General features: G+C 52.1%; 5 protein-coding genes across 6 annotated transcripts in view; 4 read left to right on the top strand and 1 right to left on the bottom strand.

Annotated features, from left to right (window-relative positions):
- KRT79 (keratin 79) overlaps window positions 1-8357 on the top strand; it is an 8472-nt gene extending 115 nt beyond the window's left edge. The window contains exons 1-9 of the mRNA XM_037514802.2: window positions 1-398; window positions 2587-2807; window positions 3817-3877; window positions 3996-4091; window positions 5884-6048; window positions 6274-6399; window positions 7052-7272; window positions 7866-7900; window positions 8148-8357. The exon at window positions 1-398 is cut by the window's left edge and continues 115 nt beyond it. Coding sequence (XP_037370699.1) covers window positions 1-398; window positions 2587-2807; window positions 3817-3877; window positions 3996-4091; window positions 5884-6048; window positions 6274-6399; window positions 7052-7272; window positions 7866-7900; window positions 8148-8353 — 1529 coding nt within the window. The 3' untranslated portion in view covers window positions 8354-8357. The remainder of the gene's footprint in view (window positions 399-2586; window positions 2808-3816; window positions 3878-3995; window positions 4092-5883; window positions 6049-6273; window positions 6400-7051; window positions 7273-7865; window positions 7901-8147) is intronic.
- Window positions 8358-15224: 6867 nt separating this feature from the next.
- KRT4 (keratin 4) lies at window positions 15225-20808 on the top strand. The gene is made up of 9 exons (XM_037514803.1): window positions 15225-15701; window positions 17256-17470; window positions 18086-18146; window positions 18486-18581; window positions 19079-19243; window positions 19483-19608; window positions 20039-20259; window positions 20477-20511; window positions 20621-20808. The coding sequence occupies exons 1-9, from the start codon at window positions 15225-15227 to the stop codon at window positions 20806-20808; spliced, it is 1584 nt and encodes a 527-aa protein (XP_037370700.1).
- An 11542-nt stretch (window positions 20809-32350) lies between these two features.
- On the top strand, window positions 32351-37330 carry KRT3 (keratin 3). Its single transcript, XM_037514801.1, is given in 10 exon segments — window positions 32351-32968; window positions 33848-34068; window positions 34565-34625; window positions 34982-35077; window positions 35346-35510; window positions 35616-35741; window positions 36058-36278; window positions 36555-36589; window positions 36994-37227; window positions 37230-37330. Coding segments are annotated over 10 exon segments (1878 nt in total).
- Window positions 37331-45618: 8288 nt separating this feature from the next.
- Window positions 45619-57899, bottom strand: LOC119247971 (ADP-ribosylation factor-like protein 2-binding protein). Of its 2 annotated transcripts, XM_037514804.2 has the most exons (5): window positions 56904-57899; window positions 53933-54361; window positions 49109-49193; window positions 48842-48984; window positions 45619-48527 (listed from the first exon to the last, which is right to left on the bottom strand). In XM_037514804.2, the coding sequence occupies exon 1, from the start codon at window positions 57847-57849 to the stop codon at window positions 57337-57339; it is 513 nt and encodes a 170-aa protein (XP_037370701.1). In that variant the 5' UTR covers window positions 57850-57899; the 3' UTR covers window positions 45619-48527; window positions 48842-48984; window positions 49109-49193; window positions 53933-54361; window positions 56904-57336. The 2 variants fall into 2 exon arrangements, with proteins under 2 accessions (XP_037370701.1, XP_054552610.1); XM_054696635.1 differs by lacking the exon at window positions 53933-54361.
- On the top strand, window positions 47614-53500 carry LOC119247967 (keratin, type II cytoskeletal 2 oral-like). Its single transcript, XM_037514800.1, has 10 exons — window positions 47614-48231; window positions 49453-49673; window positions 49824-49884; window positions 50593-50688; window positions 51227-51391; window positions 51497-51622; window positions 51886-52106; window positions 52532-52566; window positions 52992-53264; window positions 53355-53500. Exons 1-10 carry the CDS (start codon window positions 47614-47616, stop codon window positions 53498-53500), a joined length of 1962 nt encoding a protein of 653 aa, XP_037370697.1.
- Window positions 57900-68157: the final 10258 nt, after the last annotated feature.

Here is a 68157-nt window from a genome sequence, read left to right as displayed (position 1 = left end):
GCGGGGGTGGGTCCCGGGCCCGCACCAGCTTCAGCTCAGTGACAGTGTCCCGGAGCGGCGGCGGTTGTGGGATGCCCCGAACTGGTGGCTTTGGCAGCCGCAGTCTCTATAACTTGGGGGGCAACAAAAGCATCTCAGTCAGTGTGGCTGGAGGGGCCTCCTCAGGACGGGGCCTGGGTGGCCTCGGTTACGGCAGCGGAGCCTACATGGGCCTAGGGGCTGGAAGGCAGGTATTTGGGTCCGTCTGCCCTCCTGGTGGCATCCAGGAGGTCACTATCAACCAGAGCCTGCTGACCCCCCTCAATGTGGAGATAGACCCGGAGATCCAGCGTGTGCGCACCCAGGAACGCGAGCAGATCAAGACCCTCAACAACAAGTTTGCCTCCTTCATCGACAAGGTGGGCCAAGGTGGAAGTAGGCAGGGAGGCCCTTGGAGGCAGCAGCAGGCCTGTAAGGGAGGGTGGGCTGGCTGGAGGCTGTGGTACCTGCGTACTGGGGAGGGGGTTGATGGGATGACCTGGGGCTCTTCTGGCTGAGTCTGGGATGCCCAGACATGGAGGCTGCACACACTGTTCTGGGTCTTTACTGTAGCTGCTCAGGTGAATGGAGTGGACTCTTGAGGCCTATGGCCAAGCCCACCTTGACCTCATTGCAGTCGCCGTTAATATGACCACACAGTGGCCTGAGGCTACAATTACATGGGGGAATGTCTTCACTGTTCCTTTTAGTGGGGAGCCCCTCCTGTCATTTTCTAGCAGAGGAAACTGGCTCAGTCATCAAAGAAATTCCCCATGAGTCCATCTGTTTCCTGACCCTCAGCCTCGGAGGAGGCCTGAGGACAAAGATGCACTCAGGCCCCGTTGGGATGGTGCCGGGGTAAACGTCTCCTATTTCTCTTGGCTCTTCTGGTCTGGAAGCTCAGTGTGGGTTGGACAGTGAGGGGCGGGGTCACCAGGTCACCATGACCTGGGGGCGTGGCCTTTGATCTGTCCCAAGCCGACCCTGTTTGATCTGACCCCTTCTCTCCCCTCCCGGCTGGAAGGGGCAGCTCTGGTACTGTTCGCTGCCATTTCCAGGTCCACTTTGCTGCCTCTCCTCAGGGCTTCCAGTCTGGGGGGCCCTGAAAGGGAAGATTTTGGTGGTCATTACTGTACCTTGGTTCAGTAATTTATGGGTTCCCGAAGGACATTCAGGTCAGAACAGTGTCCTGAAACAAGCGATATTGTGCCCATTTTTGAGAAAAGAGAAGAGGTCTGCAGAGGTGAAGTGATTTGGCCAGGATCACTAGTTACCTGGAGGCAGAGGTGGGGCTGGGAACCAGGTTCCTGGGCCCTGTGGTTCTTGGCACTAAGGAGTCCCTGACAGTTCATGGCGGTTGCACCTGCTTTGTGGCTCACGTGACTGTGGGCCTGGGGTGCTGTGGAGGTGGGAGTGGAGAGACAGGAGGCAGAAGGTGAAGCAAGCGTTCCGCCCACCCTCTTCACCTTCTTCCCAGTGACTTCTGCTGCTGCTGTGGGGCTGCCCCAGAGGTCAAAACAGCAGAACCCCTCCCCAGGCTCTCAGAACCTCAGTCTGGAGCTGGGCCTGACCAGCTGTCTATGTCAGGTGGCGTGGAGGCCTGGCTGGGCAGAGAAGTCACTGGGAGCTGGTTGAACCCACGCTTTTTTGGAGCGCCCCCACCCCCCCTAAGTCAACAGTCTATGCCCAGTCAGAGACTGGCCATCAGCATTAAAAAAAACCCACAACTTTAAAAACCTGTTAAGTTTGCAGAGCAGTTGAGAGAGTAGTACAAATACAGTCCTGCATACTCTCACACAGATCCACCATTTTATACATTTTGCTACATTTGCTTTCTTCCCCCCACCACCCTGTATGTGCATGTAAGTGTACACACAGGTGTGTATGTAAGTATACACACACACACATATGTAACCTTGATAGGTACCTGCATTTTAACAGTTGATTTTTTTTTTTAAAAGATTTATTTATTTATTTATTTATACAAGCACTGGGTACAGTCAGAAGCGCGGGAGGGTGAGAGAATTCACCAGAGCCAGAGCAGGGAGCAGAGCAGGCAGAAGGACCGAAGTACACTGCTGAGGGGAGCAGCGGGCGGCAGGAGAGGTCTGCGCACCATGCGGGACCCTCCTCCGGTGGCCGGGGAGCAGCCGGGGATCGAACCGGCGCTGCAGAGGCCGCGGGCAGCTTCGCAACCCAGCGCTCAACCGCTGCGCCACCAGGGAGGCCCTTAACAGTTGATTTTGATGCAGAATTAGGATCCAGAAACATTGAGTAAGTCCTGTTCACTCAGGACAAGCGAGAGGGGTGACCCAGAGAGAGGTGCGGACTGAAGTCAGCAGCTGCTGGTAAATGATGGACTTGGGCCTTTATGTTTATTAGCTCTTCAGAGTCCTTGTCCGCAGACTGGACCATCTTTTCCAGCTTAGATTGTTGCCTCAGGAGCATCTCCCCTCAGCGAGATCTAGGCCCTGCCCTGGTCAGGCGGATGGTGTTGATGGGACTCTCTCCTCAGCCTTTCCGGGGGGTTGAGGGGGGCACCTGCTTACCCTTCTTGCTCTGGCTCAGGTGCGGTTCCTGGAACAGCAGAATAAGGTGCTGGAGACCAAGTGGGCCCTGCTGCAGGAGCAGGGCCAAAACACAGGTGTCACCAGGAACAACCTGGAACCCCTTTTTGAGAACTACTTGAGCGCCCTTCGGCGGCAGCTGGACAACGCCCAGAGTGAGCGGGGGAGGCTGGACTCGGAGCTGAGGAACATGCAGGACCTCGTGGAGGACTACAAGAGCAAGTGAGGGGGCTGGCAGGCTCTGGCGGTGTGGGGGGCGGGGGGCAGTGTGGGGGCCTCCCAGCGAGGCCTCCCAGCGAGGGCCACCCCTGAGCCAGGATGCTGGGGCCCTGCTGGGGAAGTGTACAGACAACTGCTTGCCTCATGAGCTCAGGGGGACACACTGGCTTCCAGAGCATTGCCACACATCTGTGTGTAGTTATTCATCATTTGAAAAACTCTTCATTGTGAGGTGGAAGGAATAAATCCTGAGCCCTGTGTTCTCCCCTGCAGCTCCGCTCACCGCCTGTCCTGTCCCATCTCTGCTTCCCCTCTCCCCTCATTGTCTGGAAGCTCTTATTTCATTCACGGATATTTTACTGCATATATACACGCAGTTCATCTGCATAACTTGACTGAATAAAACATAAATGCAATGTCTTCATCACACCTAAAACTTTGAAACTGGCAAGTCCTCAGTCTCAACTCGTTGGTCAGTTTTAATTTCCCAATTACCCCATAAATGTCATAAATTAAAAAAAAATATAGTTTCTTTGACTCAAGAGCCACACAAGGTTGACATGCTGTGGTTGGTTGATATGTACAGTCAGAGTATTCAAGTATTACCTTTCGTAACTTTTCCAGTGACTGGATACCAGCAATTTTTAAAGCCTCAGCAAAGCAGGTGGAGAGAAGTTAGTTGTTGTAAATGACAGTCTGTTGTTGCAATGAGTGCAAAGTTTACCCTGTTGACACTTGGTCCCCTGGCCCTGTAATGCCTCCTAGGGGCTCTGGTCCAAAGAGTCGCTTGCTCTTGATTGCCATCTTGTTGCACAAATTCTGTGCTCAGGTCCTCCAAAGGCGGTGGAGACAATATTTAAATAAGACTGTACTTTGTTTCTTCACTGGTGGGCTGCATTGCAGAATTGCTCCCCAGAGGTGCTCTTGGTCAGTTGGGGACCCCCTGGGGCATTCTCAAAGTCAAGTGGGTCCAGTGCCTTGAAAGGCAGAACTGAGCGTTCCCTGTGGACAGGTACGAGGACGAGATCAACAAGCGCACCGCCGCGGAGAACGAGTTCGTGGTGCTCAAGAAGGTGAGCAGGTGGCGGGGGTGGGGAGGGTGGGGGTGGGGGCAGGTGGCCGTGGGGCTTTGGGCTGACCCCAAGAGTTCTGGGGACTGAACCATCTGCCCCGCTCTCTCCCTCACCCCAGGATGTGGATGCTGCTTACATGAGTCGAATGGATCTGCAAAGCAGAGTGGGCGCCCTGACCCAGGAGATTGAATTCCTGAACAACCTCTATGAGATGGTGAGAAGGCCAGTGGAGAGGGGTGGTGATCAGCAGCACTGCGGACTCCCCCTGCAGGGCTGCTCCGGACTCACCAGCGCAACTTAACAGGTCGAAGGTTGAACCTGGACCTTCAGACAATACTGGCTTCCATGCATTAAGTGCTTAGGATGGGCCAGCTGTTTACACAATCCTCTCAGCAACTCATAATAGGGCTACTCACCTGGTCTCCATTTTAAAGTCAGGTCACGAAGCTCAGAGTAACTTGCCAGGTCGCACAGCTAGTGAGAGGTAGTGCTGGAATTAAAGTTTGCTTCCTGGATTTGGAAATCTGACTTTTGCTACTGTGCATACTGTTCTCCTTCTTGCCCAGTTCGTAATGGTGCAAGCAGAGAGGTGGCACAGGCAGAGAGTGGGGCTGAGGTTCTAGGTTGGAGAGGGAGGTGAGGTGTGGGTAGTGGGTGGATCACATAATCCAGGAGGGGCCGCAGGAAACGTGGTGGCTTTGAAGGCTTGGGTGAGAGGGTTGAACCTCACACAAACTGACCACAGAGTCAGACCCTGAGCCTCAGCAGGGTCCTCTGCGCCAGCCTTCTCAGAGCAGCAGCCCTCCCCCGGCCAGGGGGCTGCTGACCTCTACTTGAACACTTACGGTGGCCGGGAGCGCATTCGTTTTAGGGTGGGCATTTGCAATGTGAACAACTCCATCAGAAAGCTGACTTGGATCTTCTCCCCATGGCTTCCGCTCTTGGTTGCCTGATTCTGTCCCTATGAGACGTGTCTCCATAGACAGCCCTTCTGAGGTCAGGATGACCAGGGACCGGGACTGTGCCATGGGAGGACGCTCTGAGAGCAGGGTTCTGAGGCCAGAATTCAGAAGGCAGGGGTGAGGAGAGCGGGCGCAGGCGCCTGCTCTTGCGGCCAGCATTGCGCTGGTTTACGTGCTCTGGTGTACAGGGGCAGCTCCCCAGTGCTCACTCCATCCCCTTGGATTTCTTTCACATGAAGGCTTTCAAGTGAGGCATGCATCTCCTCATGGTGGTTGAATTTCTGAAACCTAGTGCAAGAATTAATCATTCCCCCGTGTTTCACACCTTTACGTAAATTTCGACACTTTGAAACTTGATTCTCTCATCCAGATATTGGGTCTGTCCAATGGGATCATTGGCTCTCGTAGTGATGCCCTGGCTTTGGGTGACCCGCAGCCCCGACACACAGCCTATGGTCTCTAAATATCAGTGTATTTGAGAGGAAGCCACTTGGTTTTATTGCTCAGCTGGCTGGTTCCAGACTGCATGGCCTTGAGGTGTCACTTCTCTCCTCCAAGCCTCTTTCCTCACCTGTCCACGGTCAGGGTCACTGCGAATGGTGGTGCAGGTTGCTAAGCGGCTGAGTGGAGAGTGGGGTTCACACCAGGCCCGTGTTCAGCTCCCTGGACCCTGCCACTAACTCTTCCGTTCAGAGGGGAGCCTTTCCCCAATTTGCACAGAAGCACCCCAAGAACCTGCTGTGATCCCACCTGTCTCTCAGGTGTGTGAGGGTCGGGGGATGTGCCAGCTCAGTGCCTGGCCAGCAAGAGTGCAGTACTCTACTCCCTGTCCCCTTCTCAGAAGCCTGCGCAGCCACAGTATGAAAACTGGGAGCCCCATCTCACAGCTGAGGTTGAGGCTTTTCCTTCCAGTGGTAGCTTCCTTCTGGGTGAGGGGTGGGGAAGACCCCACCCTTTGAGAGTCTGCTTGGGAGCCCTGCCTCCTCCCTTGGCTGCCTCCCTGGGGGGTCTGGGTACCAGTGGCAGCTATTTCTGTCTCTGCAGGAGCTGAGCCAAGTTCAGACCCACGTGTCTGACACCAATGTCATTCTCTCCATGGACAACAACCGAAACCTGGACCTGGACAGCATCATTGCCGAGGTCAAGGCCCAGTATGAGCTAATTGCTCAGAGGAGCAGGGCTGAGGCTGAGGCCTGGTACCATTCCAAGGTGAGAAAAATGGCTGGGTGAGGTGTATAGGCTGGGACTGGACACAAGCCTTCTCCCATTGTGCGGAGCTGGGGCCACTGGTCTCCTTGGAGGCGTAAGGCCAGATGCATCAGCCTACTTAGAGACCTCCAAGTGTGAGGGTGGGCCCGGGCCCAGTGGTTACCCATGTGGGTCTGGAAGGTCTGGAACTATCTGAAGGCTCACTGCCACCCCTTGGGTCTCCAGTATGAGGAGCTGCAGGTGACAGCTGGGAAGCATGGGGACAACCTGCGGGACACCAAGAACGAGATCGCTGAACTCACCCGCACTGTCCAGAGGCTGCAGGGTGAGGTGGATGCCGCCAAGAAGCAGGTGAGTCTCTGGCTGGGGACCTGGGGGGGAAGCCTCAGTGTTGGCAGATGCAGGGCCTCCTCCTTGACATTCTGAGGGTGAGGCTTGTTCTCCTGGTGGATGGGACCCACTCGAATGCTGGACCATCAAGATCAAAACACAGTTTTTACAGAAGAGGAGACTGAGACTCTGAGAGGGAAAGAGACTTATCCAAGGTCACGCAGCACAGTAGTGGTGGAACAGGGGAGCACGTCCTCTGAGGAGGCTGAGCCCATCTCCAGGAGGTCGGAGCAGGAGGCCGAGGGTTCAGGGTTCCAAGTCACAGCTGTTGACTTCATCTAGGGTTTGGCTAAAAAGCATGGACTTCTCCCCACGTCCAAGCGAAGCTTTGGTTAACAGTGGGGTTGTGTTATTTATTTTATCTCCTCTGAGGCACCGGGATAGATTGCAGTCGGGGCTTTCTCGGTGGTCCTGCTCTGTAATAGCGTCTCCTCTTGCAGAGGACAGTGTCTGCTTTCCTCCTTCCCCAGCGGGTCTTCTGTCTTTCCCAGTTGGTTGGCTGGGTTGTTCCCAGAGCCGTGGGCCGGGGGTGGGGGACAGGGGGATGCCTGGAGGGCAGGGAGGTAGGTGCCATGAGCCTGAGGGTGTTCTTGACCCTGCTCCTCCCGGGCAGTGCCAGCAGCTGCAGAACGCCATCGCCGAGGCCGAGCAGCGCGGCAACCTGGCGCTGAAGGATGCACAGAAGAAGCTTGGGGACCTGGATGTGGCCCTGCACCAGTCCAAGGAGGACCTGGCCCGGCTGCTGCGGGACTACCAGGCGCTCATGAACGTCAAGCTGGCCCTGGACATGGAGATCGCCACCTACCGCAAGCTGCTGGAGGGCGAGGAGAGCAGGTGGGGCCCTCTCCAGCCCTGCCCTGCGGCAGCCCCGCAGGCAGCTCTGGTGCCGAAGGCAGGGAAGGGGCAAGGGGAGAAACAGGGAGCCGGGCTCCTGACTCATCGCCGAGGGAGACTCCCCGGCTGTGCTCACTGCCCCGGTGGCTGGCACAGCCCTCGGCCATCTGGTGGCGGCCAGCAGCCCAGCGGGAGTGGGGTTCCTCTTTCACCACCAGCGAAAACTTTGAAAGGAAGGTTCCTCACCTCTGTCCTTGGGGAAGCCACAGATGTGGGAGAGTAACTGCAGAAACGAGGGAGCTCTGTCCTGGCCTGGAGGCCACTGCGCCAGGGCAGGGGTGGAGTCCATGGCGGGGCGGGCAGGACATTGCAATGGCACAGCGGCTGCAGCTCTGTCTGCTCTGCCGCACCGGCTCGAGAACCTGCCAGAGGGGCCACAGGCCAGCGTGGCCACATGCACGACGTCTCGTGACTCCGGTTGTCACGTGGCCCTGGCTCTCGAGCCCCTGTCGAGGCCAACGGAAGGAGGGAGCGGGTTTTCGCTTGGGCTCTGGGAGCTGCTGACCCTCCCTTGGCCTTTCTGTTCGCCCCAGGATGTCTGGAGAGTGCCCCAGTGCCGTCAGCATATGTGAGTATTTCACTGCCCCGCCCTGACCCCGCGTAGTTCTCTGCTCCGTCCACTTGACCTGCCCCTCGCCTTGCACTCGGGCCTCTGGAGACAGGCTCAGGGGGTCCCCGAGGGTGAGCGTCCTGCCCGGCTCCTCTGCCCTGGTTCTGTGGCCTCCGCTGCCTGGTTTCATTCCCGTCCTCCTTGACTGCTGGAAGCCGGGCCCTCTCCCAGCACCCCCGCCTCACCCAGCTCCTTTGTCTTGCAGCGGTGACCGGCAACTCCACCACGGTGTCCGGGGGCAGCGCAGCCGGCTTCGGAGGCGGCATCTCCATGGGCGGGAGCGGGGGGGTCGGCAAGGGTGGGTTCAGCACCAGTGTGGGCTATGGCACCGCCAAGGGCGGGCCTGTCTCTGGGGGCACCTCCATCCTGAGGAAGACCACCACCGTCAAGACGTCCAGCCGGAGGTACTAGCTGCCAGGCCACCCCTCGCCTCGCGGCCTCCCGCCCTCCCACCCTCCCGGCCCAGCTCTTGGGAACAGCCACAGGGTCAGACCCAGGGACTTGCAGGCCAGACTCTTGCATGTGCTCTGCATTTGGGGAGGGGCTCGAGTCTACCGGGTCTTTCCCTCGATTCTGTGAGGGGAGGGGAGGGGGAGTTAGGGCCACCAGCTTGAGTGGTGTGTTTGGGTGATTTGGGGTGACCTTTTGACCACCGAATGGGGCTGGCTTTCCCTGGCCTTCTCAGCTTCCACGGCCTCCTCCTTATCTGCTTAGAGCTCAGGGTGGGCTGGGGGGAGGGAAAACTGGCCAGGGCCCCCAAGGACCCTTCAACCTCCTGTTTCCCACCAGACCCCCATCCCCAAACTCTCCACCCCCCCCTCTCTGTGCCTGTGATGTGTCTCAATAAACGGCAACTGCAGCTAGCTGTCTGTCCTGGTCCGTCCCGCCGGGGAATTGACATCCTCAACCGATAACTCCCTGATGGGTGAGGCAGCAACGCCACAGGCGCGTGGGGACGCCCTGTCTCCGTGTAAAGGCGCAGCCACTCAAGCCCACCGTGCTGGGCCTCGCTCTCCCCCTCTGGCTTGCAGGGCTCACGGGAGAGGCTTCCAGGCCCTATTGCTGAGTAGCTGCCTAGTCCCAGCCCGCCCCAGCCAGCTGCGGGCAGGCCGCCCGACTGTGCAGTGGGAGGCTCGGGCTTCAGATCCAGGAGCACAGGTTTAAGTCCCAGCTCTGTGCCGTAGTAGCTGTGTGGCCTTGGGCAAGTTCCTTCACCCCTCAGAGCCCAAGAGTCCTCCTTTGTGAGAGCAGGGTGTGGTGAGGACACGTGTAAGGCATCTGGCTTAGTAAGGGCCTTGACAAGAATGGGTTCCCCAGCTTCTCTTGGCCCTGCCTTCCCTCTCACCTGCTCAGTATCTTGGAGTCAAGTGATGTTTCCCTCAGCCCTCACTGCCAGTCATGACTTTTTTAAAAAAAGATTTATTTATTTATGCATACAAGAGCTGGGGTACAGGCCAGAGGTGTGGGGGGTGAGAGGATCCACCAGAGACAGAGCAGGGAACAGAACAGGCAGAATGACTGAAACACACAGCTGAGGGGAGCAGCCGGGAGACAGGAGAGGTCTGCTGCGCCATGTGGGTCGCCTCTCTGGCCGGGAATCGAACTCGTGCTGCAGAGGCTGCGGACAGCTTCATAGGTTGCGTCTTAACCCTTGCGCCACCAGGGAGGCCCCAGTCATGACTTTTAAACTCATATTTTAATTGGATTTTTTGTGCCTCAGAAATATACCACTCCAGCTGGGACCCTCACAGAAGCCCCAAATGTCAGCGGGGGCTTGAGCTACCCCGTTTTACAGGTGAAGCATTAGGATTTGCAGAGCTAGACTTGCAGCCGGCTAGTCATGTCCAGGCTGCCTCTGTCCTTTCTCAGAAGCTCCGCTGCCTCAGCCTGTCTCACTCACCTGTCTCACTGGTCCTCCCACGGTACTCTTAGGGACACCCCATGTTCTCCCCATGTCCACAGTTCCTGAAATGACCCCTGTGACATTCCTGACTGGCTGAGCTCCCAGTCCTGTGCTCCCCACACCCTGCTCCCTGGTCCATGAGCCCGAATGCGGGTTCTCAGTGAGTCCCTCCCACGGGCTCATGCGCTCCCGTGGAACAAGCCCTTCTTGCCAGCCCCTCCATTCAGAGCCCAGTTCCCAAAGAGCCCAGACAACCCCACGAGGGCTTCCTCCGGGGCGACTGGACTGTCGGCCGAGGGATTTTGAGCCAAGCCCCTAAGCCACAGCGTAGGGGTTCAAGGCCCCACACGTGGCAGAATCGCTCCCCTCCCGGGCCCAGGCACCCCCAGCCTGGGGAGGCTGCACACCCAGAGCGTTGCTTCTCGTAGAGCGCCCGCTGCACATGTGCCCCATGGGCACACGGCTGTTCACACGCGCTGACTGTGCCCGCACCGCTGTGCACCCCTGGCACCCCCACTCTTCACAGCAGCCTGTGAGACAGATGTGATGATCACCCCCATCTTGCAGAGGAGGAACTGAGGCTCAGCGGTTGAGTAACTTGTCTAAGGTCACACAGCCAGCAAGGAGCAGGCGGAGTCCCGGCCCGGCCGTCGGGTCAGACCCAGGTTCTTCACAGCTGGGCTGTGCTGCTCTCAGAGAGAAAGACACAGAGAAACAAGGGGCTTTGGATGCAACCTAGTTCAAAGCTTTCATTTTATTGGAGAGAAAACCTGAGATGAGGCATCAACTTGCCAGTGGCGGAGTAAGACAGACAAACAGTTTTACTGAAGTTACATTTAGGGCTTCGAAGTTACTTGGAGGCAGTTTTAATGATCATGGAATAAAACTCAAGGAAGGTATTGCAGCGAGGAAGATCCACTAAGAGTAACACGCTACTTAGAAGTCCTTGCTGAAAGCTGGGACCGGCCCAGCTCAGGGGTTTCCACACCCAGTTTCTGAAATGTAAGGATGGGGGTGCTGCTTTTAGGGGCCCAGGGGAGGCCAGCAGGTGAGAAGAGCACCTCTCCTTTCACTGCTTTGCAAATGGGGCTGTTCATAAGTTTTTGCAAGAAACATGTTGGAAAGCCCTGGCCAGGGTGGGAGACCAGGAGAGGCTGGGAATGGGGGGGCCCCGTGGAGAGACCCCTGCCCCTAGCTCTGAGGAGTTCCCACCCTCTCATTACCCTCACCGCTCCCTTCCCGAAAAGCTGACCTGTCCTGTTCTATAGTCCTTGATCCCCACGTTGACTCCAGATCCCCAGGGAGTGACTCAGGCCCAGTGGGGCAGTGAGACAGGGTGACCAGGGAGGGCGGGGTGCTTTCCCACACACACACACCAGATTTGGGGCCTAGAGTGAACACAACCTGGGGATCCCTCTAATCCCAGGGCTGAATGCGAGGACTTGCCTCCTTCACCCAGAAAGCCCTGGGCAAACACACCCTCCTGCCCCTGCTCCACACCCCTGTCAGCCGCTCATCTCTCTTTTGACAAGATCTGGGCCAGCTGCCCGGTGAGGAAGGGTCACAGAGAACAATAGCAGACGCTGTGGGGGCGGGCTGGGGTGAGCACTGGCTTTGAGCTGTTACTTCCAGGTAACCCGGGAGAGTCACCTTGCCCAGGTAGAGTCTGCCCTGCCTCTGGCCCAGGTAGGCAGGAGGCATCTTTCCCATTTCAAGGGAAAGAGATTCTTCTTTATGTCTCTCTCACTCCAGTAAAAACAACAACAGCAAAAAAACCCCACTCTCTGGCATGAGAGATTCTTCCTTAAGTCTACCTCGAGTTTCTCATGCTGCAGTTTGAGGGTTTTGTGTACTTGCGGCGCTTCTGACTTAATAATAAAGCTACAGGATGTGGCTCTGGTGTAGAAATTTCTTCTTACTGGGTGTGGGTTTATTATAGAATTTATAATGAAATTAATTTGGATTTGATTGATTGTGGATGGAGAATTGGCCCCTCTGGCCAGTGTCATACCTTACTGGGAACTTGAAAGGACAGGGACGCATCAACCAAGCAACCAGTCATGTGACAAAAACAAGGGCCGGGGCCTCCCTGGTGGCGTAAGGGGTTAAGCACAGGACTGTGAGCTGTCTGCAGCCACCGCAACACGAGTCCGATCCCTGGCCAGGGAGCTGACCCACACGGCGCAGCAGACCTCTCCTGTCTCGCCTGCTGCTCCCCTCAGCAGTGTATTTCAGCAGATCTGCCCATTCTGCTCCTCACTCTGTCTCTGGTGAATCCTCTCACCCCTCACACCTCTGGTCTACACCCAAGTTCTTATATGCATAAATAAATAAATCTTAAAAAAAAAAAACTAAGGGCAGAAGGAGCCAAGAAAATGCAGGCTGTGGGCCCAGGCCCCGTTGCTGTGCACGGGACCAGAATATACGGGGCTGTATTCGTTACCATATATTTTCCCCAATTGTGTGTGGGACAGAGTCACTGAGGTAAAATCATGTGGTGTAGGGTCAAGGTCACAGGCTTTAAAGTCTGACAGAGAGGACTGGTCTCCTTCCTCTCCACTTCTCGCTGTGTGATTGCAGGCAAGTCGCACAACTTCTCTGAGCTTCAATGTCTGCAGTTCCAGACTGAGCATAGTAGCTCCTCTTTTGCAGAGCTGTGGTGAGGAACGTTATAAGACAAGCACCCGTGTTCAGCACTTGACAGCAGCTCTAAAGGACAATCCACTCTCCCCTGAAAGCTCTGCAGCCTCCCCCTGCATCGTACTTTTTGTCTCAGGGATGGCGTCTGGCTCAGTTTCTAGTTACCTTCATAAGAGTTACCTCAATTGTGCGTCCTACAGGCACAAAATAAAATTGATCACATTCTACACAGTTGACCCTTGAGCAGCATAGGCTGGAACTACGTCAGTCCACTTACATGAGGATATGTCCCCCCAAATACTATTTTCCCCAATAGCAGTAAGTCGCATAAGGTCTGCAGTGTTTTGTCTCCTATAAAACATACTGATGTGGCTATTGACAGCCGATTGATCTTATAGAGAGACATTAGCTTACAGTCTGAATCAATACAGTACAGTGCTGTAAATGCTTTTTCTTTTCTTATGATGTTCTTATAAGGCTTTCTTTTCTTTAGCTTACTTTATTGTAAGGATACAGTTTATAATACATAGAACATACAAAATATGTGTTCATTGGCTGTTTTTGTTATCAGTAAAGTTTCCTGTCAATAGCAGGATAGTGGTTAAGTAGTTAAGCTTTGGGAGTCAAAAGTTATGTCTGGATTTTCTATTGTGTGGGGGCGGGTTGGGATCCCTAACCCCCATGCTGGTTAAGGGTCCACTGTACGTTTTCTTCCAGAAAATCCCTTTTACCTGGTTTGCTGGACAAAAGTGGACACAATTGTAGCTACAAGATACCATGTTTTCTTAGTTCCAGAAGGGCACAGCCACAGGTTACAAGACACAGGGATCACAAGCCACCTTGGGGCTTCACCTGTGTGGATGCAAATCTGCCTCCTAGCCCATGAAGTCTTGGCAGGCCCCCCGGGGTGGCAGAGAGACAGAGCTATGAGTGGGAGGTGCAGAGACCCAGGAAGATTAAATGACATCATGTATCTAAAGCATCAGCACGGTGCCCAGCACAAGGTTGGCACTCCATAGATATTCATGGGAAGGGTGGATGTGCAGTCCCGGGTCCTATACATGGCACCCAGGGCTTCCTCTACCCCTCCATTTACTTAGAGCCTTCCTGGAAGAGGCAGGAAGACCTCAGCAAAGGCTGAGGTAGATGGGATGCAGGTAGGTCATCAGAAGTAGAGCTAAGACGTGGGCAAGGAAGCAGGACATGGGGGTAGAGATGGAGAGAGAAGGAGCTGGTGGAGACCCCTGTCATCTCTGCAGCCCTGTCCTCTGGGCCTGGGTTCACTGACCTCCTCTCACCCCCTGGGCCTGCCCTTTCTCTCTCTGTGGAGGGAGCTGGTCATTTTTTCCACAGTCAACTTTCATTCGGTCATTGTCAGCTCTGGCTGTGGGAATTATCCAGGCCCTGTCACTGCTCTTTCTCAGATTTAGAGTAACAATCTCAGGGGGCTTGAGGACAGATTTTTCTAATTTCTCCTATCAGTGGTACTGGCAAAGCCCAGGTGGCCCAGAGTGTGGGGACACCTCTGAACCAGGTGTCTCATTTTCCAGAGCAGCTGATGGCTGAGTGGGCTCAGAGAGGTAAGTGACCCGCCAAAAGGCAGCTAGCTCACGGCAACGCGTGGGATTGGACAGCTCTGCCGCCCTTCGTGGGTAAGAATTTCAATTTGTGCTTATAACTAGGATTTTGTAGTTGAAAACTCTACTCCTAGGTTTCACAATTTTGCTCCAGGGGCTTCAGCACCAAAATAGTTAAGAAGCCCTGCCCTGAAGTTGGGGCCCATGACGGGAAAACAGAAGGTACCATGTCCTGGGGAGGCCAGCAAGCAGCTGGTCAGCGCGTGGAGCAGCAACGAGCCCAGCCTGGAGAATGCTGGCTGGAAGCCCTCCCTGCAGACCTGGACGTGGGTGGAGGAGTGAGTCCCGAGGCCTCTAGGCAGAGAGATTTCATGGGGCCAGTGTTGCGTTGTGGCCTCCTCGTCACGTCTATCTACTCAGCCCCCCAGTGCCATGCTCACAGTAGGCACACAGTAGGTTCTCAATAGCTGTGTCAGGTCTCAATAGCTGGCCTAGGTTTGGAAGGCCGGACAATGGACTGTGCCCCTTGTACGTGCATGTGGAAGTGATGATGACATGGACTACACGTGCAGCCTCGGACCACTTACAAAGCACTTGGTTAACTGTAACATCACTGTGAGCTGTGAGGAGGGGAAGGCAAATATTTGTGTTATTTCCAATTTCCAGGTGAAGAGACTGAGCCTCACAGAGTGACTTGCTCAAAGTTTGCTGAGCTGTGCCCTGGAAGGCTGGTCTTCAGGTTCCAAATTCTGTGAGGGATGAGCTGACGTCTTTGGAGCAGGGAGGCCGCTGGGAGGCAGTGAGATTGGAGGTGCAGTGGGTGGGGGGCCTGGAGGGCCAGCCCGCCCGGGCCTCTGAACCGGAAAGCCCCTGGGCGCTGGTTCAGGTTCTGCTGGAGGGGAGTGTGCGAGCTCCCATAAGCGGTTGCCCTCCGAATGACTTCTGTAGGTGTGTTAGGTGACATGCTCAGCAGGTGCGAGAAGGATGGGCCTGTGCCAAAGGCCAAGCCCAGAGATGTTTCGGATTTTTCCCTTTATGCCCCTGCAACCAAGCCCTGCTCCTCCAGCACATATAAGAGACCCGGGCGAGGGCTTCAGCACTCACAGGTCTGGCATCTCTCGCTTCTCTCTGACAACTTCGAGCTCTGCTCTCCTCTCCAGCCATGATCTCCAGACAGCAGTGTGTCCGAGGCGGGTCCCAGGGCTTTAGCTGTGGCTCGGCCGTCGTAGGTGGGGGCAAGAAGTCTGGTTTCAGCTCCTTCTCCGTGTCCGGGGGCGCAGGCCGCTGCTCCTCTGGGGGCTTTGGCAGCAGGAGCCTCTACAACCTTGGGTGCAGCAAGAGCATCTCCATGAGCATGGCCACCTGCCGGCCAGGCTCTGGCCTGGGGGCTGGCAGCGGTTTCGGGGCTGGTGGCTTTGGTGCCGGTTTCGGCACTGGCGGCTTTGGCGGATTCGGGGGCTCCTTCAATGGAAGGGGTGGCCCTCTCTGCCCTCCTGGGGGCATTCAGGAAGTTACCATCAACCAGAGTCTGTTGACCCCACTCCATGTGGAGATCGACCCTGAGATCCAGAAGGTGCGGACTGAGGAGCGCGAGCAGATCAAGACCCTCAACAACAAGTTCGCCACCTTCATTGACAAGGTGAGCAGCCCCCTTGGGCAGACGAGGTGGGACAGCCAGGGTTCCTGAGTGTGGGTTCCTCAGGTGTGAGCCTGCCGGGGCACTGGCAAAACCCTCCAATGTCTTGGGGTCTCTGTCCCCCGCTGCCGCAGGGGAGTCATGAGGGAACATTTCCTTGCCCCATGCTGGTGGGAAGATGTGCTGCTCACATCAGCTCAGTGATGCTTCCTAGACTTGCTGCGTGATGCAGGGCAGACCATTCAACCTTCCTGGTTCTGGTCAGCCCGGCTATGAAGTGGAATTTTCTCAGATTCATATTTCAGAAATAATATGGTTGATAATAATTAGTAATTACCTAGTAGTTAATTTAACTATTGGCACTTTTGCTCTGGGAGCAGAAGAAAACCAGGCTGGCTTCCCAATGAGAAAGGGACTGGCTCCAGGACCTTGGAACCTCCTCTTTCATCCTCCTCACTCTGGGCAAACTGGGCAAAATTGCTCATTTCTGGGTCTGTGGGAAGAGGGGGGTGGTGGGTCTTTGTTTTTCTGTTTATAGTCCTACTTCCTTTTCCATGCATGATCTAGAGAGTTAATCCTGTAAGCTCAATCTCAGCCAAGCATGGTGGATGATAGCAGGCAGACCAGCCCCAGAAAGCTGAGTCACTCAGAGATTGATGAATCTGAATGGGGGAGTTGGCACATTTGGTCAAGGAGGCCCTGCTTCTCCATGCATCGAAGGCTGACTTCTTTTAGACACTCCAGGAAAGAATGAATAATCCTAGAGGAGACTGAGTAGCACTATTTGCTTTTCTTCTTAGTTGGAATAACCCACAGCAGCTTACAGAGGCTTTACTGTGATGCTAGGACATATGGATATAAAAGCAAGACCAAGGGTTTGGTGCTTCCTGGTCTTAGCTCACCTTTTGGGCCAGAACTGTGACCTGTCACTCTTGCCAGCTTTCCTTTCCATGCTGAGGCACACAAAGTGGAAGTGGCATGCTGAGCTGCTGCCTCGATCTACCTGCTAGGTCTGTCCATGGAGATGGGGGCATTCAGGGCGGTCCCCTTGCATGATGGAATTGACCTGAGACTCAGAATATGTCTAGGGCCTTCATCTAGCAGCTGTATCCAGGTCCATGGGATGTACCAGGACCACTTAGAAGTCAGCCTATTTAAAAAATCTCCAGTGAATTTATCACTTCTTTGCTTTGGGTAAGGAGCACTTCAAATTCAAATAACATTCAATAACCCCATGCTGGTTTGGTTGTATCTCCTAATTTTGTCATATCACGTCATAGAAGTTCAATCTTCTTCTCAGTGTCCCTGTGGCCAGGAAGTTGTTCTTGCCGCACGGTCAGACCCTGCTGCTCTGTGGCCTCTCTCGTGGCCACGGGTGCAGGAGAAGCCCTCTGTTGAGCGCAGTGGATGGCACCTGAGGTTGCAATATGGGAGCCCTCCTGGGTGGCTCCTGGGCTGCCAGGTTGGCTTGGATTGACTGGGTTAGCATTGGCCCTGGTCAGCCCTCCCGCCAAAGTTTCAGGCTCTCATCAGTTGGCTCATGTCTTTTAAAAACAGGTGAGGTTCTTAGAACAACAGAATAAGGTCCTGGAAACAAAATGGAGACTCCTCCAGCAGCAGACAACCACCACGTCCACCAAAAACCTTGACCCCTTCTTTGAGGCTTATATCAGTGCTCTGAGGAAGCAGCTGGACTCCTTGGTCAATGAAAAAGGGCGCCTGCAGTCTGAGTTGAAGGTCATGCAGGACAGTGTGGAGGACTTCAAAACCAAGTAGGTGGGGCAGAGGCGGGTTGAGGGATGTCATCTCAAAATCCTGCTTGGTCACTTCCCAGGCTCCTGGGCTCCTCTCGGGGAGGTTCTGGAGAGACTGCAGAAGGTTAGGAAGGCCCCCTTAGTCTGGTTCCCTTTCAATGGGGTGAGGCTCTCATCAATTTAGTAAAACCCTAAATTGTCCCAAATGGAAGATGAATGATGGATTCAGGGAGCTGAGTTTGCCATATACGAGCAAGGTCAGAAACCAAACAGATGAAGAATAGTATAGCTCGGTCAGAAGCATGTGGGTTGTAGAGATCGATGGGCTGATCTCATACCGTTTCTTCCCCTTACTAGCTGCGTGATCTTGGGTGAGTTGCTCAACCTTTCTGAACCTTCGTTATGTTCATTTTTAAACTGGGGATAATGGCCCCACCTTATAAGTTTTGAGAATTAATTGATATTAAATGAGGTAGAGAAAGCAGTGCACAGCGTGGCATAGCTCTGGACATAGGAAAATGGGGCCATTAGTGGGATAGTTGCAGAGTCAGATGCTTGAAGACCAGCAGCAGCGCTCTATAAGACATTTGCTCACTGTGGGGCCTTGGTCTTTCCCTCTGTCCCCATCTGCAGGTATGAAGTTGAGATCAACAAACGCACAGCTGCTGAGAATGACTTTGTGGTCCTCAAGAAGGTAAGAGATGCAGGAGGGCAGGGGAGTGCAGTGAGGGCTCCCCTTCTCTGGCGAGTGGCCTTTGACTTGATTCATGGGTTTGGTCCACTCTGCCTCAACTCCAAGCTGCCAGGTACTGTCCAGTTGTGATGGAACCAGTTTCCAAGGAATTAACAGTGGGAGGAAGCCACTTGGATAACTGACTCTGTGTCTGGAGGTGGCTTCAGGGCAGAATATGTGAGATGATTGGATTAGCTCCTCACCTAACTGCTGCTGACAGCACCTCTGGGTGCCACTTCACACCCCTCTCCCTGTCGTATGTCCTGAACCTCATCTCTTATCCTCCCTCCTCCTCTGCAGGACGTGGATGCCGCCTACATGACTAAGGTGGAGCTGGAGGCCAAGGTGGACGCTCTGAATGATGAGATCAACTTCCTGAGGGCCCTCTATGCTGCGGTGAGGACTCACCCCCTCTGATCAGGGATGGCACTCCCCAGCTCTCAGGCTGCTGGCTGGAATTCACAGTTCTTTGAAAGGATTCCAGATCCCTTCAGTCAAGCCAGTGTGATCCCAGCACGGTCACAACTAGAAAGGGTCGAAATGAGAGTCCAGGAGAGACTCGCAAGACCTGATGTTGCTGTAGAAGCAATGATTAGCTCTCAGAAGGCCTGGAATAGAATTGAAAGCTGTTCTGGTCCAATGGATCTATTCCCTGGGGTGTCTTCCATACAATATGCCCACTGGTGTGCAGTGGCCTGTGGTTCCCAGGGGGCAGTAGAGAAGCGTTGATTTCTGTCTTCAGATGTCACCAACCACTTGATTTCAACATAGAAATTTATCCCCATTCCTGCTCCTCACACATCGGGAATGCCAACCCTGCCTCCACGTGAGACTGGTGTCAGAGAGCAGGGAAGACTGTGCAGGAGGCCTGATGTGAGGCATGTTCCCTGCAGGAGCTGTGCCAGATGCAGAGCCACGTCAGCGACACGTCCGTGGTGCTGTCCATGGACAACAACCGCTGTCTGGACCTGGAAAGCATCATTGCTGAGGTCCGGGCGCAGTATGAGGAGATCGCCCAGAGGAGCAAGGCCGAGGCCGAGGCGCTGTACAAGATCAAGGTGGGTACTGGGGATCTCTTGGGGTTTGGGAGTGACTTCTGGGGCTCTGATTTTGATATCGTCAGCTGAGGTCAAGAGAAGCCAGAGATGTTCTGATCTTCCAGGCGTTACCGATCCTGGTCTGATAGGAGATTCCATGACATGTGTATTATCCCTGACACCTACAACTACTCTTAAGAAGAGAACCTACCCAAATATGACCCCTGACCTCTGGTTCCCCATGTTTCCCTGGGATCTAGGTCGAGCAGCTCCAGTGTTCAGTTGACCAACATGGTGACAGCCTGAAGAACACCAAGACCGAGATCATGGAGCTCAACAGGATGATCCAGAGGCTGCGGGCCGAGATCGAGAACGTCAAGAAGCAGGTGGGTCTCACCTCCTTACAGCTGTAGGACAGGGCCAGGGCCTGGGGCAGATGTCTCCATATCATACCAGCAGATAAGGTATCACCAGAAGATCTTGAGCTTGTCTGCAGGGGATTTGTAGCTCTTTATAATCCATACCCAGATCTTTTCAGAAATATTCTGATTAACATGATGTCACACCCCATTCAATAGATCTTGGCTCTTCTTCAGCTTTGTTCATCTTCAGCTAATCAGCCGGTGGGGGAGGGAGGGCATGGGGAATTGGAAGGCCCCGCCTGGTGTGCATGAGATGAGTCCAGGCAGGCAGGGGAGAAGGACAGGCAGAATCCTGACATCTTAACCCAAGACGAGCTGGCACAGGGAGGGCACAGGCGTAGAGGCTTTGACAGCAGGACACTGACGATCACCTGCCCCATGCCCTTGTCTGCAGTGCCAGACTCTGCAGGCGTCCGTGGCTGATGCAGAGCAGCGTGGAGAGCTGGCTCTCAAAGATGCCTACAGCAAGCGCACAGAGCTGGAGGTTGCCCTGCAGAAGGCCAAGGAGGAGCTGGCCCGGATGCTGCGCGAGTACCAGGAGCTGATGAGCGTGAAGCTGGCCCTGGATGTGGAGATCGCCACGTACCGCAAGCTGCTGGAGGGCGAGGAGTGCAGGTGCGGGGCGGCAGGGCTGCAACTGGAGGGATGGAGGGGCTCAGGGACATGAGTTTGCACCACCGCTGGCACTTGCCTCCAGGTTGTGCTGGCACACGGCAGTGCCCACGGCAGCTGCACATTCAGGCCTGCCATGAGGCTGCCTGGGGATGGGCTAGGTGCTTGCCACAGACCTACCAAAGCAAACCTGGCTCATGGCTCTTTCTCTCGCCCGCAGAATGTCCGGGGAGTGCCAGAGCACCGTGAACATCTGTAAGTACCCCTCCCACCCCCACCGTGGCCTCTGTCCCCTTAGTTTGGGTGAAGACTCCTGGATGCCGGCACCTCGGGAGTAACCCTGTCCCCTGCTTTTCTCCTACAGCCATGGTCGGTGGTGGCGCCGGCGCTGGAGGCATGGGCGGAGGATTTGGAAGCTGCTCCGGGTTTGGCCTGGGCAGTGGCTTTGGCTCCAGCTGTGGAAGTGGCTTTGGGATCGGCAGTGGCGTCTGTGGCAGTTCCGGCAGCAAGGTCATCTGTTCCACCACCATGAGCAAGAGATCCTTCCGATAGAGGAGACAGGGTCCCTGCAGCCCCTGAGCCCTGCGGGGCCAGCCCTGGTTCTCTGTGCTTTCTTCATCCCCTCCGGCACCCCCACTCTGGGGCTCATCTTACCAGTGTCACCTGCACGCCCCCCTGGACTCTCTCTGCTCCCAGCATGACCTTTTCCGCCAGGGCATGAACTCTGACCTCTTGGAGTTTGGAAGCTTCTCAGTTTGCGCCTGGAGGCCACTGCAGTGGGCGTCCGCTTACTCATCCCCCCATGGACAGAGAGGCTCTGACCAGGAGCTTCATCTCTAGAATTATCGCCACAGCTGCCTCTCCAGCCCAGTGCCGTCCCCATCAGGACCGCGATTCTCCGACACTTGACAGCATCTGGCCCTGCAAAGTCAGGACGAGGGCCGCTCGGCGTGCCACTCAGCCCCTCACTCCCTCTGTCCATCCTCTGGTGAATCTTCAATAAACTGCTTTTGTCATTCATACTGAGCAGGTGTCGTTGTTCGGGGGTGGGGGGGTGGGGGGGTGGGGGGGTGGAGAGAGGCCCCAGAACTCGGGTGGAAGTGCAGGAGCTTTGGACCAAGGGCTGTGTCTGCCCAAATCAAGGTCGTCAGCAACTTTCTCAGGACTTTCCTTCTGAGTTGCGCAGATTATTGAGGGAGAAGTGCAGTGCGTAGAGCTTGAAGGCTGTTTACAGAATAGGGGGACAGACTCAGAACAACCAGCAGTGACAGGACGTCGCCCAGTGCAGGCACCCCGGGCTGGGCCTTCTCGATGCTGAGCCCGCGGGCACCGCAGGGGAGGGGCTGACTCTGGGTGTGGGACAGGTGGTTGAGGGTCGCTGTTGAATACAGAACGACAGGTCCTGGAGCTTATGGGTGTTTCTTCTCAGTGCCCCTATTTTTATTCCATGCGCAGAGCTAAATCCTGCTGGACGAGCAAGGCCCTCAGGAGCTTCTCAGAATCGACGAGGTGGTGCATGTTGGCCGGGGCAGTGTCGGCATGTGCTCTCGCGGGGCTTTCGTGCGATGCCCGCTTCCCCTCTCCCGGGCGATTAAGTCCAGGGTTCTCTCTATGTGGCTGTCCCTGAGGGTGGGAGAGTGACAGGTGAGGCAGAGCTTCTGGAACGGTAGCGGGTGGAGCTGCTGCCCTGGAGATTCTGGTGGGTTAACTGCAGAATGAAGGAGAGGACGCTCAGAGGTGGGGTAGAGCCTTGGAGGACACCCTGTTTCTACCCTGGCCTGATCCCAAGACACTGGGGCAGCATGACTTTGCCTTCCCTAGCAAAGACCACGCACGAGCAGCCCGACCTCAGTCCCTCCTGCTGAGGACACTCGTTCCCTGCGCCTCCCAGCGGTGCCTTCCGCTTCGACCGGCAGGGAGTTCACTCAGACTGCGACCCTGATTGTGTGTCCATGGAACACAAAGCCAGTTCTGCTCAAGGGACGTTTTTTGGCACAGCTTGAGGCAGGCTTGGCGCTACAGGGCAGAGCAGTGAAGGGCTAACCCGTGGGCCTTGTGGCCCCAGCACAGCTGCTCCCAGCTGGGCCCTCCACAAGCTCCTCCCAATCTCCTCAGCATCTCGGGCTCACTCCCTGGTGCATCAGAGCAGGAAGTCTTTGCAGCGAGTCAGGTGGCTTTGACTTCTTCCCACCACGGCAGCCCTCCCCTGGGAAAATGCTAGCGTGGCTCTCTTCTGAGTTTCTGTGTTGGGGAGGAGTCAGGGTAGGAAGGAGCTTCTCAAGGCCTCCACTAGGAGGGGGCAGGCCGGGGAGAGGCACACTGAGAAGCCAGGAGTGGGGGGCCTGGCAGGTGAATGACTTTCTCCTGTCCTCTGAGCAAAGGAAGTGTGGGGGTAGCCGGCCTGGGTGGCACCGAGGTCCAGGGGCGCTCCAGTTACATTTAATCACACAGCAAGTCGTAGATCAAATGGTGCACGTGTGCCTTAGAAGAAGCGTGTTTGTATTTGCAGGCAAGTGACTGTATGACTCCGATTTTTTATTGATATAAGAAGATTTATGTTTTACATAAAAGGGGGAAATTATTCATGCCCAGGCGAGTGGATCCTGGCTGATCTGGAGCTTGGGAGCTGGCTGGTTAGTCAAAAGGGATTATTTGGGGGGAGAATCCAGTTCTGAGATAGCAGGCAACACCCTTCTCACAGATCCTTAGAGCTGGATGCTGGCCAGGGCTTTGTGTTCAGGGAAACTGTGGAGACACAGGCTGCATTACCAGACCCTTGAGAGCCGTGTGCAGCCCCCTCCCACCCCCCAAATGCTTTCCCTTGAGGTGTAGTGAAATCACGTCTCAGCTGTGGGTGGTAACTCATTTTATTTGGTATGTGCCCTGACTGTCACCCTCCAGGCTCTTGACATCTAGCCTTAGTTGCAACCTCACCTTTGCTTTCACTCAGGCTCCTGGCAACCAAGCACTACATCTGCATAGACCCCAGACCCTCTGCTCTGGGACCAGCCTCCTTGGTTTCACCAATTTCTTGCGAACACTTCTAATGTCTCCCTCTATTGTTCGTAAACCCAGGAGGATACAGCAAAGAGGGACTTACTTAGTATTGTTCCCCCATAGGAGCTTGGTTAAGGTTACTGCTGGGACCCAGGCTTTGGATTCCATGACTGGAAGACCTCAGAATAAGGTCTGTCTAGAGCCGTGTCCTGGGTGCATAGTCAAGGTCAAGATTAAGTGAGACAGCTACCTAGGGAAATAAGTGAGGAAGCTGTGCCCTGCTCTGAGTCACTGCACATGGGCATCCAGACCCAGTGGTGGCCAGCCCAGGACAGGGAAGACGACATCTTAACATATTACTGTATTGAAGGAGGGACGGAACAGGCATCTTTTTATCCCTTGGGGAGCAGGCTGAGTTTAGGGCTGTTGCCGAGAAGGATCTTGGCCCAGGACTCAGGCTTATGGCTGCACATGGTTTCCTTATTGACTTAAGGTCAAGGTAAAAATGTTTTGCATCGGTAATGTTTTTAATTGAAGTGTGATGATGGGTTTATCCTCAATAATTCAAGGGAGAAGCTAGGTGAATTGGGTTTTCCACAATAAGGGTGTTGATTGCAATTTGCCATTCGCCTAAATACCTAGCACCCACTCACTAGCCTTTGAATTCTTTAGGGGCAAGGGCCATGCCTTGTTATCTTGATATTTCAGGGCTACTGTGCTTGGCATATGTAGATGTTTAACAAATGATGATTGAATGAACAAATGTTTATTGAGTACCTAATCAGTTTTAGGCAATTTTATAATAAGAATTGGATTCTACTTTCCAGGACTTCACAATGTCTAGATAAAAAGATGCACATAAATAATTTGGTAACCACATATACAGTCAAACACTATTGTCAGCTAAAAGCAAAAACTATAGGAGTTCAGTGGAGATTTAGGGGGAGATTTCTCCTAATCTTTGGTGAATGAGGGAGGCTGGCAATCACAGGAGGCTTCCTGTAAGAGGTGGCATTTAAGTGGGATCTGGAAGGACAGGTAGGTCTGGGTGTTGGAGACAGGGGGAAGTGATTTGAGAAAGAACAGGACTATAATCTCCTCTAAGAGGAAGTCCTTTTTCCCAGGAACTTTCCAGAAGCACCTCCACCCTGCTGGCTAACCTGTTGCACTGTCTTCTCAGGCCTCATTTTGATCACACTCTTTTCTCTGTGCCGTGTTCTGGGGGCTGCAGCATTGCCCTCATTAGACTGGGAGCCCCTCTGCCTAGCAGCCTGCCATCTGAGAGCTTAGCTAGGCAGGCATTATGGTGGGGCCCCTGCCCTGAGGAGGATGTGGCCCAATGTGAATGTGTGTGTGGTAGGGAGTGTGGGGGAGGCAGACCCATTCAGTTCAGATTTTCTATACTTTGAGGAAAACGTTAAGAACAATGGTGAACATAAACATGGAGGCTTTGAGAAGCAGGGGAGAAACATTTACTTTTGCCTAGGGATTTGCTTGGGCTCCCTGGAGGAGGTGACACTTGAGATAAATCTTGAAGCCCAAAAGGAATCAGGTAGGTAAAAATGTGTGTGGGCCCAGAGTTGTGATGTGGGGTACAGGGGAGAGGGTGCTCCAGGGAGCAAAAATGCCAGAGTGAAGTAGGGGAGTGTGGCCTAGAGCAGCTCATGCAGGAACCTCGAGCAGCTCAGCATCTCTAAGACGCCAGGCAGGGAGTGGTGGGAGAGGAGCCTGGAGGGGTAGGTTGCGGCCTGACTATGGAGGACCATGGCTTGGCCGATTGTCCAATTTGTCTGGGGCTTGGTTTTCATGTTCCAAGACTAGACAAGCTCAGAACAAGGCGTGTCTGAGAGAACAAGCTCTGAAAAAGATGAGACGGGAGCTCTGGGCCACCTGCTCCCAGGTGTGGCCTTGAGGCGCTGATGTGCTTTGCACTCCTGGCTGGGAACTGCTGCGCTGGCCCTGCACGCCCCCTGTGAGCAGCGCAGATGTTAAGCCTTGCAACCGCGCCACCCCCTTTTCCATGCCTGTCCACTGTGAGGACGTGTTTCCAGGGACTAAGAGGTTTGTTGTCATTCCTCTGTCTCCCCGACAATTTATCCCTCAGTGTCTGTTGAGTTCCTTGCACCTGCCAGGGGCTGTGAGTGGCTATTTCTAACCGCCCTTGGAGTCCTCTTGTGGAGCTCGTGGTCACCTTATTCCTACTACAACACGCCCTGTTTCTGTCTAGCTGGGTTCCCTCAAATTCTGCAGCAGAGAATGAGATCTTATAAAAAAGCGTGAAAGATCTGATGCATTTCAAATGATTGCATAGAAAAGAAATTAAAATATTTTTTAACTGTCTCTTTTCCAGGATAAGTGGTCTTTGAACAATTGTTTCTTCTCCCCTTTACCTTTCATTTCATGCAATTTATTTAATATCTTCTAAAGCTTTTTTTTTTTTTTTTTTTTTTTTTTTTTGAGTCTCCCAGCAAGAACGGGATGTAATTTCGGCTGTTTACGACTTCCGGCGTGAGGAGGCATGCCAGGCAAACATGATTCAGCACAAGCGCCGTGGGGAGCTCCAGCACACGCAGGCCCTTACATAAAGACCAACTCGGGGTGAACTTGGTTTACCTTCGCTGCATACTTTGTGGCCACTCTTCCTTCATGTATTCTTATAGTAGGACGCGGAAGTGAGATGTGTAGAAACAGAAGGCAGTTTTCCACCTTCCCTGACCCCTCTTCCATATTCTCTACAAAGCAAGTCAGACTCACCCTTTTAAACCAACTCATGTCTCAGCTTTGCTTAAACACTCCCATGCCGTCCCTTCTCAGAGTAAAAGTCAGCCTCATTTAGCTTCTGCAAAACCCCACGAGTCTCAGACCTCATCACTGAGGCCTCTCCTTCCTTGCTCTGCTTCAACTCTACCAAGCCCCAGCCGCCCTCAGATGCCCCTCACGCTCCTGGCCCACAGCCTTTGTGTGTGGTTCCCTTTGCCCGGGGGCATCAGCCCCTGTCATGGCGACATGTATTTCATGGCCCCTTTCGTTGTCTGGTGTCTCGTGCATGGTTTTCTTTATTGCCTTCCCCCTGGTGGAATGCGAGCTTTAGAGGAGCAGGAGCTTACCTGTTTTGTCACTACTGCATTCCTGGCGCTGGAACAATTCTTGGTAAACAGTCAGCACTCACTGCATGAGTAGGAAGGGGCAGGGCAGGCTGATCAGGGGTAATGCTCTGCATCCATGGAAGATCAGTAAGTTAAGAATATGAAGAAGAAAATGGGGTGCTTGGGCTGTCACAGGAATAATTAATTTGTTGAATTAACTTGTGGCTTTTCCAGTGCACAGGAGAGAATATTAGGACAGAAGCACATGCCACGGTGCCCAACATAAAACATAGCCGACGTGCCCTGAGTCCATTCTTAATGTTTGCCAGACATTTAATAAGAATCTCATAACATCTGTGGAAGCTTTATCTGCTATTATTTCTATTTATAGATGAGGAATCTTAGGCTTGGGGAGATTTAGTAACTTGCCCACAATCACCCAGTGAGTAAGAGGCAGCCAGGATTCAAATCAGAGAGACTGCTTGACTTCAAAGCCCATGTCTCATTCCCCCACCATAACCCAGTGTCCACTCCGTGGACAGCCGGATCCTCCTAGTAGTTGTGGTGCATGTCACACCACCTCCGGATGTTATGTCTTCACGAGGCACCATCATTTTAAGACATACATTAACAAGATTAAGTGGATTCAGAGAATAGTTCTAGAAACCATCTGGACTAAAGTCTGGGAGAAGCAGTCTGTTCTTCCTTCCTTCCTTTCTTTCTCTTCCCACCCTCACAGGGGAGAAGCAGTCTTAACCTGGGTGTATTTAACCTGGAGAACAGTTTCTGGAAATTCGTAAGTGTTTTCTCATATTGGGGGTGTTGTCATACAGAAGCCAGGGGAGTTTGTGTGTGTTACTCTGGAAGATCAGATGAGAACAGATTCATTTCTGTCACTTCACATCCATTGAAGGCCTTCTAGGATTGGGTGCTGATGGACACAAAGGCCAGGAAGACTGCCAGTGGCAGCACTCAGAGGGTTATGGTCTCATGTGGGGACAGTGATTCTAAGGGACAGAGCTGTTCAGCAGTGGGAAAAGATCTATACTTTGATTTGATTTGGTTGGTAGGAATTTGAGTCCGGAGGCTGAAAGGCCTCAGTTAGGGCAACTGTTGTGTTATTGCAAGGGTTCTGAGCACACTAATATGCACAAATGCCTGGAGATTGAGTAAATAGTATGTCTTTCAAGTACCTGTATTACCATTTCCAAATGTATGTAGTTTTCAGATGCAGTTTTATTTAAAAGCGTTGCTGAATTCATAGTAAAAATCCATGTTCTTCAAGGATATGAAAAACATGATTTCTGACATGTGTGAAGGTCAATACAAATTTCAGATGATAAAAGGGGCCTTAGATCTAGAGAGGGCTGAGTGCCAGGGTGACATGGGCAGGTGGGCAAGGGATCTGCCAGCCCCAACTTCACTGATCCCATGAAGAGGACTCAGGTTCCCACTGGAGCAGAAGGCATGAAAGCTTCGATCCAAGAGGCCCTTCCTCAGGTCAGGGTGGTGACTTGCTGGCCTGGGCAAGCCAGAAGATTTGATGAATCGCCTTCTACTCTTCCACGATGATGCATAGGGGGGTGAGGGGGGAGTGCCTGGGGGTAGAAGGGTGGATTGGATAGCCTCCAGGCTGCAGCACCCTATGAGGTTCTGAATTCATACATTGTAACCCAGTGACTCACCTTGTTCTGCAGGGAGAAAGTACTTAGGGTACTCAGTTAAGCTTCAAATAATCTGGGTATTGAGGGGGAGTGTCAGCTACTCTATTTTCTCAAAATGTATATTAGATCTCCGAAGCCTAGAGGCCCGGTCATCAGGATTTTCACTGATTGCTCCCTTCCCTCCTGTCATGTGCATTGCGCATGACCCTACAATCAGAATTCACATTCTAGCCCAGCTAATGTATCCCTGCTATCTCTCTGCTCCCTGCCCCTTGTGGATAGTGTCTTCTCTACAATCCTGGAGGCAGAATAAGAACAGACTGTGCCCTCATCACACTACTACTGTCTGCTGGAGAGGCCCCGGGTCTAGAACTAGCTGATGACAATTGTAGCTATAACTTTGCTTCTCAAAGATTCTTCTCCAATTCTTTCTAAAGGGTTGACAAGAATGGTTCAGAGTCGGTGGGCTCTGGCAATGGTTGGTATCTCCCTCAGTGGGGGACAGTAAGGTGCCTTGATTCACTCTGAGTTTAAGAATTCTTACACACCTGGATTTCAGGCCCCACATGTGACTACAGCAGTTCCATCTGGCACAAAGGCAGGCACTTGTCACAACACTCCCCAGAATCTCCTCCTGCAAGACCCATTTTATCGCTGTATTGATAAGGGCTCATACTCAGAAATGAAAGAATCCATCTGTCTAATGTAACCTGAAAATAATTTATGAAAGGATAGTACTGTTAAAGGTGTCCCTGGGAGCTCTGTAGCCTGAAACTGTGCCCAGTCACACCGAGGTGGCTCCAGGGAAAACCACTGTGACCCTGGTAACCGTACTGCATCACTGCCAGGGAGACCCCATGTCCCCATTGTGGCACTTTCTTTTGCTAGCTCCTTATATTGTCTAAGTTAGAACTTGTCTCATCATGTCTATCTCAATGGAAGATTCTAGGCCACTAATTTGGCCTCCATGTGTTTTTGGGATTTTACCCCAGGAAGGTGTTGACCAAAATATAGGAAGGGTGTGTAAAGATGTGTAGCCACAGATGATGAAAGTCTACACGGCCTCCACTTCCTGAATCTAGCTGTGCCTACTCCCAACATGGAACCTGGGATTAAGACTCCTTGGGCTGATACATCTTTCTTTCTGTCTCACCAAATCCCGTTCTCCTTCAAGTTTGGCTCATGACTCTTCATGAAGCCTTCCCGTGCAATTTCACGTGTTCATTGCTTTTCTGGTCCTTCACGCTCTCACAGCACCTGCAGTGCAGCACTTAGTTTCACATGTTCTTAATGTTTGGCCTGTCTGAGCTCTTAGAAAACTACTCTCTGTCACAGGTAACTGAGAGCTGAGGCTCAGTAAACACTCAGATTTGTTCACTGGTTTCTCTTTGGCCTGGGAATTGAGGTCTGCACCACTTACCCCCAGTCATGGAGTTGATTTTGTTCATCTATCTATGCCCAAGCTGTGCTCACATTCCCGGTAGGGCCTTAGGGGGGTAATTTGCAAATGGAAGCATCATTTTATTGGATTTGATTCATTTGACAGGTATGGAACCTGAAAGTCTCCTTGAGACACGCACACAAACAAACATTGTGAACATTGAACACTTTTAATTAGCTAAGTGCTTCCTAAGCATAACAAGGACTTTATGAGAAAGGTACCACTAATAACTTATTTTTAAAGATAAGGAAACTGAGGCACAGAAAGGTGAAGAACATGCTTATGGACATGAGATAACAAAGCCAGGTTTAAAAATTGGATCTGTTTGGCTCCAAAGTATATGCTCTTAAACATTCAGAGAATAAAAATGTGACCCAGTTTTTGGATACATTTCTAGAAACACTTGACAGAGATTTTCTGCATTCAGCTGTATTCCTGTGACATCAAGAGGGGAGGAGATGATTGATCAACTTTAATGGCTAGAGATGCTGAAACACAGAACTGAAATAACTTTGGTCATGATTAGTCACAGGGAGGGCCTTGTCCACCTCTGAGTTGGGTTCATTCTTCAAACCCTGGTTCCTCTGAGGGAGTAAAGAGGAGCAGGGTAACTGTGTGTGGCCGCCTTCTGGACCTGGGATAATTTCTTGAGCCATTAAACTTGGGGTAGCAGTTGTGGAAGACCAGGGATACAAGTCAGACATGCAAGAGAGGGCTGCAGTATTGGGCAGGGGCCTGGTCATGTGGCCTCAAATGACCACTGAGCTGCAAGATGACTCAGTGATTGATTGAGTCTTGATACTGTGATTCTCCAGCATTTTTTTCCACTGGGGGTCTGGAGAGGTAACACTCATTTTGCACATACATTTCCCCAAATCCAAACATCAAATTTGAGAGATCTGGATACTCTTTTAAAAAAAGATTTATTTTTATTTATTTATGCATACAAGAACTGGGGCGTAGTCCAGAGGAGCAGAACAGGCAGATTGACTGAAATACACTGCTGAGGGGAGCAGTGGGCCAGACAGGAGAGGTCTGCTGCGCCATGTGTGTCAGCTCCCTGGCTGGGGATTGAACTCATGCTGTAGTGGCTGTCGATAGCTTCATAGTGCTGAGACTTAACCCCTTGTGCCACCAGGGAGGCCCAGATCTGGATTCTCATGTGAAAGTGCTCTCAGTTAACTTGAGCTATGTATCCTCATGTAATGGGATTGGAACAGTTTTTATTTTTTATTTTTTGTTGTAATCTAGTAAAGGCTTCATTCATTCATTCATTCATTCAATCAATTGATTGATTGAACCAAATAATCTTTACGAGCATCTATTATTGGCAAAGTACTGTGCCAAGAACTGGATGGTCCCGCATATGCACAAGACTACAAGCTCCTGGGAAAGCTATGGTTTTAGTCCTGGCCATGATATTGCATGGCCTGGGGGGTAACTTATGGGGGAGAGAGGGACAAAAATGGAGAACCAGGCCACTGAGGAAAATTTCACTTCTCCTGTACTTGGGCCATTCCCATCCTGCCACCCTGTCCAGGGAGTGCTGAAGAAGCCCCGTCTTACTTCTTTCCTCATTCCAAGAAGCCTTCTGCCAAGGCCATACATGTCACACCCTTGGCAGCACCGAACATGGCACAGACGGAACAGAAAAAGACCTGTCCTGGAGAGATAGGCAGCTGAGCTGGCAGCTCCACAGCTGTGAGGAAGGTTTTCCCCCTGGACAAGGCAAGCCCAGGCCCTAAACCTCTGAAAAATGCCGGGTTGGCGGGTTCTCAGGTTTTTGGAGTCAGACACGTATAGCATGGCTGCCGGCTCTGCCATGTGTGGGGCTGATGTGGGGGCTGGGGGGTCTGGAGACTGAGGACACAGATGCACCCCCTTTGCCAGAGAACTGCTTCTTCAGGGGGCCACGGGTCTCGCTCACGGTGGGCCTTGGACAGTCCGGAGCACGAGCTATTCTCTCTCTAATATTTATTGGATTGGTTAAGGAATTGATGCTTGAATTTCAAATTCCTTGGGACTTGGGACAGAACCAGAGAGGTGCTGAAAATGTGGGGACCAAGAAAGGAAGGCTTAGAGTTGGCCCCATATATATAACAGGGTATAGTTACTCTGGGGACTTTTGGAAACAAAACAAAGAGATACACGCACAATTTGGCAATTTGACCTTTGCTGAGGTCTCATCAAAGTGCAGAGGTGTTCACTGTCCTTTGCTCAGAACACAGACATGAACCCAGTGCCCTGATCCCTGAACTACAGCTTGGGACCGAGAGGGAACCCAGGAGGCTGATTTGTGAGTGTGCTGGCCTCTGACTCCAGGAAGGAAGCGTGTCCTTTGCTTGATCTCCAAACTCAGCACAGCAGGAACACCCAAGGGCCGTGTGCTGCCTGTGGGATGAGCTGTGTCACCCCTTCTGTTGAGATGCTTCCCAGGTCCTTGGCCGGACTTCATGGCCTCCACCACCCAGACGGCAAGACCCACCTTCCACCCTGTCCTTTCCTGAGCTGAGCCCCGCTCTGGTGGGGCAGGCGACAGGCAGACAGACAGAGGATGAGCAGGCTGCCTAGGTCTTGTCAGGCAAAGTTAAGGAGGTGGCCGTGCCCGAGCATGGGCAGCGCCAGGCACCACCCCTGCCAGGTAAGCCTGCCACCTTGCACTTTTTTTTACCATTTCAGATTATTTTCAAGGTGTGTTTAGTAGCCTGGAACAAACTTATTGCCTTGCAGGCAAACCCAACCCATAAACATTTGGGATTATCGCTCCTTCTTTTCAGCCCAACAACCTCCACGGGTGTATATAAAGGGATTTATTCAGCACAGGTCTTCAGTTCCCTTCCTGCTTCCTCTGACTCGCCGTGTCCTTGCTTCACTGTTGCATCTTTCCTTCACCAAGTGTTCTCACCATGAATAGACAAGCCTGCAAGACATCTGGTGGCTTCTCCGGCCGCTCCGCTGTGGTCTCCGGCAGCAGCAGGATGAGCTGTGTGGCCCGCACCAGGGGAGCTGGTGGAGGGGCCTGCGGTGCCCGGGGTGGAGCCGGTGGCTTCGGCAGTCACAGCCTCTACAACCTGGGTGGCTCCAAGAGCATCTCCATGAGCGTGGCCGGCAGCTCCCGGGCTGGTGGCTTTGGGGGAGGACGTAGCAGCTGTGGTGGTGGCTTTGGGGGTGGCTTTGGAGGTGGCTTTGGTGGTGGCAGAGGAATGGGAGGTGGCTTTGGAGGGGCTGGTGGCTTTGGAGGGGCTGGTGGTTTTGGAGGGGCTGGTGGCTTTGGAGGGGCTGGTGGTTTTGGTGGAGGTGGCTTTGGTGGCCCCGGTGGCTTTGGTGGCCCCGGTGGCTTTGGTGGCCCTGGTGGCTTTGGTGGTCCTGGTGGCTTCCCTGGCGGAATCCAGGAAGTGACAGTCAATCAGAGCCTCCTGCAGCCCCTCAACATGGAGATTGACCCCCAGATTGGACAAGTAAAGACCCAGGAGCGGGAGCAGATCAAGATCCTCAACAACAAGTTCGCTTCCTTCATTGATAAGGTGATGAAGCTTGTACTGGGGCCCCATTCCTAGGCTGGGACATTGGTTTTGACATTAGAGACAGTATTTAGGATCAACCTGGGGCAGCCCTGGCTTGTTGGGGGGGGGCACTAGGCAGCACTCTAGGGTCTGTGACTATGTCCAGGGCTAACAAGGTCGTCCACATGGTCATGTAAGTAGGAAAGACAATGGTCTCTGTGGCCTTGGGCATCCTGAGTCCTGCTTGTCTGACTCCACTCAGGTCTCCCACCTATTGCCTGTCTAGGCTCAGCTGGCAGAGCTGACAGCCCATGGCAAGGACTGTGGCCACTGGCAGGGAAGGCTTTGACTTAGAGCTGGTGACCTTTCAAACACAAGCTGCCTCTGAGGCTTTGCAAGGGTCAGTTCCTTCCATGTTACTGTGTCAGCAAGGACACAGACACCCTAGAGAAGGGATTGAAGAGGTTTGCATGGATCCTCATCCCAAGGGGCTGCAGAGAAGCTGGCAGCTTAGTTTGAAGCCCTAAACAACTAGTCAGAAAGAGAAGGGTACATGGCCGGGAGCGTCACACCTGCTGTCTCTTGGCTGTCACATCAGTGATGACACCTCAGTGAGTACCAGTCCTGGTGATTCACAGCCTTTGAAGGGCTGGGGTGGCAGAGAAGCCTGAGATGGAGCTGATGCTGCAGAGGTTGAAGCACGTTTTGCTGTGTGTGTAAAGGGAGCAGCTCCTTCCATTTGCTGTGCCAGGTGTTGGGAGCCGAGTAGAGTCATGAAGTCCCTGGGAAAAGCCTTCCCTGTCTCTGCGCCTGGCGGTGGGTGATGCAGACACAGGGTGATGCCAGGCCCCTCGCTCTGCTGCACGCACTGCCTGACGTGCCGCCCCCCATGCCTTGCAGGTGCGGTTCCTGGAGCAGCAGAACAAGGTCCTGGAGACCAAGTGGAGCCTGCTGCAGCAGCAGACCTCAAACTCCACCTCAGGCACCAACAACCTGGAGCCCTTTTTTGAGAACTACATCAACTCCCAAAAGAGCTACCTCGATGGCATCCTGGGAGAGAGGGGCCGCCTGGACTCAGAATTGAGGAACATGCAAGACCTGGTGGAGGACTTCAAGAGGAAGTAAGTGCTGGTGAAGCAGTGGGAAGATTTGAGGGCCACCCAGCTTGGATCCCAGACCTCCTGCACCCCTCCTGCCTGCTGGACAGTGGTGCCCCTGAGCCCAGTTCCCTCTCCTGGGCTTCATGGACAGTGGCTGGGGTCATTCAGTTTCCTCTTAGCCCCCTTCTTCAAGGACAGGCCTTTGCAGGGAAAAATGCAAGGAGGGTAGGTTTGGAGTTGACGGACACTTCCTCAGGAGCCAGGCTGGGCAGAGCCTGGCCCTAGGATCTGAAGATGACGGGACGGCTCAGGGGGCAGTGGCCGACCATGACTTTCCCAGGGAGCATCTCCCTGGTCTCTTTCCTGCTATGGAGACAATAATAGGAGGGTGCAGTCATCCAAGGCTGGTGGGACCTGGACAGAGAGTGGGAGAGATGAGCTTTCAGAATGTCAGAGAACAGTGGTCTTCATGATTATCCCCAATCCCAACTCAGTCATTTCTTTTTAATCCTTACAGATATGAGGAGGAAATCAATAGACGTACAACTGCTGAGAATGATTTTGTGACCCTGAAGAAGGTAAGGGCTGTGTGTGAAGTTCCAGGGGCTTGTAGGCACAGGCTTCTGGCTGGGTTGGCAATCTCCTACTCCACTGCCACGGACCTGCCAAGTTCAGGCGCTTGGAGCCAAAAAACAGAAGCCAGGAGCATCTTAGTCTGGAAAGATCCCTAAACGAGTCAATTCATTTGATTTTGGTTTTTGAGGACTGACCTTAAGCCCTCCCCAGCGAGTTGGGAATCACTCCATGTGGGGTCCAGCCCCAGACAAGAAGTCATGAGCCCCCACCCCTGTTCCTCCCTGGCTTTCTCTTGCTGCAGTTGCAGTCAGTTGTTTGTTTCTCAGGGGATGGGCCTTTATGCTTGTGTCTTCCTCAGGACGTGGATGCTGCCTACATGAACAAGGTGGAGCTACAGGCCAAGGTGGACGCCTTAACGGATGAGATCAACTTCCTGAGGACGCTTTATGATTTGGTGAGGATGTTTCCTACACAGGGGAGAGAGAGAGGGGGAGAGGTTTCCAGATTGGAAGCAGGGGAACTTTGGTATCTAGGGCCCAGGAAGACTGAATCTTGGTGGCCTTCTGCAGAATGGGTGGTAGACATGGGATTCTCTGATGGGGGTGCCGCAGTATGGGGCGACCACCCCTTCAGAGCTGAGACAGTGCATGGAACTGTTGATTAGGCCACTGTGTGCTTGTTGCAGAGGCATCGAGAGTAAACAGGCCCCTCTGTGTCTGCAGGAGCTGTCCCAGATGCAGAGCCATGTCAGCGACACGTCTGTGGTGCTGTCCATGGACAACAACCGCTGTCTGGACCTGGACAGCATCATTGCTGAGGTCCGGGCGCAGTACGAGGAGATCGCCGAGAGGAGCAAGGCCGAGGCTGAGGCACTGTACCAGAGCAAGGTAGGAGCCCTCCCCTTGCCCCAACCTGGTTTTAGGTCTCACTGAGCTTCCTAAGGATGTACCCGCACTTGGCAAAGTCACATTGATGGGTTTCTCCTCTGTCAGCTTGGGGAGCTGCAGAGCACAGCTGGCAGCTATGGGAATGACCTGAAGAGCACCAAGACCGAGATCATGGAGCTCAACAGGATGATCCAGAGGCTGCAGGCCGAGATCGAGAACGTCAAGAAGCAGGTGGGCTGGCTTGGGCTGCTGGTTCCCGGGCTGCCAGGGAGGGGTGGGGGCGAGTGTCTCAGGCCTCCTCGCCTGGACTGGACTCCTGGGACCATCTCAGGCAGCCTTGACCTGTGGGGAGTTCAAAGACCAAGGCAGCCCCAATGGGTGATAATTCATGGGGGAAATAGCTCTCCTGATGGAGACAGGATGGAGGCTCCAGGGAAGGCGGGATGTTGCCTGACTTTAAGGTACTTGTTATGGGATATTCATTCTAAGACTCAAAATCTGGGACTGGCCTACAGAGTTCATCCTTCCTCTTACTCCCCCACCCCAGAACACCAACCTTCAGGGGTCCATCGCAGACGCTGAGCAGCGTGGGGAGATGGCCCTCAAGGACGCCAATGCCAAGCTCCAAGAGCTTCAGGCTGTCCTGCAGAAGACCAAGGATGACCTGGCCCGGCTGCTGCGGGACTACCAGGAGCTGATGAACGTGAAGCTGGCCCTGGACGTGGAGATCGCCACCTACAGGAAGCTGCTGGAGGGCGAGGAGTGCAGGTGAGCTTTCAACTCTAGCCACCCAATTCCCCGGACCAAATCCCATGCTGAGGGGCAGGGAAATGAGGCGATAAATGGGTCCCACCCCACGCCCCAGCCGTGCAGAGGCACAAGCCTTTACCAGCCTGCTACCTCCAGGGTGCACACGGGTCCCCCCAGGACGCGTGGAGGAAGGGTCCCCAGCTGCCAGGCTTCTCTCAATTCAGTCCTGGTTGTTATTCATCCCCTGCACCTGTGGGCTTGTTGGGAATTGACGGAACTTTCTCTCTCACACAGGATGTCTGGGGAGTGCCAGAGCGCTGTCAGCATCTGTAAGTAGCCTAGGCAACCGTGACACCTGCCTGTCCTGACACAGGGCAGTAGTAACTAAAAAGGATTTCTATGGGAGGCGGTTTTCTGGGGGCGGCAGGTGGGCACATGACTGCTCTGGGGTCAGGGCGCTGTCAGCAGGTGCCCCTGGGGCTGGGGTGTCTCTGCTCCGGAGCCTCTTGTGGCAGCAGGAGCTGGGGCTGGACAGCCTGCCGGGCAGCGCATAATGCCTGGCTCTGCGGAGAAGGAGCCCCCGGGGATGTACAAGGACAAGCCAGGGGTGGTAGCACCTTTGCCGATGACCCTCGGGTGCAAACGCGCCCTCGCGGCCTCCGCGTGCTCGGGGCCCCGCGGCCCTGGGGCGCTGCAGCGAGGGGCGCGCTGACCCGGCGTCCTGTCCCCGCAGCCGTGGTCAACAGCGGCAGCAGCAGCTCGGCCGGCGGCTACGGAGGCGGCCTGGGCGGCGGCCTCGGCCTGGGCGGCGGCGCGGGCGGCGGCTTCGGCCGGGCCGGGGGCAGCGGCTTCGGCGGCGGTAGCGGCCTCGGCGGCGCCTGCGGGCTCGGCGGGGGCAGCGGCCTTGGCGGCGGCAGCGGCTTCGGCGGCGGCAGCAGCTTTGGAGGCGGCAGCGGCTTCGGCTCCGGCTCGGGGGTCGCTGTGGGGTCAGCGGCGGAGGCTTCAGCTCGAGCAGCAGCCGGAGCAGCAGCGTCAAGTTCTCCCAGTCCTCGGGGCACTGCGCCAGATAAACCACGTGCCGGGCCGCAGCGCGCACCTGCAGCCCCGTCTGCCCCAGCAGCCCCAGCAGCCCCAGCAGCACCCTCAGCCCTGCAGCCCCAGCAGCACCCTCAGCCCTGCAGCCCCAGCAGCACCCTCAGCCCCTGCAGCCCCAGCAGCCCCAGCAGCACCCTCAACCCCCTCAGCCCCCTCAGCCCCCTGCAGCCCCAGCAGCCCCTCAGCCCCCTCAGCCCCCTCAGCCTCCAGCAGCACCCCCCCCCCAACGCCGGCCACAGCCGCAGCACCAGCCCCCCATCCCGCCCTAACCCTGCTGGGGCCCTTCTTGGGGGCCAGGAGACCAGAGCCTCTTGCTCCTCCACCCAGAGCACCCTGGTGCAGCCCAGTCAGAGACTTTCAGGCTCTTCTCTCCGGCCCCAGCCTGTGTCTGTGATTGTCCAGGTGTGGCCTCAGCCACCACCTCTGCTGCCCGGGGCCTCCTGGGAGGAACGGTCACCACAGTTCTGATGTATAGAATCCACAGCCCCTCTGCCCTCTGTTCTGTCGCCAATAAAGTGCATTGTGTTTCACAGCTGGCCTCTGAGCATTCTTGGGGGTTTTTCTCCTCACGGGACTGATGCTCTTACCCCCTCTGCTGGGCAGGGGCGGGGCACAGACACCAGATACTAGTCCTCTGCAGCCAAGGCAGTGTCTGCCCCTGCCCCTTGCAGGGCACCTGGGGCACCGACTGCTTGTCGTTTACCCCTTCAGGGGAGCCCAGGAGCACAGCCCTGGAGGATGGACTGTGCAAACATCTGTCGCCTCTTTGCCTTTGTTTTTGGGGATCTCAAGAAGGCCTTGGGTTGCTGAGGAGCTTGGGGGTATGGGATGTCTTCCCTTGGTGCTGGTCCCCTTTCCAACTGACACCTGAAAAACGTACCCGCTTCAGAGTGTGAAGGAGGAGGGTCTGAGAGGGACTTCTGTGGCTTCCCTCAGATGAGACGAGTGGAGACTCCCTGGCCAGGTGGGGAGATAGGAGAGTGGGTTCAGAGGGAGTCCTGGAGACTCACGTTTGCACATTTAACCAGCATAAGAACAGTCAGGGCAGTTCCTGAAGCCATGGGGGTGGATAACCTCTCCCAGAGAGGGAAGCAGAGAGGATCTACGCTGAGAGCAAGGAAGCCAGCACCTAGAGTTATGGAGAGATGGTCAGCCGGGCTGTAGAGCCCAGCTTTTCCAAGGTGGTGACCGCCTGAGAGGTCAAGAGTTTCTAAACACACTCCCTGTAGCGCCCAGATCAGGCCTGGTCTTTCTCAGGACACTGTGCCTGGCTTCGAGGCGCACGTTCAGAGAGGTCTTTGTGACCTTTGTGGCCCTTGTTCATCCATCCTCGGGGGTTTGGACTGTAGCTTATGCCCAGGGCCCTCGTTCATTCATCCTGGGGAGTTTGCAGGAGACCCCCATTACCTAAGTAGGCCTCTATTGACAGAGGGGAGTCCACATAGCTTCTTCAAGGAGAGAGCAGCCAGGGTAGCCTGGCTCAGGAGGGGGGCACCTTGGACAGAAGTGTCACTGTGCCAGAAGAATGCCTGGCAGGTGGGTTTGGAGCCAGACCTGAGACTAGGAGTTAACTCCATGCTGGGCTGCGCATTCTCAGCCCAGCCCTGACCATCTCTAATCCAGCCTGAAAATACCTTCCAGGGAACTTGGCCTGATTCTGAGTGCTCTTTCTCTTCCTTTTGCCTCAACATTTACATAATTTCTTTGTGAAACTGTTGATTTGTCAAGGAGCCCTATGTCACGAGGCTTGGGTTTGTTTTTCTGAACTTGACAAAACATTTCATCTTTAAGCGAGGTCCCAGTCTGGTGCTATGTTTTCCATTTTTTAAAAAATGAAAACAGGCTGCTTCCCGGCCACTGGAGGAGGGTCCCGCATGGCGCGCAGACCTCTCCTGCCGCCCGCTGCTCCCCTCAGCAGTGTACTTCGGTCCTTCTGCCTGCTCTGCTCCCCGCTCTGGCTCTGGTGAATTCTCTCACCCTCCCGCGCTTCTGACTATACCCAGTGCTCGTATAAATAAATAAATAAATCTTAAAAAAAAAACAAAACTATAAAGAAACCACCAGAAGGAATTCTAAACTATGCAGCACACGTTTACAAGGCATCCCTGAGCCATGTCTTAAGGCACACGTTTCAATCTTGGGGTTTTCAGGGCATCTTCTTGTTTTAATTGGTTTTATGGCTCTATCTCCATCTTCATAATTGGCCCGGTCTCTCTTTTTGGCAAACTTTTTTCCATTGTCCCCACCAATGTCTCATACCTTCTAGCCAATTCTTCATCCGACACCTCAAGCTCCACTGTCTCATCTTCAGCTTCTTCTGTTTTGTTCTTAGCATCCATTTGAAGCAGTCATTTCTCAACCTCAAGATTAAATCCTCTGAATGACACACTTCCGTGGAGAAGATCTCACACAAGAAACTTTGCTCTTCTGTTATGAAACATTCTTTCTCTTTAAGCTCTGGCAACTCCATACCATGCTCTTCACTAATGATTTCCTTCTCCTCCTCTTTTAGTAGTTTCTTGGTTTCTGAGTCCAGTCCCCTTAGTGTGAACTCCAGTGCATCAGACCTTGGCCAGTGGGTCCCGCGTGGGGCGCCATGCTGGCTCCCGCCGGCACTGTCCTCTGCCCGCTGTGTCTTCCATTCCTCACCTGTCCTCTAAGGATTTTTTTTTAAAGATTTATTTATGCATATAAGAGCTGGGGTACAGGCCAGAGATGTGGGGGGTGAGAGGACTCACCAGAGACAGAGCGGGGAACAGAACGGGCAGACTGACTGAAATACACTGCTGAGGGAGCAGCAGGTGAGGCAGGAGGGGTCTGCCTCGCCATGTGGGTTGCTCCCTGGCTGGCTGGGGATCGAACTCATGCTGCAGAGGCTGCTGCGGAGAGCTTCATAGCGTTGCGTCTTACCCCCTTGCGCTACTAGGGAGGCCCTCTAAGGATTTGTTTTGCCCACGGGGGAGCCACAGAGAGTGTTGATGGTGCTGCGTGGAGCCCGGGCCCTCACTGGGGCTTGGGCAGTGGTCAATGGCCATATATTTCTTTTGCTCCCTTTTCTGTCTGGCGGGTATGGAGTGGGACTTCCCCCTGTAATGGCACAACTTTGGTCCCCCCACAACTCCCATCCTCATGCGTCCTCCCTGTCCATGTCCCCCGCTGTGGGCCTCTCCACTCCCCCACCCCTACTTGGAAAGAATGTTCAAAGCAGCACTGTCTGGGCCTAGTGCCTGTGGACTCACGGGTTCACACAGGTCTTGATGTCAAGGAGACTGAGGTCATTTCTTTCTCTCTCCTCGGGGATAGGCTACAGGTTAGAGCAAGTATCAATGGTGACGGTGACAGAGACACCAGGCCTCAGTTAAGGGACTCAGGGGATTGTTTCCACAAGAATCCGCCTGTGGGGAGTCCAGACTCAGCTGCTGATGATCAAAGTTTGCACATAAGTTTTGAGTTGCTGGGTGGGGCCTTTGTTAGCCAATCGCCAGCAACCTCCTCTTTTGGGATTTGGGCTGCTCCTTCTCTCTGCTTTCATAGCGCTTTAGCCCAGGTGTATTCTTTCTCTGCTGACAAAGGCCAAAAAGGTGAACACCTTGCAACAATCTTGGGATGACGGAGAAAGACTCACTTCAGTCTTGGAAACACATTCACATATTTTATCTCTATCCCTCACGAACCTTTCTGTGATGCAAACTCTGCTGTGCTTAAGGTCAAGCTAATCACCACCAATTCTTCCAACCCAGCACAGGCTGAAGGCTGGAGGGTTCTCCTAGAGACTTGCTCACAGAGGTGTGGGGGGAGAAGCTGGTGCCCTTGGGCTCCGTGGGGCAGTGCCAGAGGTGTCGGCCTCATCGCCTCCTGGAGGAGAGCAGGGCAGGAAAGGACAGCTCGCGACAGCGGGAAAACCGTGGTTCTAGCTGGGGCAGCTTCACCTCCCGGGAACTGACAGAGATGCCATTTTTGGCTGTTACAGTGTGACCGGAGGAGAGCTACTAGCATCTTGAAGGTAGAGGCCTATGAGGCATCCTGCCAGGCACAGGAGAGTGCCGGAGCAGAGTCACCTGTCCTCAGATGTCATGGGCTGCTGCTGAGAAGCCTTGCACCGAAGCAAGAGGCCGTCTCCTTCCCCCTCCCCGGGAAAGTAGCCTTAGCCAACGCGCTGTGGGTGGGAGCTGGGCTGAATACATACTTGAAAGAGATCTGTGTTGTTGGGAGTTTGTATTAACAACAAAATTTGCCCTTGACTCTGGGCGAAGATGCAGGATAAACAAGCCGGATAAACAATGTGTCTTCATGTGTATTTTCAAGGCCAGTGCTGAAGGCTGTGAGGGGCCTGCTGGTCTACACTGGCTGTTTGCGCCTCTGTGTCCTTGGTAATCTGCTCCCCTTGCTAGGGGTGCCCCTTCTGCCTTCAATCTGTAGCAGCCCTGACTTCTCGTCGAAGACACCAGCCACTGTCTCCTGAAAGCTTTGCTGGGCTCTCACACGCTCCCAAAGACTTCTATCACCCCCCTTTTTTCACTTGTCATATTAGATTAAAGTGGCTAATGTCACCATCTCCTTTCCACACTGGAGTGGAAGCTACTCGAAGGGCTGGCAGTGCCTTCCTGTTTGTGCCTCCTGATGCCCAGCACAGGCTTGTAGCTATTATAAATTTCATGCGTTCACAAGGTGCTTAAGGAGGACAGGGTGAACGCTGACAGGCAATCGCTGTGCTGACGTATCGACAAAAGTCACATGTTCGAGCCATGACCTTTTGTTTGGTGCTCACGGAGCTAGTCACACACTGGGCATTTTCACATGTCATCTCATTTAATTCTCACAGCCTCACAGGAGACAGGTAGCAATTATCCTCATTCCCAGAGGAGGAAGCTGGGGCTTTGAGAGGCAGAGTGTCACACTTGGCAGCAGCAGGGAACAGCAGATGTGGCCTCAAGTCCCAAGCCTGCACTTGTAAGCCCTGTGCTGTGTTACCCCAGGTCCCTCCTGGAGGCCCTCTCTTGGCCCAGCTCTGGCATGTGGAGTCCTGAGGAGCCAGAAACCAAACCTGAAGTTCCTACATTAGCAAGAGGGGTTTCTCCAGTGGAAGCCCTGTGAAGTTGGGAGGCCTACCTTCAGCTCTGGAAAGTTCTGATCTCCAGTGGGAATCCAGAGATAGATTAGGACAGGCTTGGTGGTGATGGGTGTTTCTCTTTGAAGTAAAAAGAATTCATAAAACTTAAAACTTTTTCATTAACTCAAGTTCATATATTAAGGTGCAACCGCCCATCGCAAGCTACGGTGGGTTCTTTAAAAATCAAAGACTTTTCACGCTGAGATGGTCTACTTGGATGTTCCAGAGTGCACATAGATAAAAATGACCCCCGCACTATGACAGACTTGGCATAGTCTGGTTACAACCCCAGCTCTGTCAGCGGACCTGGGGCATGTCAATCAACCTCCTTTGTCTGTAACACGGGAATAAAAATTCCAACTTTATGGAGTCTTTATGACAATGAGAAATGATACTTGTAAACAGCCTAATTCAGAGCCTGGTTTATGGCAGGCAATTAATGTTAGTCATCTTGGTATTCTTTTCACAGACAGATGAAAGAAGCACAGATTTGAAAGAGGAAAGTATTTCACTAAACAGTAATCCGTACTCTTTTGGGAGGCATGCAGTAGCGCAGGAAGTGTTTGCTGACAGATGACTTGCATCACTGATGAGCCCCTCCAGTGGGGAGCTGGCCTGTCAGGCAGGAAGGAGGCTTTTATTTAACTCGCAATGCAAATGCCATGATTCCTTCCAATTCTATGCAAAAATCATCAGCAGTCAGTGCTGCCTCGCTACACCGGCTGTCCTGCAGAACTTCTTCCTCCTCTTCAGCTTCCAAACTGATGGCTTCCCGGGGACTTGATGCCTGGCGCCATCACTGCAAGGCCGCCTGGCGCGCAGCCCTTCTCTGAGTGTGAAGACTTCCGTGCACTCCCGTCTCAAGGCACAGGACTCCTGCAGCTGCGCCCCCCCCACTCCTGGAGAGGAGGCTGTGCTAATCCCAACTGGCAGGGCAGAAAACTGAGGCAGAGGTCATGTCACTGAAAAGAGGGGGGCTGGGGTGAGAATTCAGGCGTGGCTCCAAGGCCGCCATGTTTCTTCTCCCTCCAAGCTGAGAGGGAAGAGGCACTGCAATGGTGTTCCAGAAAACCAGCGTGCCCCCGAGAAGGGCTGACGCCCCTTTTCCATAGGGCTTGCTGAGGGAAGGTCAAAGGTTTCCAGAAGGTCCCAGCAAGGTCCATGGCTGGTGAGAAATACATGTTGACAGGAGAATGGGCCCCAGGGGACTTCACTTTCCAGCATCCCAGGACCCCTCTCTTGATTTCTCCAGGCTCAGGCCTTAGTCTGCTCTTTGCTTCCTCTCTCACTTAGAACACATGCTTTCTCTCCAGGGATGGAACGAGTCTCCTGCCTTTATGTCTTAAGTCCAACTGCTCTACATGCACGTTCTAGTTCTTCTGGACGCGCAGTCGGACGAGTGTCTCTCCAAGGATATTAACAGCATGTTAACAGGAGTGAAGACAGAAGGATTTTGCGGTCTCTCCAGAAAACATATTACATAACTTTACAAACATATTACAGTGTTTTACATAATCAGAATTACGTAAAAATAAAAAGACCTCTTCTGTAGGATTCTTTTCTACAGGATTTCTTGGGGCTTTTAGTATGCTAATGAGTTTTGTTAAAACCCCAAGAAGGGAGCTGTGGAATTTTGACTTCTCAAATTTACTTCACTACAGAACTGTTTTGTCAGGGCTATTTTAGAGGTTAGAATTCTGCTTGAGACATATCCTGGAAGAGAAACCTCCCAGATAAGGGTGGAAAGAGTTATTTTAATCATGCCTGGAGAGAAGACCTGCATTAAATAAATGGTAACTGCCAACACTTAGACGTGGCAATAAAAGGACTTAGCAGTACTGAGATGTTTACTTTTTGAGCTTCAGCTGTAAAGAGACCTAGCTGTCTATGGTAATGTATTTTTATTGTTTGGTGGCTAAATAAAGTTATTTCAGTGGTGATGTTTATACTATAACATGGCAAAAGGAGAAAACAGTGGTAAATCTTAGTCCAGGGCAGTATAGCTGGAATGACTGTTCATTTTTATTTGAAAACCAATTAATGATTTTCTTGAAAATCAGATCTGAGAATCCATATGTCTGAAGGGGCATATTACCATCACCCCCTCATCCTTAGCAGCTCCTGGGCGGAGAGTGGTGTCCCCTCACTTGACCAACAGGCTACTACTGTCTCATGATTGGTCCTGTACTCACCGCAATGTTGTAGGCAATTCTTGAATGTTCTCACTGCTGCTGAGTACCAGGGAACAATTTGGTTAGAGAGAATATACTGCTTGGTGACAATTCCCCTTATTTTATAGGTGAAGAACTAAGGCTCTAGAGTGTTCAGCCTCTTGGTAACTTTTATACAGAAAGTTCTGGCAGGTAAGGGATTAGAGCTCAGACGGCTGGCAGTAGGCAGCTCATTAAGGCTCCACTGCTGTAAAAGGTCTTGCCGTGAATAAGAAAAATATTGCCGAGGATGCTAACTCTGAATATTTTCATCAGCTTTAATCAACTGTTGAGTAAACCCCAACCTGCTAAATAAGGAGATGCTTTGGCAGGCCAGGGAGTTGTGGATTAGGGGAACCCAGCCCACACCCGTGCTTTGGTAATCTGCCCATAGCCTCTCTCCATCACTATTCTCCAGCATATGCCAGGGTGGCAGAGATGAGCCACACTTAGGAGGCTGCCACCCGCTGCCTCAGCACTGGAGCCAAGGGAGGGGAGGGCATCAGAAGCATGGGTGTCTCTCATTGTTTGCTTTGGGCTCTCCCCTGGGGCTTCAGGTGAGCCAGCATTTGATCTTCTACTTTGAAAGCAATCTCAAAGAACATAAATAAAGACCTCACCAAGAGGGACTGGTATTCAGTTGATGGGTGGAGCAAATGTTTCAAGGAAAAACCCAACACAGAATCTCCTTTGTGGACTGTCTACACACAGATAATGTGGATTTAAGATCCAAACATTTGTTATTAGGCAGGATGTGTTTAAATCTCAAAATAATCCTGCAAATAGGGTAGAACCCTCATTTCACAAATAAGAGAAGCTCAAAGGAGTCAAGTACCTTGTCCATGGTCACTCAGTGAGAGGCAGACAAGGGATTTGAACCCAGGTCTTCTGAAGTGCACGACAGACTTTCTATTAGACCACAGCTACTGTACTCGTGTGTGGCATTTTGTAGTTTTCAAAGGACGTTCACTTAGACTATTCTGTGAGGCTCGAGCAAGCCTGTGAGGCAGGAAGGGGCACAGACTCAGTGCATTAAATCACAGTCCAAGGCCGCCCGACCCAAACCCATCCTGGCAGAAGTCTCGCTCTCTACTACCCCGTCTTGGTTTCCTTGCTCTCTGCTCATACTCAGTTTCTTCCTCTTACCATCCTTTGATGAGTTTCTCAGGGGCAGTGTGTGTGCGCAAAATTGTCTCTAGAAAAGCCAAGGTCAAACCTAAGTGATTCTCTTCCCCTGTGTCACCAGAGAGCCCGACTGTGGCTGAGAATACAGCACTTACTGTGTGCCGGGTATCTCTGATTTATTCCGCTTGTCCTAAGCCTTTTATATTTACTTAGCTCTCTAAATGTTTACAACAACGCCACCAAGGGCCTGTCATCACCCTCACTTTACAGTTGAGGAAACCAAGACATAAAGTTAAGTAACTTGTTCAAGTCCTGGCGAGTGGCGGGGGAGCTGGGATGATAACCAGAGACCCACTTAAGACAACCTGCAGGGCAGAGACGTGAGACTTAGCTGCAGAGCACTACAAATCCTCCACCTGAGCTTCTTCAGGGACTCCAGAAAGACAGTGGGCCTGCTGCCCATTTCACTGGAATTCTGGCAATATACCAACCACCTATTTCTCGGGGAGCTGAGACTCTCTTCCTCTTGCTCCATGATGCTTTGTGAAGCCGCATGTGTAGATAACCCGGAGCCTGCTCTTGCCGTGTGCGGTGCGGCTGGGGAGGAGATGGGTCAGTTCAGGGGTGGGGTCAGAGCAGTGACACTCGCTCCACCGTCAAGGATCCTCCGTCCCCCGTGCCCTGGCCCAGCTGGATCACCAGAGTCTAGACCAGGGCTTCCCCATCTTCCCTGATCAAGACCCGAAAGTCTTGTTAAAAATATACAGATACTCAAGTACTCAAGTCCTTCCTCTGAAGCTTCTCATTCCATCAGACTGGGGTGGGACCTGGGTCTAGATATTTATCTATTTACACACCAGTCATTAGTCAGTTAACGCGGCTTGGGTTGGTGGTGCGCTCGTCCTGTCTTAGCTGCTGGGGATGCAGAGTGAGCAGGACTCACTGGGAATGATCCTGATGAGCTCGGGGTCTAAAGGGCAAATGACCCGTAGATAAGCGGGCTGTCAGTGAGGGCCGGGGTGGCACACAGGGAGTGCTGGCTCGCCCAGACAGCAGGGGGCCAGACACACGGTCCCTCCTCTTCCCAAGCCTCACATTGGTTTGCTTCAGGCACGACCCTCACTCTTCCTGCGGGCTGCACGATTTATATCCTCTTTAGTCCCTTTTGCATGAGCATTTCTCCACTCAAATGACAGGCTGGTTTAGCCAGAGGCCTGCGACTGTGATGGTGCCAGAGTGGGCACTGTAGGGTACTTGCACTCCTCATCCTTGCTTCTCCCACCCCAGCCCCCTTCTGGATCTCTCTCTGAACATGCAGGCATGGCCAACACGCTGCGGGGCTGTTTCTCACCGGCACTGCAAGGGAGGGGCACTGTCCACCTGTAAGAGGTTGTCCCATCTTTACCTCGTGTCATGGAACTCAGTGGCTCCTAATCCCCTGTTGTCAAAACCCAATTCTTCCTGCTGGGTCAGGTGCTGTCTGAGATCTTTAAGACCCTTGAGGAAATCACGTGGAGGGAGGAGAGCTCTGGTCTTTTGTCAACTGAGGCAAGACTGGGTGATTAAGCTAAGAAAGCAAAGTCATTTTGGTCTAGAGGATTATTTTTGAGGTGTGTTGGGAACCTAGAAGCAACTTATTGCCTGGGAGGCAAACCAAACCCAAGATGACTCTCAGCTAATTGCTTGTCTCCTTTTTGCCAAGCCAAACTCCTCAGTATATAAAGACCAGTCTCCTCTGTCATCTTCATCCTCTGTCTCCATCCCTCTCAATTCTTGCTAAGCAATTGCGAGCTCACCTCCAAGTCCTCTCATCATGAATAGACAAGCCTGCCAGAAATCCTTCAGTGGAGGGAGCCAGGGCTTCTCCGGCCGCTCTGCTGTGGTCTCCGGCAGTAGCAGGATGAGCTGTGTGGCCCGCACCAGGGGAGCTGGTGGAGGGGCCTGCGGTGCCCGGGGTGGAGCTGGTGGCTTCGGCAGTCACAGCCTCTACAACCTGGGTGGCTCCAAGAGCATCTCCATGAGCGTGGCTGGTGGCTCCCGGGCTGGTGGCTTTGGGGGAGGACGTAGCAGCTGTGGTGGCGGCTTTGGAGGTGGCTTTGGTGGTGGCAGAGGAATGGGAGGTGGCTTTGGAGGGGCTGGTGGTTTAGGAGGGGCTGGTGGCTTTGGAGGGGCTGGTGGTTTTGGTGGAGGTGGCTTTGGTGGCCCCGGTGGCTTTGGTGGCCCTGGTGGCCCTGGTGGCTTTGGTGGCCCTGGTGGTCCTGGTGGCTTTGGCCCTGGTGGCTTCCCTGGAGGAATCCAGGAAGTGACAGTCAATCAGAGCCTCCTGCAGCCCCTCAACATGGAGATTGACCCCCAGATTGGACAAGTAAAGACCCAGGAGCGGGAGCAGATCAAGGCCCTCAACAACAAGTTCGCTTCCTTCATTGACAAGGTAAGGCAAAGCCCAGAGGTGTCACGGGGGTTTGGGCTCTCCAAGGGATGAGTACAGGCAGGTGTCAGTGGGATCAGCCAGGCTGAAGAGAAGGGTGCTGGATTCTTGTCCAAGTTCTGCCTTGGTGCTATAGGACAACAGGCATCTATCTCCCTCTTGCTATTTGGGTTTTGTTTCTCCAGTTGTGAAATGGGACAAGGATTCTAGCTCCTGATTTCCTTCTAGGGTCTGCACCAGGGAAAATGAGGTGAGGGTCCAAAGGTGCTTTTAGCTCTTTTTAAGAATGGGGCATTAAACTATAAGAAAGAAAAAAATCAAAATCAACAAACAACTATGAACCAGAGACACACTCTGGGGGCGCGGGGGACGGGGAAAGGAAGGATTGGGGTCAAAATCAGGGGGTTGCAATTGTATGGGGAATATGAAAAATAAACAATAAATTAAATAAAAAAAAGAATGGGGCATCAGCTAGGAAATTAATATAGTTAACTTTTCATGTACTCTTGAAAAGCAATTGCTAGATACTCTAAACTAGCTGGCGATCCAACTTGCATCAGTATGAATCTTGAACAAACTCTCAGTGATGACTGACTGTTGGCAGCAGACTTACCTCCCAATGCTGCTGTCTTTCAGCGGGCATTGTGCGGAGCTGTCCGCGCTGAGGCAGGAAGGGAGTGCTAGGTCAGAGGGTGAAACTTGGATTTGAAGTTAAATTCAGGGCAGCTGTTTTTGCACATTTTCCATAGTTGCTGACTAACCGAGAGGGGAGACAAAAAGGAAAATGTGAAAACAAACTAAGGAAGAGTTAGGTCTTGTTCCCTGTATGGTAGTAAAAATGTTTTCATTTAAAAAAGAAAATCAACTTTTTTATACTGACCTCTTTCAGTTATGTTCTGAAGGGTCCCAGTAAACAAACTCTTGGGTTTGCTAGTAGCCATCTCAATGAGTCTGGTTTTCTTTTTCTACAAAATAGGGACAATAGCACCTCTTTTATAGGGGCCGTGAGGATGAAAGGAGAAAGAATATGAGAAAAGAGTAGGTAGAGACCCAGCACTCAGCATCCTAGCTCTCCTTTTTCTAAATACTCATCTTCCCCAAATTCCAAAAAAGAGGTGACTGCAGATTGGAGAACAAGGGTCACTTCCCACTTTTGCACACTTTGGGGTTGGTGGCTCCACCTGGCCAGCCCCAGAGGCTGATCCTTCTTCCTCCCTGACGCAGGTGCGGTTCCTGGAGCAGCAGAACCAGGTCCTGGAGACCAAGTGGCGGCTCCTGCAGCAGCAGAACTCACATTCCTCCACAGGCACCAACAACCTGGAGCCTTTCTTTGAGTCCTACATCAGCTTCCTGCACAAGCACTTGGATTCAATTGTGGCAGAGAGAGGGAATCTGGAGGGAGAGCTGAAGAATATGCAGGACATGGTGGAAGACTTCAAAAAGAAGTGAGGGCCCCGGCTGGGTTTTCACTGCCAGGGCATTAACAAGGAGGCGTGCGCCCAACGTGGCCCTGCCTCTGTGTGGGGAGACTTGGGATCCCATCCTGTGTTTCACTTCTGAAATGTCACTGTTGACAAGTGTGTCTCCTCCTCCAGGTATGAAGATGAGATCAACAAGCGCACTGCAGCAGAGAACGAGTTTGTGGGGATCAAGAAGGTGAGCAGGGAGAGCAGACAAGCTGGGGAGAGCAGACAAGCTGGGGAGAGCAGACAAGCTGGGGAGAGCAGAGCCAGCTGCCCCAGGGCTCAGCGACCCTGTGCTGAGTGTGGGGTTTACATTTTCCTGACATTTTTGGAAATGCCGTGTTTGATGAGGGAAGTGGCTCTGAGGGAGACATTTGCAGTCTGGCTGTGGTCAGGGAGCTGATTAGTGATGATGAACTCATTGTGGGTTTTTGTGTGTTTTTTTTTTTTTTTTTTGTATAACAAGGTTTTCAACTTACAAATGCACCTGATGTTATTAATAGTAAAAAGAAAAAAAATCCCCGTGGCTGGTTGAAACTGGTCATCCTGGAGATGAAGTCTCAGGAGAAGGCCTTCCTTTCTACTCAGCAGGGCGGGTTTTAGGAGCAGATAACCAAGCCACGCACTAGATAAATGTGATGTGATTTTTTCTAGTCTTACCTCTGTGCTTGGCTGCTTATGGTCTCTATTTTGTTAGCGGACTAAGGTTTTGATTGGTCAAAGCAGTTTAAAAGGAAGAAAACTGTTTTTGCTTATTTTTTTGAAAGGGGGAGGTGGGAAGTCACAGGAGGAGAGATGGAGGAGGGCAGAGAGATGAGCACGGAGGAGAGAGTCATGGGTGGTGGGGAGCAGGAGGTTGTTCTTTTGGATTTCTGATGGCACCCCCCGCCCCCCAACCCAGGACGTGGATGCAGCCTACATGAACAAGGTGGAGCTGCAGGCCAAGGTGGACAGCCTGACAGATGAGCTCAACTTCCTGAGGACACTCTATGAGATGGTGAGCCCGCACTGACGGTCCTTTCTGTCTGCATCGCCCCGAGCTTCCCGAGTGTGACTTTAGGGGACAGTCAAGTGGCAGGACATTCACAAAACCAGCAACAGGGCTCAGAACTTAGCTCTGCCCCATCCATAAAATGCTAACTTAGCATCCCCCCACCCCCACACAGCTTGGTCACAGAGAGGGCAGGACCCCTCTCTGTCCTATTTCCCCTCTGTCCCAAGTCTGTTTTGTTCTACACCCTCCTTCTGGCTCCTAAACCAGGATCACAGCCAGTTCCTTTAGACTCCTCCCTACGCATTTCCATGGAAATCCACGCACAGGCTGATCTTTTCAGGCCAACATCCAGTTGTATTTCCTTTTTCTTTTAGCCTTGTTTTCTGGCATCCTATAGGCTTTTCCAGGCTTGAAATGCAAATTTATTTTTCTAATTGTCCCACACCTGGCTCCATCATTGCTAGAAGACATTTGCACTTCATCATTCTCGGCATCTTCTAGGGCCAGGGATGGGGAGAGTGACCATCTACATTCCCTGCAGGAGCTGTCCCAGATGCAAAGCCACGTCAGCGACACATCCGTGGTGCTGTCCATGGACAACAACCGCTGCCTGGATCTGGACAGCATCATCGCTGAGGTCCGGGCGCAGTACGAGGAGATCGCCGAGAGGAGCAAGGCCGAGGCTGAGGCGCTGTACCAGAGCAAGGTAGGAGCCCTCCTCTTGCCCCAACCTGGATTTAGGTCTCACTGAGTTGCCTAAGGATGTTCCTGTACTTGGCAAAGTCACGTTGATGAGTTTCTCCTCTGTCAGCTTGGGGAGCTGCAGAGCACAGCTGGCAGCTATGGGGATGACCTGAAGAGCACCAAGACCGAGATCATGGAGCTCAACAGGATGATCCAGAGGCTGCGGGCCGAGATCGAGAACGTCAAGAAGCAGGTGGGCTGGCTTGGGCTGCTGGTTCCCGGGCTGCCAGGGAGAGATGGGGGAGAGCGTCTCAGGCCTCCTCGCCTGGACTGGACTCCTGGGACCATCTCAGGCAGCCTTGACCTGTGGGGAGTTCAAAGACCAAGGCAGCCCCAATGGGTGATAATTCATGGGGGAAATAGCTCTCCTGATGGAGACAGGATGGAGGCTCCAGGGAAGGCGGGATGTTGCCTGACTTTAACATGCTAATTGATATCTTCCCTCTCCTGCCCCAGAATGCCAAAATTCAGGGGTCCGTCGCAGACGCTGAGCAGCGTGGGGAGATGGCCCTCAAGGACGCCAATGCCAAGCTCCAAGAGCTTCAGGCTGTCCTGCAGAAGACCAAGGATGACCTGGCCCGGCTGCTGCGGGACTACCAGGAGCTGATGAACGTGAAGCTGGCCCTGGACGTGGAGATCGCCACCTACAGGAAGCTGCTGGAGGGCGAGGAGTGCAGGTGAGGGCCACAGTATCTACGTTCTCAGGACACATTTTAGTGTGACCTTTGATAGCGACTAAGTTGGTAAGGGCCACTCAGGGAGAGCTGGCAATAGAGAACCCAGAACGGGGTGGTGACAGCTGGCTAATCAAGCGGAATTGGGTAGGAGGAAGTCACTGAACAGACAATCTGGGAAGAAGGGGCGGAGGATGGGAAGATGGAGACTTGGGGTGTGGTCGTGGAGCTTCTGGGCGTCTGCACCTCCCGAAGCAGCCCCTTTCGCCGGCCGTCTGCCCACGGAAGCTGACGTGGCCTGGCCCTTCCTCCCCAGGAGCTTGACCCCAGCTAGGGCAAATGAGGGACGTAGCTCCCGAGGTCATGAACCCCCGACGCTGGCTAATGACTCACCGCAGAACTAACCCATGGCTTCTTGTCTCTTTTAGGATGTCTGGAGAGTGTCAAAGCGCCGTGAGCATCTGTAAGTAGCCTTCAGAAGCCTTCTCCCTGGGTTGCAGAAAGGGCACCTACAAACGACATCCTCACTGACAGGTCTTGGGCAGGACAACCTGACCCATGGCAGGAGGCTGGGCCCCCAGATAGTGCCTGGGGGGTCTCAGACCATGGCCACACAGCCCGCCCTGTGTAAGCTGGAAACCGTCGGGCTGCAGCTAGCTCCTCGGTACTATTGGGCAGGGCCGTAGGCTGGAGAGCCAGACATTTCTGAGGATATGACTGGCTCTGGTTCTTGGGAAAGGGTGCCAGAGGGCAGGTTCATGCTCACTGGTTACCACTTGTGGCTCCAGAGAAGCTGAGTATCTTTCTCCAGTCCCAGAGCCACGCGGGGCAGGGCTGGGCTGTAGGCCCAGGCCGTTAGCCTGAGCTGAGTGTCTCTCTCTCCTGCAGCTGTGGTCAGCAACGTCAGCAGCACCAGCAGCACCTCTGGTGGAAGCCATGGAGGCTTCGGAGGGGTCGGCGGTGGCAGAGGTGGCTATGGAGGAGTCAGCGGAGGCAGCAGCAGTGGCAGAGGCAGCAGTGGTGGCTACGGAGGGGTCAGCGGAGGCAGCAGCAGTGGCAGAGGCGGCAGTGGTGGCTACGGAGGGGTCAGCAGAGGCAGCAGCAGTGGTGGCTGTGGAGGGGTCAGCGGTGGCAGCAGCAGCAGCAGAGGCGGCAGCAGTGGCTATGGAGGGGTCAGCGGTGGCAGCAGCAGCAGCAGAGGCGGCAGCAGTGGCTATGGAGGGGTCAGCGGTGGCAGCAGCGGTGGCAGAGGCAGCAGCTCGGTGGGCCAGAGCGGCCTGGGCGCCTGCTCCGGCGGCATGCAGTCCTCGGGAAGCAGCGGCTACAAGTCAGCAAGTGGCAGCAGCAGTGTCCGCTACTCCCAGACCACCAGCTCCAGCCAGCACTGCTCCAAGTGATCTTCTGGGGCCAGATCTCCGTGCCCACCTGCTTCCCTCTCAGCTGCTTCCCTCTCTGCTTGGCCTCAACACACCTCAACTTGCTTTTCTTCAAGTTCCCTGGAGAAGGGGCTTCTCCACCTCAAGACCTTTCTCAAGTCAGGGACATCCAGCTGCAAGTCTGCAAATGCGGTGCCCCCAGGTGAGCCCGGCCACGGCTCCCGACTTTGGACAGAACACTTGAGCCCTAACCAGCGTGGCATACCCCGCCTGGCCTGTTCCCACTCTGGCCCGGCTCTCTCTCTCACTAGGAGCTGATGGCCTGAAGCTGGCGCCTCTAAGTCAAACCCCCGAGGAGGCCATGCAGTGGGGCCAGTGTGGGAGGGTGAGGATTTTTGGCCTGTTGGTTCCCAGGATTTTCTTCCTCAATCTGGGCATCATATCCTGACTTACCTGCTTCATAACTCCCAGAGCGCTGGATCCTCTGGTGATGACTATATTGTACTTCCTCAATAAATTGCTCGTATCTCACAATCTGGTGTTTGGCTTTCATTGAAGGATTCACAGAAGGCCAAGGTGGAGGGCGTCAGCTAGGGGTGGTGTCTTCCAGGAGTTCAGGCGTGGATCTAAAGGACACCGAACAGTCTTGGCTTTCCTTTATCTATTTGTTTGGGTTCTTGTCACAGGTCTGTCCAAGAATATTTATGGTGTTTAAGTGGGGGCCTTCCTTACTCCAGGTCTTGCCATCCAGTCTCCTGCCTCTGAGCAGGCCTCCAGGATCCAGTCTTAGAAGAGGCTTTTGCAGCTCACTGAGGGAATAAATTCCACTGGGACTCTGGCTCCTTCGCTCCACCCCCACGTCAGCCAGAGCAAATTCTCTTCCTGCAAATACAGTTCTTATAGTCGGAAGTGGGCAATACCCTCTTTTCTCTGCCCAGGTTCTGATTCAGTTAAAAAGCATTACAAGAGCCTGGGCCTTTTGACAATTATGACAAGTGTGACAAAACAGAGCTATGCTGGGCTTATCAGAACAGATATTGGAGAAGGTGGCTTTTGGGCGTGTGGAGGACGCAGAGTCGGGTGGGGTGAGTGTCCTGTTACAGGACCTTGGAAATAGGCCTGCTCTCCCACTTGGGCTGTGGCAGCAATGGCTGTCATGGCCTCCCCATGGGGTCAGACCCCTCATGGTAAAAAGGAGAGCGGAACTTATATGTGCTGTGGATGGCCAGAGTCTCAGAGAGACTCGTGCCAAGCAAACCAGGGCAGAGAGAGGGCAGGAGCAGTGCCTGGTGAGGCTCACTCCAGATGGATGCAAAATTAGGAACCGGGAAGACGCGGTTTGCTCTTCTTCCAGAATTTCAGCAGAAAGCTGATCCCCATCCAGGCCCAGGGAGGCCAGGGGTAATGAGGCAGCTGCTGAGGGAATCCTCTCCTGTCTCGCCCGCTGCTCCCCTCAGCAGTGTATTTCATTAGTCTGCCTGTTCTGTTCCCCGCTGTGTCTGGTAAATCCTCTCACCCTCCTGCGCATCTGGCCTATACCCGGTTCTTGTATAAATAAATAAATCTTTAAAAAAAAAAAGACACTAATAAAAAAAAAAAAGATCATCTTCTCTTCTCCACACCCCAGAACCAATCCATCTGCATGCCCTTGAGCACGGTCAGATTCTGGCTTGTAAATCAGTGTGGATAATCCACCTTCTCAGAAGTCATTAGAGCTGGGCTTATGAGAAGGCATCTGTACCTCTGTCTGATGGCTCTAGGAGAGTGCCAGGTCCTGGCCTCCAGGTTTTTGAGCCCAAGATGGGACTAAGCTCATGCCATCTGCTCTACCTGTAGAAGCCCTGTCTCAAGACGTGGAGAAAGAGACTTAAAATACTTTTTATTGAAGTAACCTTGGTTGATAACTTATGCAGGTTTCAGGCATACAGACTTCTAGAGCAACACTGGTGTAGCTACATTCTGCTCACCCCTAAAGGTCTATTTTCATCCATCATCATACTATGAACCCCCTTTGTCCAATCTACCCGCCCCCTTCCCTTCTGATAACCACTACCTTGTTCTTACAGTGGAACTATTTTGTGGGTTCATTTGTTTTGTTTCTTTACCTACCACATGAAGTCCCATGGTATTTGTCTTTCTATGTCTTATTTTACTCAGTGTCATACCCTCTTGGTCCATCTCTGTTATTACATATGGCAGAGTTTCATCTTTTTAATAGGTGAGTAGTATTCCTTTGTGTATATGTACCACATCTTCTTTATCCACTCACCCATCAACAGGCAGCTGTTTCCAACTGTTGGCAACTGTAAATAATGCTGTGATGAACATGGGGGTGCATAGATCTCTTTGGATTAGTGTTTTCATATTCTTCAGATAACTACCCAGCAGTGGGATCATGTGATATTTTTATTTATATTTTGGGGAATCTTCATACTGTATTCCATAATTGGTTTCTCCAATTTACATGCTCAACTGTGTATGAGTTTTCTTTTTTCTTTGCATTCTCCCCAATTTTTGTTGTTTCTTGCTGTTTGGATGATAGTTATGAAGAGACATTTTAAAGTTTCTACACTTGAGAGTTCAATAAATTCTTGCTCATTTTTTCAAGGCTTACAGGTTGAAGGCAGTCCTGCTCCCCATTTAACCCATGCAGTTTGGGTACTTGGGAGCAGAACAGTCTGGTCTGGATTGCTGTTCTTACTGGCATTTTAGAGACATTACAAGAAATGGCACGAATCTCTAGGACAGCCTCCCAGGTGCCCTGGTCCATGTGTTGCTTGAATTACTGGGAAGAGGCTGACTGTCATGGGTTAACCCAGCTTCTGGTTAGACTCAAGCAGCCATCCCCGAATGCTGCTGCTTCAGTTTCTCTAATCACCTGCTCCATGTGCAGAGACCCACCTCAGGGCCATGCAGAGTGTGTGGGAACTCGTGAAAGTTTGGTGGTCAGTTGAAAGAATGAATCAAAATGAAGATTCTGGAATACTGCCTGCCCTCCAGACTGACAGGAAGACTCCAGGTCACCCTTTAAGACAGAATGGAACTGAAAATTGACAGTGAGAACCCTGGACCCTCCTGTGAACTTTTGTGAGGAGAGATGGTGGAGGAGGTCAATCAAGACATGCTGGAGAGGAAGCCTGGAGCAGGCTTGGCAAGGAAAGAGCCTGGGCAACATGGAGGAAGGTCAAAGTGACAGAAAGCTGTCCAGACCAGATCCAAAGAGAATTCCAGGACATCGGTGTGTCATGTCTGAGGCCAGGCTAAGGGCTGGAGAAAATGGGATATTTCTAAGTCTATGGGAAACTGGCAATCCTGAGCTTTGATGACTGGAGGCGACAGTTGTTTTAACACTCCCAATAAGTACTCCTAAATGGTCAAAAACCCTACACAAATGAGCCACCAGTGTTGAAGGACTGAAACTTACCCAAGTGCCACTGCTGTGAGCACAAAGAAGCACAGTCTAGCTGTGGTATTTGGAACAGGGAGTTTGTAACGACCTCACTCCACTTGGCTGACATGGGACACGCATGTTGGGCGGAAGGGGCTTTCCCGGTGGAATGCTTGATGCAGTCTTGACCCAGAGCAGTCTGACTCTCAGATACACCTAAGAAAGGTACCTACTTTGGCAAGGTGTCTACCAGGGGCTACTGAGTAGAAGAAAGTGTTTTAGGAAACGCTGAAGTCCTAGGAAGGTCAGGTAATTTATCTTTTCGGCCTATTTCATTACTACCTAACATCCATAAAGAGTCACAGAGCAGTGTTTCTAAGATGTACTCTGCTGTCATCACAAGCACAAGTTTCTCCTGCCCTCCTGGGCCCATGAGGCCCAGAAGGCACGTGCTGCCTGAAGGCAGGAGCTAGCGCCGCTGACTCTGCTGGGAATTTGGCATAGGAGATGATTTGCATAAGGGAGTTACCACTAAACCGGTGCTTAAGTCCAGTCCTCGGCCTTCTTTTTCTGCTTTGTAGTCCAGAAACATCTCTTTAAATGCCAGAAAGTCCGTGAACGTGAGTAACATGTCGAATATGTCATCAGTCACCTCGTCCTTGCGCTGCCTGAGCGTCGTGGTGAAGGCCGCCATGTTGAATCTGGGAACCCTCCTGAGCAGCTCTTCTTCGATATACTTTTCCACTAGAGAAAGGTACTCATTAAAAATTAGCAAGTAGCTGAGTTTATTCTCTTCCGTGTCTTCAAATTCTTGATAATAGCTGTCCATGAAACTTCTCTGCAGTACCTGGAACTCGGTGTCCATGATAATGTCCTCGATACATCCAATCACAGCATCAAATTCGGCTTCAGAGGCAGAAGACTCGGCCGACAGCGCGAGGCTCTCTTCTTCCAGGATTCCGTCTACTTCTCCCATGTCCATGCTGCCCGGGCTGAGCTGTCCTGCGGCCTCCCACCTGGGGCCGGGGTGGAGTCTGGCCCGCACTGCCCACCTCCCGGGGCCACGCCCTGCCTCCCGTCACCATGGCCGAGACCGTCATTCTTGATGACTGCATAATATTCCTTCACATGGATGTGGCACATTTTGATATATGTTATTCCTACTCTCCCCACTATAATCAGCCAGTGCTGCAATGAACACATCTCTGAATGTGTCCTAGGCATTCTTTTAAGATGACTTCCTAGGTGTGCAATTGTTCAGCCACTTATATTGTCAGATGGTTTTCTATTATCAAAAGGTTGTCCAGAAAGATGGCAGCAATTGAGCCTTACAGAAGGGGTGTACATGACTTCCTCTTTCTCCAGTCTTATGAACAAAGTGGTATTCTTGGGCAATTTTTTTTAACATGATATCGAAGATTTTAATAATGAATGAAAAAAATTACAAAGAATATATGCAGTATATCTCTATTTGTAAAAAAGATTTTTTAAGGGTTGTTGTAAAGATTTAATGAATTAATAGAGTTGATCCTTGAACAACATGGGTTTGAACTGCATGAGTTGTCCACTGTGAAAAAATTTTCTTGTAAACAAATGATATAAATGTAAGGTACCACCAAATACAGTATACTACCATAAATGTATTTTCTCTACCTTATGATTTTATTAAAAACATTTTCTTTTCTCTAGTTTTATTTTTTTTTCTTTTCTCTAGTTTTATTAATGGTGGTAATATATTGTATAATATATAACACTTATTACATACCAAATAAGCATTAATTGACTGTTGATTTTTTTTGTCAGCAAGACTTTTATAATTTTTTTTAATGTGGAGTTTTTGATGAAATTGCTTTTTTTTTTTTAAGATTTTATTTATTTATACAAGAACTGGGGTACAGGTCAGAGGTGCAGGAGGGTGAGAGGATTCACCAGAGACAGAGTGGGGAACAGAACAGGCAGACTGACTAAAGACACTGCTGAGGGGAGCAGCGGGTGAGTCAGGAGAGGTCTGCTGCACCATGTGGGTGTCTCCCTGGCTGGCTGGGAATCAAACTTGTGCTGCGGAAGCTGTGGACAGCTTCAGAGCATGGCGCTCAACCTGCTGTGCCACCGGGGAGGCCCCCGAAATTACTTATTTTGTTAGTTTGAGGACAATCTGAAACCTCTCTCCCAGGCCCCTGGAGAGGTCAGGCTGCCAAGACAGGCACCCAAGTTGGCTTGTGAGTGGGTTTAGAAGGGTTAAGAAAGTGTGAGAATTCACTGGCACCTATGAAAAGGGTCACTTCTCTCTGGGCCAGAAAGACATGGTGTGTGAGGTCCCTCTTAACGGCAGTATATTTAGTCAGTCTGTCTTTCAAAACCCCAACCTGATGTGTGTGTAGGGGTCTACCCTGAGCTTAGGGTAAGAGATGATGTGATGGAAGAGTGTCCAGTGTGATGATGGAGGTGTAACACTCGTACCCACACAGAGGGGCAGTGCCAGAGCAGGAGGAGGTGGACAGTCATTCTTTCTACAAAACCTGCGACCCACAATGGGCCAGATGCTGTACTGGGGGATGGGGAATGCTGGGGGCCCAGAAAGATGTGGCCCTGTCCTCTTGGTGTTTACTATACAGTGGGCAGGGCTGTAGCCCTTGTGCAGGGGACAGGAAGGACGGGAATGCAGGTAGCAGCGTCCATGGGGGTCTGTCTGAAAGGGGAGTTTCCTGAAACAGGGGCTGAGGACCTATGTTTGATAGGGGAAGAGACTAGGTGTGGGATTAAGGTAGGTGACATGGGACCCACTGGGGTGGTGAGTTGAGGAAAAATAGAACTATGCAGGGAATCACAGGGCGATGAGGGGGATGTTGGGACCTCTTGTGGTCACCCCAATGGTGAATTCTAAATAGCTCAGATGGTCCACTCATTCAAGACTCTGGTCAGTCTGGAACATTCTTTGCTAATACTCACCCCTCTGCTAGTCAGATAGCCGAAGTGCCGGTTGTGCTGCTGATCCAGGAGTGGACCAGCTCAGGGTTTCTGGGGAGCTGTGTGGATATACAGTGAGTAAGACTTGCAGGTGTCTCAATCTGGAGGAACCCAACTTTTAACTTGACCTTCCCAGACTCCTCCCAGATTCTTGAATGAACCTCATTCTTTCTGGGAGGCAGTCAGCAGAGTGACACCAGGGGACACCCAAGGTTTTGGGAATGAAAGAGCCATACAGTCATGTAATTGAACCTGCTGGCTCCTGAGAAGCCAGTGCCCGGGGCCCTGGGCTGGGCTATGGCAGGCAGGACCCAAGATCATTTCTCAAGCAAGGACCCGAGTATGTTCTTGCACAAAATCCACACAGTCTGTAAGGCTAATTACAGGCTCCTGAATTGGAGACTGAGATCACAGCAAAAGAAATTGGTGTGGGGATTAGTTTCATACAGGGAATGAAAGCTAGAAAATCATCCTATTAATGAACCAAATTCACTGGCACCTATGAAAAGGGTTACTTCTCTCTGTGCCAGAATGTCTTTTCTCAGTGCTTTTCTGAACCAGGACATCTTTCTGCATCCAGAAAAAATAATGAGCTGGCCACTCAGCAGGCTAGCCCAGGCACTGACAGCTCCAGGGGTCATTCTGCCATTGTGGTATCTGACCAGAACCTTGTCAGTTCCAACAGGTCCCAGACAGCCTTTGGGGTCACCAATGTGCCATGATAGGCCTTGGCTCATGGTGATGAGGGTGATTTCCCAGCACAGGAGACTCTAGAGTGTGAGTTATGACATAATTTCATTACAGGATTTCCCCCTTCTATTTCTAATATCCAGGAATGTCAGAAATGGGGTGTCAGTATGCTCTTAAAGGCCCCACCATTCTTATTGTCCATACGACCAAATTGGCTTTTTTAAAGATTCATTTATTTATACATACAAGAACTGGGGTGCAGGCTAGAGGTGCACGGGTGAGAGGATTCACCAGAGACAGAGTGGGGAGCAGAACAGGAGGATCTACTGAAATACACTGCTGAGGAGAGCAGTGGTCGAGACAGGAGAGGTCTGCTGCTCCATGTGGGTCGTTTCCCTGGCCGGGGATCGAACTCGTGCTGCAGAGGCTGCAGATAGCTTCATAGTGCTGTACTTAACCCTTTGCGCCACCATGGAGGCCCCACCTAATTGGCTTTTGCCTGGCCATGTCCAGCAAATATTCACTTGCATCTCTACCCCAGTCGGCCACCACCTCCTGGGTGAACTCCTTTCCCTGGCACATGTGCCCGTCCCCATGACATCTCATGACATCTTCGGAGCATGACATCTCAATCAGAGGCTGGGCATGATTTCATGATGCTGAAGGAGGGCACAGGGGATTGGGGCTGAGCAGGGAGGAGATGGAGCAAAATGAAAGTGGTGAATAGCGGTGTCTTTTCTGGGAAGGCACTTTCTCTGGAGCAGGTTTTCCAAGTGTTGTCCTGCTGCTGATGGCCAGAGTGCAGGTCAGTGCCAGCCTCACATGGGAGCCTCTGCTCCAGTGGTTTCCTTTCTGCAGCTTAAGGTATCTCTGAAGCGGCTTACCACTTGCAAAACCATTTTGAGCCTTTTATTATACTATCCATTGTTGACTGTTGAAAAGTACCATCATAATCATCCAAATTATAAAATTTGATAATAATAACCTTTCTAACACTGAGCTTTGTTGGAAATCTCTGCTGCCAAGTGTGTCTACTTTATGTGATTTTTGTTCTTATCTCCATTTAAATATGATGTCAGATTTATGAAATGTGATGGTCACTAATGAGAGTAATATTGAAGCCAAGAGACCTGATTCTTTGTCCCTTATGTTCAGGATGCAGATGTTTCTGCATGAACAAGATGAAATTGGAAGTCAAAATGGAGAGTCTAACCAGAGAGGTCAATCTGGAGAGCCCTCTAGGAAGCCATTCTCCCTTTCCCTTCCACATCTTGAGATCTCAAGTTTCTGGAAAATAAATAACTGAAAAAAATTTTAGTTAGATGTTACTTCCATCCCAGGAATTATTCTGAGAATTACATGTAACTCATTTATTCTTCATAAGGAGGTAGGTATGTATGGTCACCCGCATTTTACAAGGAGGAAAAGGAGGCACGGAAGGGTAGTTTACACGGGGCCAAAGTTAGCGGTTGGTATCACCAGTTTTTGAACATAGGCTGTTGGACTCCAGAACACATGCTAATAACACATGTGTAGTTTTGTTTCCTATGATACATATGGGGCATGGGGTGTCTCTGGTGGATGTTAGAGACTTTGCTCTGTCCTTGGTGCTGAAATCTGATTTCGCTGCCTGGAGGGACTTCTCTTTCTCAAGAGCCTGACACTCACCATTTCTCCTTCCAAACTCAATTTCTCTCATTACCTACTTTAGTTATGATTACTTGCATTTGCTCACAGATTTCTGAGATTAAGTAAACTTTTGTCCCTAAGTTCAGCTTTAAACGAGGAAGAAATGGGTGGAGGGGGTTAAAAGACTTTCAGGTATAAAATAAGTTTGGGGCCACCTGGATAAACTGGTACAAATTCTCTATCTCAAGATCCTTAATCACACCTGCACAATCCTTTTCTCTTTTTACACCTCCATCCCTTGTGTGCCCTGGCCCTTTCCTCCGCTCCCCATCTTACACTCACAGTCTCAGTGTTTATTGATGTCCTAGTTTTCACAAGTGTCTATAATATTTGTGTATGCCTGTCTGGCATTATTTTGTTTGGCTCTCTTTGGCCCACTTGGACCACAGCTTCTGGTTCATTTCCCAGAAAGAGATTGTTTTCAGTGATCACTTATTTAAATAGGTTTCCTATGCTTCTCTCTTTTTCTTCTCCTTCTGGGATCCCCATGATACACATATTATTTCTCTTTAAGCTGTCCCACAGAGCCCTCATACAGTTTTCATTTTAAAAATTCTTTCTTCTCTACCTTGTTCAATTCTGTGTTCTCCCATATTGTGTTTTTCAAGATCATTAATTCTCTCCATTGCTTCTGTTTGTCTGCTATAAAGGCCCTCAAATGCATATTTTAAATCAATTCTAGTGCTTCTTAACTCCTTTACTTCTGAAGGCAGTTGTCTCCTATTTTCATTATCTTTATTCTCTTGTTTTACATCCTCCATTGTTTTTTTAAGTTCCATCAGAACTGTCTGGATGTTGCCCTGAATTCCCCTTCTGTCATGTACTGCAATTCTGCAGCTCCACTGAAACATGGCTCCTTTCAGGTAGTGTTTTTTTTCTTTTGTTCTAGCATTTGTACTGTGTTCTTCTGCCTACCATTTTTGATTTTGCATGTATAAAGATAAATTTTCAAGTGTTGTTTTTAATTGTTGGAGTAGTCATGGACCCTCTACCCACCAAGAGGTAGTAGGTTTCAGAGTGGACTGGGATAATAAGCACCAGAGGTTCACCATCCGATAGATGAAATTCCTATTGTGAAACTCTTTGTGGGGGGTGGTGGCAAGTGTTTTATATATCTCAGTCTGGGATAGGGCATGACAGGTGATTTGGATGTGTCAACCTGGGTTGGGGTGGTGGCGGCAGGTGTTTCATACACCTTAACCTGGACTTCAGTAGTAGTCTCTTCTATGAGGAAGTCCAGGTGCTCTGTCTTGATTCAGCCTACAATTGTTAAGAGCCACAGATCAAGCCAGTCATGCTTGCTCTGTGCCCTCACCTCGTAGATCTCCTGCAATATGCCCTTGGTCCTGGTGCCTGCTTGTGCACCCATTATCCAGTGCAGTTCTAGGTCTTGGGACCCTGATGTTGGTGTGTGCCCAACAGGTGAAGGGGTTTCTCTACAGTGGCCTCTCCTTCCTCTTGTGGGTTGTACTGCCCGTTGTTATTACTTTAAACAAAGTTCATTTAGAGTTTTCCCTAACCCTTTCAGGGGGACTGATTCTCCTATTGTGTATGATGACAACAGGAGTTTTTGCATCTGTCTTCAGTCTGCCACCATCTTGCTGGAGGGACTTCCTTGATTATAAAGTCTTTAAAGAGGACTATGCATGTATGGTGTGTACATAATATTGGGCAGAAGAGGTAAACTCTATAGCACCTGTTGATTGATGGACTGATTAAATCTTATAAAGCAAGTGAGAGCTTGGAGCAGCTCCTAGAACAAGATAAGCACTTCAATAAAAGGGAGCAATTACCATCATGATTTCTGAAACTTGAAGAAGGCAAACAAAATAGCATGGCCCCCTGTTGACCTAGGGGATGGACCTGGGCAATTAGAGCCTACTTACCTATCCTCCCTGCCCCCCCACCCCCATAGATATCTTTTGGATCTGGAACCCAACACAACCCTCAAAGTGAGGCCTAATTAGCCCAGGAAAGGGGAAGGCATGAGGCTTCTTTTTGTGCATCTGACCTTATAGGGGAGTTTGGCAGCCCCTTCCTGTTGCTGACTCATCCCAGGCTGGTTGTTCCTCTACATATAAAACATTGTGCAACCATATCTCCCTATGCTGAAGTGTACAGCTGCTTTGTTTGAACACACATGTAGGGTTTTAATTTACATTGATCTCTGCTAAATCTTTTTTGTTAGTTATGGCTCAAGTTCCAAATTGTCAAGTTATTTTTGGGTTCTGGTCCTGCATGCAACTTACTTATTACTCTGACTAGGTTCAGCCCAGTTATGTATTTGAACTATATACAAAGATGTTCTCTGTTGGTTTTTCTGAAAAGAAAACTGCTATTTAAGTAAAGCAAAAAAGCTTATTTGTAACAGAGAAGAATGGTGTTATATTTGGTTTTAGGGGAATAGCTCATTTAAAACCCTTTTTATTATGTAAAATTTCAATCAAATATAAAAATAGAGTAGTGCAGTGACTCCTCTGTCCTCATCACCCCGCTCAATAATCAGTTCACTATAGTCTTGCCTCTACCTACTACCCTGAGCCCCCTATTATGTTGAAGCAAATCCCAGATATCACACAATTTGGTTCATAAGTATTTTGTTTCTCTAAAAGATGAGGTTTCCAAATATTATAACCATAATAAAGTTATCACCCTTTGCAAGGTAAAAATTAATTCTTTAATATGATCAAATATCCCATGAGTTCACAATTCCCATAATGCCTCAAGAAAATTTTCATTCAACTCACTTGTTTGAATCAGGGTCTAAATAATGTTCATATGTTGCAAATAGTTCCTAGGTACAGCTTCCCGTTGCTCTTTTTTATCCTTGTAACTTTTCCATTGAAGAAACCTGGTCATAAAGTTAGAGTCCTACTAAGTTAGTGCCCTCTGCCCTGTGATATTGGTCAACATGTTCTTCTCGCTATTGTCTATGTTTTTAATTATCCTATGTTAAAATAGACCTTTTTTGGGTAGAGAATTCTGTACATTGTAACACAGTTATACACGCATTGATTTGTGAAATGATCACCACAATCAGGGTATGGCACAGTTCCACCACACCTCAAAATTCCTGGGGTTATTCTTTTCTAGCCACACACTCTAGTCACTCTCTCTGTCTCCTACAGCTTACCCGTGCTCTGTCACTAGAGTTAACTAGCGAGAGTAGAGACAGAGAGAGTCTTTTTGACTTTTGAGGTTCTCTTATAAATGAACCCTATAGTGGGCAACCTTTGAGTCTGACTTCTTTCACTCAGCATCATGCCTCTGAGGCTTACCCCAGTTGTGTATACCTAGACTTTGTTCAGCTGAAGGGGTGAGTTGAGGGTAGGGGGTAGGCAGATTCCACCCGCCTTTTCTGCTAGCCAAATCCTGCACTCCTGCACCTTTTTGGAAGAAGTACTGTTAACTCAATTTCACGTGTGGAATAGCTGTGACCCTGGACAGTGGAGAGTCAAACAGACCAGATGACCTTCCTGAAGACCTTCTTTGAAGCCACAAGGTCTTGTTCCCTTCTGATATGGTTTTAAGATCTGATACTCTCTGGGTGTCCCCAGACAGGAGAGAGCTCAACAGGCTAGGCTGGTCAGACTTTTTCCTAAATCGTGATTCAGTTGGATTGGGGGGAGACGGGGGAGATGTTTGTCAGGAGACTGTGGATGAACGGAGGGCAGAGGGAGAGCAAGCCAGAGAGGTCAAGGCCGTGCCCAGCACAGAGGTGTCAGGAAGTGGTCGCTGGTGAGGGAAGCGAGGGAGGGAGGAGGAGCTTCACACTGGGGGCTCAGTTAGAGGCTAGGGGCAGTCAGGGTCACCGGCGTGTACTGCTCAGTGCTGGGGTGCTCCATGGCTCTGACACCCCATCAGCCTGCAAAATAAGGTGCGTGATCCTCCCCAGGAAGGAGTCAGTGCAAAACAAACTCTCCCTCTCGCTGGGGAAATAATGCAAAGCCCTCCTGGGGGCCATGCTTGGACAAGGAGGGGTCCTGTTTGTGCTTTTTCTCCCTACTCCTCCACATTTCATACGTCACTTCCCAAACACGAGTGGCGCCCATCAGGGCTTGTTCCGTGAATTGAGCTCCAGGCAGGCATTTACACGGGATCCCGCACAGGGAACCTTCCCAGAGGCCCGAGTCCCATGTCTGCACTGTAAGTGTGGGCTCCAGATGGGGTCTAAATGGAATGGGAGGTCTGGCTCAGCCACTGTCTGCAGGGCTCTGGAGAAATTATTTAATGCCTGAGCCAGCTTCCCCCTCATGTGTGAGTGGAGCTGAGTCCCCGTTCCTACAGGGCTGCTGAGAGGAAGCCTGTGATGTGTCCAATAAAGAGCACACTCCTGGGCGGTGGCCCCTGACTTGCCTCTCTGCTGCTATTACACCCCACAGTGAACGCTGCTCTCTGCTCTTCAGTTGATCGAGCCGGCACTTCACTCACCCGGCCCTCCCATACTCTGCCCAGTAGCCACAGCCAGGTCTCCCTTTAGGAGATCCACTTAGGATGCATGAGCTACACGGAGGCCTGGAGGGCTCTGGAACCAGGAAGCAGGCCACCTGCTGCTTCTGAGCACTTGCCTTGATGCTGCTCTGCAGGCTCCTGGGCTGGGTGGGTCTCGCCAGGACTGAGCTGAGTTGAAGGCTGTAACTCCTGGGCCCAGACTGTCTTTCCCAAGTTCCAGAAGGCCTGAGGCCAGACCCTAGACTGGGCTCACAGTTCACCTGGTGTAGCCTGCCGGCAGCTTACACAGCAGAGCTCTTCTGACTGCAGAATGGCGCTGAGTTCTTTCCCCCTCCTCTTCCCCCTCAATGTTACCCCTCCCCTACGCTTTACAAGGCCCCCTGACCCAGTGTCCCCCATCCAGCGCCTCTCTGCATAGTTCTCCCTCAGCTCCTCTCACCCCACCTGCTGTCCCTGAGCTGGCATCATCACCCAGTTGCCATGACGATGGTTGTCAAGAAAGTCCTTGGCACTGAGCACCTGCATCTGAGTGCCCTGTTTCATGAGAAGCCAGGGCCGCCTCCTCCTCAGCCCCCGACTCCCCAGCAAGGACCCTGCGTCCTCAGAGCAGAGGCACCCTTGGTCATGGGCAGCCTGGAGGCCTAGCCCTGGCCTTGGAAAGAGAGGCCCCATGTTTCTCCTGGGACCTTGTGCCCTCAGCTCCAGGAGGGACCCCTCTGTGCTAGCCCCAGTGGTGGCGAGTCCTGGCCGCCACGCACTCTCTTCCCTCCCTAAGAGGCGACAGGAGAGCAGCGGGTTTTATAGTCGGCAGCTGTAGGGGATTAGCAGTGGGAATTGCCAGGAAGAAGGGATTTGGGATGGGCCCTCATTAAGGTCGCAAATTTCCACCCCAATTTCTGTGGAATTTGTTCTGATGTTTAAAAGGCAAACTGACTTCTCAGCATATTCAAACTGGGCCAGGTCACTGGCACCCATCAAAGGGTGGAACTAATCGTTCATTGTTCTGTAGCATTTCCTCTTCGTGGCCACAGTCTGAGAAAAGGCAGCAGGGCCAGGGCGACGGTGTGGACATTCCCCTGCTTGCTCGCAGGGTCTCTTTGGAGGAAGGGTCAGGCCGCACTTGGAGCCCAGAGCGCTGATGGACGTGGAGTCAGCCCCGCCTCACCCGGCAGCAAAGCGAGCAGCCTCTGCGCTGTGTTGCTGAGGTTCCCTTCCCTCGAGCCTCTGGCCCCCAAACCAGGCCCCGTCCACTTGCCCAGGCTGATGCTCCTCGGCCTCATCCGTGTCAGCGCGGAGACAGTGGCGGTGCTGAGAGTGGGACGTTGCCCCACCCCATTGCCCCTCCCCCCCTCCCCACACCTCCAATGTGAACCCCCTGCTCAGATCCAGAGCCTGGGGTGTGCTGAGGAGACTGAGGCCCCCCCAGGGGAAGACGCGGGGGACTGAGTCGGGATGGGCCCCGATGGCCAGGGCTGTCTGTGTCCTGTTCGGG

The sequence above is a fragment of the Talpa occidentalis genome, unplaced genomic scaffold, assembly GCF_014898055.3.
Source record: "Talpa occidentalis isolate TD23 unplaced genomic scaffold, MPIMG_talOcc4v2.1 talOcc4.16, whole genome shotgun sequence".
Classification (NCBI taxonomy): Eukaryota; Metazoa; Chordata; class Mammalia; order Eulipotyphla; family Talpidae; genus Talpa; species Talpa occidentalis.
Note: the sequence above shows the minus strand (reverse complement) of the source record. Positions and strands in the feature narration are given on the sequence as shown.

Bases quoted from the DNA above. Each gene is read 5' to 3' on its own strand.
- LOC119247971 (XM_037514804.2), bottom strand. From the start codon at position 57,849: ATGGACATGGGAGAAGTAGACGGAATCCTGGAAGAAGAGAGCCTCGCG.
- KRT4 (XM_037514803.1), top strand. From the start codon at position 15,225: ATGATCTCCAGACAGCAGTGTGTCCGAGGCGGGTCCCAGGGCTTTAGC. The intron at 15,702-17,255 runs GTGAGCAGCCCC...TTTTAAAAACAG, and splicing joins TCGCCACCTTCATTGACAAG to GTGAGGTTCTTAGAACAACA. The intron at 18,582-19,078 runs GTGAGGACTCAC...TGTTCCCTGCAG, and splicing joins TGAGGGCCCTCTATGCTGCG to GAGCTGTGCCAGATGCAGAG.
- LOC119247967 (XM_037514800.1), top strand. From the start codon at position 47,614: ATGAATAGACAAGCCTGCCAGAAATCCTTCAGTGGAGGGAGCCAGGGC. The intron at 51,623-51,885 runs GTGGGCTGGCTT...CTCCTGCCCCAG, and splicing joins TCGAGAACGTCAAGAAGCAG to AATGCCAAAATTCAGGGGTC. The intron at 53,265-53,354 runs GCTATGGAGGGG...GCGGTGGCAGAG, and splicing joins CAGCAGAGGCGGCAGCAGTG to GCAGCAGCTCGGTGGGCCAG.